At 43.4% G+C, this 71,854-nt stretch overlaps 2 protein-coding genes across 3 annotated transcripts in view; one reads left to right on the top strand and one right to left on the bottom strand.

Annotated features, from left to right (window-relative positions):
• B3GLCT (beta 3-glucosyltransferase) overlaps window positions 1-19,845 on the bottom strand; it is a 97,511-nt gene extending 77,666 nt beyond the window's left edge. The window contains exons 1-2 of the mRNA XM_019632710.1: window positions 19,677-19,845; window positions 5,969-6,018 (exon numbers count right to left, since the gene is read on the bottom strand). Of these exons, the coding sequence (XP_019488255.1) occupies window positions 5,969-6,018; window positions 19,677-19,740 (114 nt within the window). The 5' untranslated portion in view covers window positions 19,741-19,845. The remainder of the gene's footprint in view (window positions 1-5,968; window positions 6,019-19,676) is intronic.
• Window positions 19,846-42,241: 22,396 nt separating this feature from the next.
• On the top strand, window positions 42,242-69,147 carry HSPH1 (heat shock protein family H (Hsp110) member 1). 2 transcript variants are annotated; one of them, XM_019632709.1, is made up of 18 exons: window positions 42,242-42,586; window positions 45,071-45,128; window positions 46,112-46,252; window positions 47,410-47,532; window positions 49,074-49,173; window positions 50,290-50,423; window positions 50,865-51,109; window positions 52,573-52,801; window positions 54,251-54,357; window positions 54,610-54,743; window positions 56,545-56,753; window positions 58,718-58,849; window positions 61,525-61,662; window positions 62,449-62,574; window positions 63,802-63,909; window positions 64,009-64,128; window positions 67,801-67,962; window positions 68,270-69,147. In XM_019632709.1, the coding sequence occupies exons 1-18, from the start codon at window positions 42,480-42,482 to the stop codon at window positions 68,477-68,479; spliced, it is 2,583 nt and encodes an 860-aa protein (XP_019488254.1). In that variant the 5' UTR covers window positions 42,242-42,479; the 3' UTR covers window positions 68,480-69,147. The 2 variants fall into 2 exon arrangements, with proteins under 2 accessions (XP_019488254.1, XP_019488253.1); XM_019632708.1 differs by lacking the exon at window positions 58,718-58,849 and having other exon boundaries at window positions 42,365-42,586.
• The last annotated feature ends 2,707 nt before the right edge of the window (window positions 69,148-71,854 follow it).

Genomic DNA, 71,854 nt, shown 5'->3' with positions numbered 1-71,854 from the left:
AAACACGTACTTTTGGGCCAGCTGAATGGCTCAGTTGGTTAAGAGCGCGAGCTCTGAGCAACAAGGTCATCAGTTTGAGTCCCACATGGGCCAGTGAGCTGCGCCCGAGCTGAGCTGCCCTGAGCTGCTGATGGGCAGCCGGAATGCTCAGTGGTCAGAGCACAAGCTCCTCATAACAAAGTTGCCAGTTCGATTGAACACGGCACCTTGAGCTGAGCAGCTGCAAGCTGCCGACGGGTGGACGGATGGCAACTGGACTTGGAGCTGAGCTAGCTGCACCCTCCACAACTAAGACTGAAGGATAACAATTTGGCTGTTCCCCTTCCCCAACTCCCCAACACTGTTTCCCTCCCACAGTTCCCCAATAAAAAAATCTTTAAAAAAAAAAAAAAGTGAACTCATTTAAAAAAAAAAAACACATACTTTTTGGAAGAGACAAAAAAAAAAAAAAAAACACAGACTGGAAAGCTCAACCCACTTCTGTAAATGTGGTACCACAGACAGGACCATCCTAAGCCAGCATGTGCGGACTCCCTGCGTCTCCCATATGCTAAGTGCCACTCGTGGCCCAGAGAACGGCCTGCTCCCGGGAAGCAGTGCTGGCTTCGGATTCAGAGGAGTCTCAGCTCCCACTGCTAACCTCCTGCCTTCTCCTTGGGGCTCATAGAAAACAGGAAATTTTAGCTCTCAGAATAGCATTGGAATGGATAAAGGAAATGTGGTATGTATATACAATGGAATACTATTCAGCCTTAAAAATGAAAGCAATGCTACAATGTGGCTGAACCTTGAGGACATTACACTAAGTCAGGGGTCGGCAAACTTTTGAGAAGGAAGAGCCGCCAGGGGTCAGCAAACTGTGACTTGCGAGCCACAGGCTCTGAAGTAAAATTGAAAATGAAAATAAAACTATCATAGTTTCCTTTATAAAACTTTTAAAGGATATTAGTCACATAATGGTGATTATGTAAAAATATATTTATGGCTCTCGAATAAGTTTTAAATTGTTGTGAGGGACAGGATTGGCTCTTCCATGGATTGGCAAACTTTTGAGACAGACATACCCAAAGAGCCGCATGTGGCTCGTGAGCCAGTTTCCCGACCCCTGTGCTAAGTGATGTAAAAAATAATATAAATAGAGCAGGACCTGCCATCCCAGAAGAACCACCTGGCCTATCTTAGGCCTCAAACCTTTGGATGTTAAAACAGCAAAATAATCTTTGGACTGGGCCTAAGGCAATATTGCATATAAAAAAAACTGTTTACAAAAATAATAAGAAAGCAGATATTATGACTACTAGACTGAAAAGTAAAAACAAGTCTTTAGAATTAGCATCACTTTGTTACCTTATCTGCACCAATAGCAATGCCTTTCTTCTATTAGTTGTTCCCATTCCCCTTCTCATAAATACACCTTGCCTTCCCTCTTTATGGGAACATTATTTGAGCTTCTGCCTGACCTTCTACCTGAATAGTGCATCCTGAATAGCTGTTCTTTTTTATTAAAGATTTTTTTTTAATTGGGGAATTGGGGGATGGGAACAGCGCTGGGGAATTGGGGGAAGGGGAACAGACAAGCTGCTGTCCTTTTTGTTCTTCTGTAATTGTGGAGGACGTTGCTTCACTGGCCCAAGTTGGCACCATCATTACGCTCTTCCCGGGCGAAGCAGATCAGTCACCAGCTTCTGGATGGCTGCTAGTCGCTCACACTGGCTGCTGGCTACACACGGTAGCCCATGGCAACCCACTGCCACAGGGACTGCAGCCTACGCCGTCGCCGGCGACTCACGGCAGCCCAGCTCCAGGTCGAGCTGTTGTTCAGCATCTTAGCTGTAGAGGGCAGTGTCACTGGCCCTCATATGTGGGATCTGAACCGGGGCCCTCTGGCGTCCCAAGCCAGCTCTTAACCACCGCGCCACTCGGCTGGCCCCTGAATAGCTGTTCTTAATAAACGCAAATAAATGTGTGTAGCCTCTCACTTTGCCTTTTATTTTTAGGTTAACATATCAGTCAGCCAGTCACCAAAGGACAAATGCTGTGTGATTTGACTTACAGGGGTCCCTAGAGCAGTCAGATTCACACAGACAGGAAGTAGAAGGTGAATGCCAGGGGCTGGGGGAGGGGAAGGGGCAGTTGTTTAATGGGGACAGAGCTTCAGTTTTGCAGGATGAAAAGAATTCTGGAGCCTGGCCACGCAACACCATACTTATCACTACTGGGCTGCACACTTAAAAGTGGTTAAACTTTACGTTATGTGTATTTTACCACAATTGAAAAACAAACAGCATTGAAGATGATCCAATCGAACAAGCCCCTTTTACAAATCAGACAACGAAGAAAAGATAAAGGATTTTCCCCAATGTCCAACAGTCATGCTAGCCACAGAACTAGGATTAAAACAGATCTTTTGACTCCTCCCCAATGTTCCTTTCTTATACCCCCTGTGAAAATTCATGTCCAGTCTTCCTCCAGAGGTGGTCTTCAGAAAACATCCATCATTAGATGTAAACCCTTTTGAAAGTAAGCTAAAAACAATACCTATGACACCTTTATCAACAAGTGTAAAAATAAGGAATATCCTGAATTCAGTGTTTCCAGACTTAGTAACTTAAACAAGCCAGAACACCACTGGACTTTCCACCAAAGATCTTTGTGAAACCAAAGAAAAGCAACCAAAATTATACCTCTTTCTCTTTCTCTTTGTCATCAAGCACTGCCACTCTGATTGGCTGGCATACCACCTAGGAAATGATTAGCCATTTCAAATGGCTCAATTTGGAAATAGTAAAAATAAAATATCCAAGAAACAGTGAGACTAGGTGAATTGAAACGGAAACAAAACAGTCTTGAGTAATTTTCCCTTTCAGAAAGAAAATTAGACTAAATGAATGAATTGACAGAACATTTAAAATTCTGTCTCCAGCTTCTGTCGCGAGAAGGCTTAGTTCTTCCCCAGAAGACATAAACACGTGATTTGTTTTATTATCTCTGTTGCCGTATGTTTCTTCCACTATCAATATCAGTCAAAATGTGCTTGCTGTCAACATTTCATAAGTCCACTGAGCTGCTATTCAGATCAGAAAGGTTTTTACCAACACATCTACCCCACAGACAGCGTCCACTGTCGCTGGGAAGGGACTAATCCAAGCCACCCTTGGTCCAGTTTTATTTTTTAAGGCACAACAGATTTGAACACCTGCAATCCATCTATGTAAGGCTTAGTTTGTAAATCCTTCTTTAAAAGAAAATAAGACATCCTCAAAAGAACGTGATATGAAATATTTTAAGAGAGAAAATGGCCTCTTCTTCCCAGTCACAAACAGACGCTGCCACCCGCCAGACTCTGAATCAAACCAATTAGTCAGCAATGCCTTCCTTCATCAGGGCGCTCAGCTGTACGATGGGCCTGAGTTCTTCCCACCTCCACCACTTACTAGCCCTGGCCTCAGTTTCTCCTCAAACAGGAATCATAACTACAAGACCTACTTCACAGGGATGTGGCGAGAGTTTGATTAGATCCTATAAGGCTGAGTGCAGTGTCTGCCCAAAGCAAATACTCAGTAACTCACTTTACCATCCTCATTGTCTACTTCATATGAAGTCAAATGCCACCATAAACGGAAGTTAACCAATAAAAGCAGGAAGGTGTGGTCCTCTTTTTACTTTGATTTATCTAGGTTCCTCTTGAAAGGCTGCGCAGCACATTTCTTGCTTTCATGTCACATAAACATTCAAACAGGGCCTGGCACCTGGTGGACACACGTGCACACATGCGCACACACACATTCTCTCTGTCTCTCTCTCTCTCTGTCTCTCTCTCTCTCTGTCTCTCTCTCTCTCTCTCTCTCTCTATCTCTCTCTCTCTCTCTCTCTCTCTCTCTCTCTCTCCAAAACAGGTTTGGAGATAGGTCCTCTTATCCGGTCTTATTGAGGAAGCTGAGGCACAGAGCGGTCCAGTAAGGTCCACAGCAGGTCAGTGTTAAAGAAGGGATGTGACCCGCAGCAGTTTGGCTCCAGTGTCCAACTCTAACCCCATGTCATACAGGACACAATGTCACAAGTCACCATAGGACACAAACCTGGGCTAAGCTGCAGGTTGAACAGGCACGTAGCCGTGGCTGTTCCCAGGGCCTGGAGCATGCGCCTGGGTGGGCAGGCTCCCCTCGAAGCTGGGGCAGGTCAGAATTCAGTGCAGGGATGGGGAGCCCAGAAAAGAGGCTGAGCTTAGAGGCCACGCCACAGCAGGACCACAGGGCACTGATAGCACTCACGATTTTGATGTGAAGTCACCTGACACCAGCCAGCGACTCTGAGCCTTGTTTGGGGATGCTCCCAGCCATGCCTGGGGTGTGTGACCGAGCCAGCAGGGGGGTGATAGGGACACAGGTGGCCATTTCTGAGCAGCAATGATGGGGCAGATCCTGGTCACATCTTCCGAGAGTGATAAACTACTGAGAACCCCAAATTAAGTGGTTATTGTTAAGAGCGGCAACTCCTGTCTCCGAGTCACCTACAGACTTTGGACGACCCTGGACAAACTGACTCTTTTCCATCTGCCCGTCTCGGGTATGGACTACAGGAGATCTTTTATCCCTGCCTCTCCTTGTGAGATTAATGGCTTTTTTGGCTCTGTGGCCTAAGCACAGATGGGATTAATGACATTTTTCAAGGGCTTTCATACGTTTGGATGAAAAATAACACCAAGATATAGGACTCACCTTATCTCTATATATGTGTATTTAAAGCAAAGGAGAATTATTTCCTTATTTGGAAGGATTAGTTAAAACCTGTATTCAAAAGTATGTGCTATAATTTCTAAATGCATTACACAAAATTTTAGTTCCATTTCAATAACACTTGGGTAGCACTTTAAATTCATTCTAAATGAGCCTCATTAGTGGCAAAAACACACACGTTATAAGGTACATGACTGTGTAACATAAAATTACAGTATGAAAAATTCAAGGGTTCAGAAAATTTGGATTCTGACTTCACCTTTTAACAGTCATTCAAGCCACTAACTTCTGTGAGGATAAATTTTCTCAGCTTTGCATAAGAACGTCTGGTTTGCTGTGCAGTAACAGGCTCATCGAGAAGTCAAATTAAATGAAATGTCTAAAAATGCTTAATTAACCATACAGAATCTGAAAACCATAAGGAATTATTATTATTATTTCCGCTGTGTAGAAATCCTTCGGTACAGCGAGCACAGATAATACTCTATTGGTAACAGAAACATTCCATTAAAAAATGCTTTTGCACTAATTATGCGGTAAAAAATAGAGTCAACTGAGCCTTAATTAATACGACAGAAAACAACTCATATTTTAAAATATTGTTTCTCCTCACAGATGTCGCGTAAAGCCCACATGGTAAAATTGATGAGATCCTAGAACGCAACCAGTGCTAAAATGATGAAAAGGAAAGAGCTCTGCCATTTGGGTGAGTGTCGTCCCCTCTCCGTCAGGCCCCTAGGTCTCGGTTTCAGGTTCTGACTGAGCGAGGAGTCTGGGTCTCTCTGCCAGTCCCCAAGATGCCCTCTCACGGTGCCACCTTCGAGGTGAGGGACACTCAGGCACATGCGACCTCGGAAACAGCATAATCCTTTCACAGGCTGGGCAAATTAAGCCCAAGGTTAACATGTGGTAAGACTAGAGAAAACCATCGTCTCCAAGCAAGGCTTCTAAGGTGTCTCACTCCACATCAAAACACCTTTTTTCTTAAAATAAATTTGAAACCTAGTGGATCTGCTTTAACGATCAAAGGTTTTTTTTTAAAAACCAGCCCATCTATAGGTTGCTGCTAGGGATTCAAAATCTACGTTGACCAACATTTCATTAATTCATAAAAAAAAGAAAAAGAAAGAAACTTGGTAACTACTGACAGATAAAATCATTACATCTCCCATTCAAGAAAACACTAACAAATATCAGATGGGAAGAACAGATTTGATCATTAGAATCAGTACCTTAGGCCGTGTGACCTCTTTCTTCGCATCTTCAGAAGCCAAAGCCAAAGCTGGAAAAAAGGACACAGTTTTATATTAAAATTAGCAATTAAGATTCATTCTGACATTGAACAGTATTGCTTAAAAAGGGAAAAAATGATACTTTAACAAGATGTATTTTGCTCGTTTTTAAAAACAGCTACATTGCCGCAAACCAGTGCCACTGGCCGCCTTCATCTCTGGATCTAAAATTATTTATCAGTGTGAGGCCAAAAAGCTAGAGAAATACTACATCAAAGAAGTTAGAATCTGTTTATACCATTGATGCCTATAGGTATAAACCACAAAATAGAACACAACTTTTTAGAACCTCAATTCTGGTACGGCATGTTAAACAAAAACAAACTTTCACGGCCAAAAGCTTTTCTGGAAGCTGTATTAAAATGGCAAAACTCAATATATACCAATAACAAAAGATGAATACAAGTCACATTTGACTTCTGCAATTACAAGAGGTGCTCAAAGATTACCATCAGCATAATTTTAATAGTTTTTTCCTTTCTTAAAATGTGTATACATTTTTTTGGTACCCTCTGCATTTAGTACTTTAGACAGGTTGCAGGCAACAGTCCTGCAAGTTCATGCACAAGCGGGGTGCGATGGCCTCTGGTGGTCTCTAACAGATGCCTAGAAGTTGATTCAAAGCTCCAACATACATCCAGGAATTGTGAGCAGTTTATTATTAGTTGGCCCCCAGCTATTAGCTAATTAACTATTCTTGTCTCTTTCTCTCACTCTCCAGAGGATGTAATTTAATTTAGGACATCTCAGGTTATTTATTTATTTATTTATTTATTTATTTATTTATTTATTTACTTATTTATTGGTCACTTCTTAAGCAAAGGGGAATTCCTGAGAACCTGGAGGGAAGACACACAAACCCCACTCCCACAATCACTGCGAGGCTGGCAGCCACAGAGCTGAACCTAGAGCAAGCTTTCTGTGTCAGGGTCATGGGTTAGGAGTGTGGGGTATACACTGCTACCTACATGCAGAGGAGAGCTAGCGGGTCCCACTGAAACCATGGGGCCGGGAGAGTGAGAGGAATGCAATCACCCTCCATTTATATAGAATGATCTAATGTTCTGAGTCGGAGTCCATAAATAGACAGGGATATCCCTAGAGACACATCTAGACTCCACATTTAAAAAATAATAGTAAGACAGGAACACTTTAAAACTATAAAGCAAAATGATAAACCAGTCAGGAAGGTGAACCAGACAAAACTTAACACCTTAGTTGTACAGTGCATTTCTCAAAAGCATTTCAGAATTTGCTTTCTCCAATTAGTGTTCCTGGGAAAAACAGGCAATGCCATCGGCAAGCACGTACTGAGCGTGGCGGGCAATTCCATGGAGCAGCCACACAGCACCAGCAGTGCGCATGGTGGGGCTCCCTGGGTGACAGGGGCGGAGTGACCCTCACACGCAGGCGCCTCCAGCCCCATCCCAGACCCCACTGCCTCCCATTCTCTCTCCACTAACATTTGCTCAAGGGAAATAATCTAAAACATATTCACACTAAGAAGCCAATGACTAAGGAGGTTTAATCATTTCCATTTCCAGGATGACATCTCAAAAAGCAGAATGAAATTGAAATAGAAGCCAAATGAACCTATAGGGAGGAACTTAGATACCGCAGGTATTACAGGAGGCCTCCCTGAGACCACCTCATCTAAACAGTAAATCTGCCACTCTACCCCTCCTCACCCCACCCCCACTGGGTTTTTCTACAGAGCATGTGCCGCCACTAACATAATATATATTTACTTGTTTATCGCTTGTCTTATGTATTATTGGGTTGTCGGAAAAGTCATGACGCATTTTTGCAACAAAAAACATAGAAAAAATACTTCATGACTTTTCCAACAACCCAATAGTTTATCGTAAGCTCCGTGAAGGCAGGAAGGTGGTTTTATTTACTGTTTGCCAGGAAAACGTGAACACAGCCAGCACACAGAGGAAGGTCAATAAATAGTTACCAAATGAACGAACGAATGAATGAATGAATGAATGAAGTCTTTATGATGGGGTCACAGCATTTAAGGGCTGTCTACTTACATTAGGCAGCATCAACCCAGAAGAGTGAAGTACCCCCACCTTCATTTATGTTCACTAGGATCTGATGTACGTTCTCACTTTCTTCACACACAGACACACACACACAGACACACACGGCAAACACAAAGCCCAAATAATTCATTAAGTTCTAAGAGGAAAGCAGAGATTGAACACCAAACACCACTTAACCATTTAAATTCTGCTTCTGGGCACTTAATTGGGGGAAGTTTTTTTAAAATTTATTTCCCTCCAACATAGCATGCACAATTACGACACTCAAGAAGCTATCACCAATAGAATTAACAGCCATCGTACAGGGAGGTCATAACATGTTAACGTCACTCAGCACCATAGGGTCCCAGAGAACGGCACAGCCCACAACCGGCGGCTAAAACACTGTGCTCTGTCTATATAATGCCTGCCTTAGATGCCAAAGCCCACATCCCCAAGCCCATCAAACACTGGCAGTCAGAGCTCTCTGGGTTGGAGCTCCCTCTTCCTGTTCAGAAAAAGAGCCTCCTCTATTTAACACATTCGGTGACTCCTCATCTGATAACCAGCAGGTGGTCTGATGGCACTTTTCTGCAAGGCCCGATGAAAAGAAGCGTATCAACACAGAAGCCCAGCCTCTCAGAAAGCAGACTCTCTCCTGAAGAAAAAGTGTCTAGTTCTGAAAATGACTAACGATGCCCCTTTCTTAAAGAAGCAGCTAATAGTAGTATTCGGCGATGTTACTGTTTAAAGTAGGAATTACAGAGGGAAGGTCTTCCCAGTAAACCAAGTGACTCCCGCGTATCCTGCCTGTCACACTCAAGACCCCATGCCTTTATTCAGACAAAGCTTAACTGGGGAGAGGGCAAACTGCATCTCAGTTCTCTCCAAAAATGCACAGGCCCACAGTTAAATACCTTAAAAAGAAAAGCTGTCATGTCTCCCCATTACTCTGCTGTAAAATTAAGAACTCCTTATCCCTCAACACAAATAGAGGGATAATATTTATTATTAAATTTTATATTATATTAAATATAATAATATTTAAAGCGATATCATAAGAAATGCATCAGAGTTGCTTTCAGGCATAAAACCAAGTCATATGGTAAGATCATCCCCATTGGATGACAATGAAAACAAAATACTAGTTGATTTTATCTTCCTATTTCCATAATCTAAATAAAACAAAAGAAATCATCAAGGAGCCAAATGCATTTTGAAGATGCCGAACACACTACACCACTCATGAACCCTATCTTAAAGTGATGAATCATTTACAGAATTCCTACCAATGAAATCTACAGTTGGAGGGAATGAAGGGGAAACAGTGCAAACAGAGGAGGGAAGTGAGAAAAAGTAGCGCTGGAGGTAATAAATGACCTGTCACCTCTGACAACTCTAAGAGAACACAGGGTGGCAGTGTATCACTCCTGCCTGCGGTGGGAGTACAGGGGGAGGGAAATGCCCCCACCACAGCAAATGAAGGGGACCCCTGGGGCTCCAAATAGGAAGTTTGGCTTCCCAGGGATTTCCAGACTCAGTGGGGAAACAATATTCTCTAAAGCTCAGCCTCAATGTGCAGCAGGAGAAATACTGCAAGGTCCACACCAAACTACTGTTTAAAAGTAATTTTCCCTGTTCTATTTTCGACATGAATTCCTGTGACTTGGCTACAGGGAACTAGGGCAGGCAATAGAAATAAGACCCTTTTCATGACAACGTAAAATAATTTCAGCCAACTAATGTGTCAGCACACCCATCCTGAGAAATCAGTCAAGATTTACCTCGGACCTGGGACTAGGGTTTATAGGCTCCCCTGGGCCCTAGAGTGCAGGACAGGAAACAGTTCACTGCATGTAAGCAAGTCACCCATCACATGCTCTTGCTCCTGGGAGAGTCACAGGACCCCATGCCCACGCAGGAAAGATGCCTGCACCTTGGAACCGCTCGCTCTGTCCTGTTCCTGATCCCCAATCTGTCCCCCCAAACTCTCCCAGCAACATCTATCACACTAACCAGATGAAATACAAAAACACACAAACACCACCAAAACCCTAGGGGTGCTGCCAGGTTAGTGAGATAAGCATAAGCGGCAGGGCTGGGCGGGTAGGACAAAACCTTAGGTGGCTGCGGCCTTGCTGGTGTGCCCAACACATGTGGGCGGGGGGACAAAAAACACGTGCCCAGCTCTATCATCGGGACAGGCTCACAGTGCACCCCCAGATCTGGCAGCTGGTGCCCCCCGCCCAGGGCTCAGGGCCACACACTCTTTCCTCTGACACACAGTGGGAGGGAGCCTTTGGGACTTGACTTCCTTTCCTGTGACCTACTTACAAAACATGTCACCCAGCACAACTCTGCCTCAGTGGCTGGGCTCCCGAGAGCTTCCCAGGTTTCATTCCAGGCCCTCCGGAAGGGGCCTTAAGTGCCAGGATGCACAGCCTGGCCGATTTATTTGGTTCCAGTTACCTGCTTTGAAGATAATCCATGGCGGCAAGGGGTACAGAAACGGGAGGAGCCTGCCCTTCCCTCCTTGTCCTCAGACCCACTGACCCCGCGGGTGTCGACCTGCTGAATAGCAGCTCCACCATCCGCCGCAACAGGGTGGGGACCCTGTCACCCACAGTGTGCTGGGGACAGAACAGCACAGGCGGTGGCAAAGCGTGGAATGGCTCGGAATGTGTGCTGTCCCCGGACAGAGCCTGGCACTCGCTCTGTGCTCTGGCGGTTAGCAGCGATTCTCATTTCTTTATGACTTCAGTTTCACCTGTTACAGAAATTCCAAGCATGGCCATGTGCACCTGAGCCACGTGTGATGCTGGGAGCTGGGAAGAGAACAGGTGAGCAGCTCCCCCTGGACCTGTCCAACACAAGTCCCCAAGTCAACACCAAGCGTGGACAAGTGTGGACAAGCCTGCTCTGATGGCAGTCCTGATGGCAGTCCCTCAGGGAGCACCTGGTGCGGGACAGGGCACCTCACCCAGACAGGGCCTCAGAGGGAAGTGGAGGCTTCCAGAGAGGGAAGCACAGAGCTTGAAGAAGTAAATTCCGGGTGGCAGAGACTCCAAGTACAAGAGCAAGGAGGCCTGGAAACCTACTTCTGCCTAGACTTCTGCATGCAAAGCACCACAAACAGTCCAGGGTGCCCCAAGCATGGACACCTGAGGCAGGGGAGTGACCGGGCCCTGCACACCTGAGGGAGGGGAGTGACTGAAGCTAGAGAGGAGGCTAGAGACAGCAGGGGCCATGTCATGAAACGGTTTGGTATTAGGGAGACGGTTTTATTCTGAGTGCCATGAAAGCTTTCTGCAGCTTTTAAGAAGGGAGTGCCATGTTGAAATGTGTGCCCTATACAGGTTTCTAGAGGTAGCGAGTGGGGTGGGGTGCGCGGGGACAGAAGCAAGCCATCTAGGAAGCTCAGGGAGCCAGGCAATGAGAGAAGGGAAGGAATTAAGGTGAGGCCTGTCTGGGCACAGCGGGGGTTCTGAGCAGGAGCTAGTGTTGGGGACACTAGAGGCAGAATGGACAGGCTTTGAGACATCTGTGGGGCGGGGAAGGGGAAGGCCAGAAGGTTGGTGAGGCAGAGAGGAGTGTGGGTGGCTCCATAGTTCCGGGGTTCGGGTGGGAGGCACTGGGCAGGCTGGGCTGCCATCACAAGCTAGAGAATAAAGCTGGGTGAGCAGGTGTGTGGGAAAACTCAGTTTGGTTCCCAGCACCCTGGGGTGCCTCAGGACATAAGGGTGGAAACATCCAGCAGCAGCCTGGTCTGCCCCAGTGTTGTTTTAGGGAACGCTCTCCTAAAGCTCACAGTGCAGTGGGAAGACACCACACCACAGCGACCTGGGCCCCAGGTGGGCCTGCCTGAGCTCACTGCTCAGACACACAGAGGATAGACTCGCCACGTGGGAGGCAGTGCAGGCCCAGCCGCTTAGTAGCTAAGCAACGTGGGGCCAGTGACTTGGCCTGTGGGAGTCTCTGCCTCCCTCCATGTAAAAGGGGGAAATCAAACAGGAATGAAGTAAGTCAATACATGTACGGGTCGGGACAGGGTCTGGCCTACGGGAAAAGCCACAGAGCCTTTTGCTTAGGTGCTAACAGCAAGCTCTTAGGGCAGGGACATGCTGCACCGGGGAAAATGGCAACACAATTCTGCTACCAGAGCAGGTAGAGAGCTGGCCAACACTGAGGATCCCCCTCGCCCGTTCCATGGGCTCTGCCACACTTAAAACGTGATTCCGCCAGCTGAGAGAAGGAAGGAGAGGAGGCCTGGCCTCCCAGCCAAGCAGGGCAGTGAGCATACGGATGTGACATGCCTCCTCGTTTGAACCTACTACCTACCCAAACTTGAGCTTGCTCCATCTGAAACACATCTCCTGTTTTATTGAAGAAGTCAATGGGAATTGGAGTTTGGCATAGAGACACTTCTTCACATGGTAACAAATTTTCCAGGACCAATATAGTGTATGTGCCATATTTACATACTTACAGGACAGTAAATGGGGGTGGGGGGAAGAAATAGGAAATAACCATATATTTTAGGAAGGAAAAGATCATTTGCTTCTTTGAGTCATATCTCATTTAAACAAGTGACATGAGAAGCCCATGCCACTCAGGATATGAAAACAAGAAAATTTCAATTCAGAGTTTGGAGGCAGAGATTCAAAATAGCACCCTCATAAGCATGTCCCACGGGTTGAGTCACAGGTAAGGGGCACAGGAGCCCCTGGGCACATAGCCTCCTCCAGAACACACTGCAGAGGTCCTGGAGAGCAAACGTGGAAACACAAGGGATTCAGCGACTTGTTCGTTTCTTTGCATTACAGGAGTACTACTGAACCGTTAACTGCCAGGTTAACTTAGAGAAATAAAATGTAGGCTTAACTTTTGGGTATCTTATCTTTGAAATACAAATCGTGGATCTGAAATGCACCCGTCGGTGCCGCTGGGTCCATGGTACCCACAGTCTGCCACGTTCTAACACCTGTAGGAATTTGTTTATCGTCCAAAAATCTTTGCTCTCACAACCCACTCCCCGGTTTCTGAGACCCATGCCCCACACACAGGCTCCCTAGTAGCATTTGAAAATTTGTGGAACGACGCTGGAGCCAGAGGAAGACTTCTTAGTTTGAATTCTGGGGTTCCTGGTTCCTTTCCCAAGTGGACAAAACACCTGACTGCCCTCTACTAGGCCTCCATTCCACACTTTGCTGTCTCCAGAACAGCCCCTGATATCATTCTCAAGTCAAAGCCACCAGCAATGTCTTCTTTACATTCTACAGATGGGCATGAAAATCATCCAGTCATAGTTCTGGTTTATACCTGTGCCTGGGGTGGCGGGGCAGGGTTCCTGCCAGCACACACAACTCACCCGGAGCCTTAGTACAAATGCAAACTGACAGGCCTCATCTGGGACCTCTTGAATCAGAAAAATCTGGAGCTGAAACCCAAGGAATCTGCATTTTAACGAGGGCACCTTACAAGGGCCTCTTTAGACACTGAGGTGATTCTCCTGTGTGCAAAAGGCCGACACGTGCTGGCAGGAACAGCTGGACAGGCCCTCAAGGGAACTGAATGGGGCTATTGTCACAGCAGGCCTTGGCCGCTTATTACCTTCCTCTCCTCCCTGCATCTCTAAATGAAAAGCAAGCTCCTGCGTCTCCACCCTCAAGGACCTGGAGAAGATAAATTCAGCGTGATGTATAAAGAGCCTTGAGCTTCTCATGGGAAGCAATGATGTAAACGAAAACATATCACCTTTACAGATCATAAAATATTCTTTTAGGAGTGAAAATAAGTCACAGCCCTAAGAGAAAACGGCATTGCTACATTTGAGATACATTCAAATCTTATTTGATATACTTTCATGCTTTTTTTCCAAAACCTGCAGCTTTATATCGTACAGATAAAGACTTTCTTCCCAACCTCTACCAAATCTGTTACACATACTTTTTGAATAAAGACTTAAATGAACTTATTCTGTCAATCAAGGCTCTCTAAAGAAAAAAAACAAAACAAAGAAAACCTACTCACAATGCCCCCAAGTCCCTCTCAAGCTGACCTCTTCTCTGAGCTCGAGACCCACAGATCTCACTGCCCACCTGATACGGTACCTGAACACCTGAAATGCACCCCAATCTCAGCTTGTCCAAACTGAGCTTGCCATCCTCACCTCCCCCTACAAAATTAAAAGTAAATTTTAGAAAAACGTCTGGGTGTTTAATGCCACAGAACTAGCCACTTAAAAATGATTGAAATGATAAACGTTATGTTATACATATTTAACTATAATACACTTTTTTGGTTTAAGTCCAGGTTTTCTCCATTAGTGCCTGTACCAGTAAATAGCAACATGGTCCACCACAGCTCAGAACAGAAGCCTATGACTCCTCCCTGACCCCACCCTTTCTCCAGGGGGGTGTCCCTGTCCCCACTGTACCAATCACCGTATCAGAGATTCTCTCACGTAGAGACTCCAGCAGCCGCCTCACTGGTCCCCCACGTCCACATTGCCCCCTCCAATCCTTGTTCTACAGGACAACCAGAGTGAGCTTCTTACAAGGGCAGTCAAATCGTGTCACTATCCTATGACAGTCATTCAACAGCTTCCTCTGCTCTAAGGACAAAGTCAAAACCCTCACCCTGGTCTCCATGACCCTGCATACCCGGCTCCCTACTGGTCCTCCCAGCCCCCTCTCACTCTCTCCAGTCCTGTCCCTTCTCACTCCATTCCTCCAGCACCAAGCTCCCCTGAAGGCATGCTCCCTTCCTCCCTCCACTTAAATGGCTTCTGATTTCCCTCCAGGCCTGAGCTCCGATGTCACTTCCTCTAGGAAGCCTTCCTTGAACTCCTAATCCAAGGTTTCTCGGTGACACATGTGACACTTTGGACCAGGTTATTGATTCTTGGCGGGGGAGGGGTGTCCTGCATTGCAGGGTGTTCAGCAGCACCCCTGCCAAACCACCTGCTATAATGACATCCAAAAAGTCTCTAAAAAGGACAAATGTTCCCCAGGGGGCAAGATCGCCTCCTGTTGAGACCCTCTGCTCCAGACTCCAGGCTAAGGCCACATAGCTCCATGCACCCTGTTCTCATAGCACCTGAACTCCTGCCACAGCATGGCACAGTGACATGTCATTTCCAGTGTCCTGCATGGTTAATGTCACCTTCCCTTTCAGACTGCAAGCTCCACAGGCTGGAGGGGAGCTAGACCTGTCTCTTCCTGCAACATCCCAATGTCTCACAGATAGGTGATCGTCAACACTTTTTAAATAAATGAAAGAAACTTTGAGGACAGCTTTTCCTTTTAATATTGTAATACCTTTTTTAAACTGAACCTTTCCTAGCAGTTCAAATCAGCACCTACACTGAATAGGGTTTCTTTGGGAGTGGCTTAGCGAACAGAGCTTTGAAACAGAATATTGACTATTGGCTACAGGCAAACTCCCTTGGGTCAAGTCCATGACCAAAGGGGTCATGCCAACCTGGAGGTCCTGGATGACAAAGAATCCACCCAGATGATTAAAATCTATGCCAGTAATATGAGTACTGCCTAAGAAATAAAAGGAGGCTTTAAACATCAAAAATTTAAAAAACACCAAAAAACTTGGGAGTTAAACCTGACTCTTGGTATCCTGAAATGTCTGGTTCATTGCAGCAAAACGCATCTGGGCAAGAGCTATCTCAGAACAAAAACCATCCCTCATTTTGGCGGGTGCTAAGACATACAATCTTGACCCATACAGAGCAGAAACAGGGATAAGAAAGAGAGAAGTTAGTATCTGTTATTTTACCATTGGTTCAAATAAACTTCTTCACAGATGTATCAATTAGGATTAGGTTTAGCAGCATTAATAAAAAACCCAAACAAGTGAAGCTTAAACAAGGCACCGGTTAATTTCTAATTCCAGGAAATACGAGTCTGAAAATAGGCGATCCAGGGCTAGCGTGGTGCTCCTATCCACCCGGCACCCATCCACTGATGGATGCTGTCCTTTCTGCTCTACCATCCTTACTGCTGGCTCCCGACTTCAAGGTCACACCATAGTCACAAGATGGCCACCATGGCTCCAGCCATCAGATTGGCACAATAAGTGATGGAAAGGAGGATGAAACGATGGCCAAAAAAGAGCCTGCATCCCATTTGGGTCAGCCACATTTAAGAAGCTTTACCAAGACCCACCCAAAATCTCTACAGAGAGCTCACTGTCTACCCCTATTTGCAAGGGTCACTAAGAAATGTTTTGTCATGAGACACACTGCCATCACCACTACCATTCTTCCACCGTTTCCCTGACCCCCTGTATTATTAGCCTGCTAGGGTTGCCAGAACAGAAATCATAGACTGGATGGCTTGGTTTGTATTTCTCGGTTCTGGAGGCTAGAAGTCCAAAATCAAGGGGCCAACAGAGGTCTCTGCTGAGACCTCTGTCCTTGGCTGCAGGTGATGATGTTCTTGATGTGCCTCACATGGCCTTTGGTCTCTCTGCATGCATCCCTGGGGTCTCTTCCTCTTTTTAGAAGGGCAGGAGTCCTAATGGGTCAGAGCCCCACCCTTACAATCTTTTAACCTTAATTAGCTCCCTAAAGGCCCCATCTCCAAATACAGTCACATTGGAGAGTAAGACTTCAACCTACCAATTTCAGTCCATAACAGTCCTGATTATCTAGGGCTTTTTAGTCAGGAAAAGGTGGTCATCATGTAGGCAGATAGCAGTCTCTGCTACAATAGTATCGGTATTTTAAAACTAAGCGATGGCATCATAGTCGATGTAGAGGCCTGACCACCACATTGTATTTCTGAAGCTGATGTTGAATAATATTGTATGTCAACTATAATTATATATACATATAGTCTCGGGACATGGAGTAGAGAGTAGGAACGGATTCAATGGAATTGTAATAGATAAGCATGATATTGGGGGTGGGAGGGCAATACATGGGGGGGGGTTGTTACTTTGTGAGGGTGAAAAGGGTAACTATTGCATTGTTCTGTACACCTGAAACTAACAATAAAAAATAAATAAATAAATAAAAATAAATAAAATAAAACTAAGCGATGGCGGGCCGGCCAAGTGGCGCGATGGTTAAGAACTGGCTTGGGACACCAGAGGGCCCCGGTTCAGATCCCACATATGAGGGCCAGTGACACTGCCCTCTATAGCTAAGATGCTGAACTACAGCTCAACTTGGAGCTGGGCTGCAGTGAGTCGCCAGCGACAGCGTAGGCTGCAGCTCCTGTGGCAGTGGATTGCCATGGGCTACCATGTGTAGCCAGCAGCCAGTGTGAGCGGCCAGCAGCCGCTGTGAGCGGCCGTCCAGAAGCCGGTGACTGATCTGCCTTGCCTGGGAAGAGCACAATGATGGTGCCAACTTGGGCCAGTGAAGCAACGTCCTCCACAACTAGACTGAAGAACAAAACAACAGCAACTTGTCTGTTCCCATCCCCCAACTCCCCAATAAAAATCTTTAAAAAAACAAACAAACAAAAAAAAACTAAGTGATGGCAAAATTCCAGTATTTTATCGAGTCTATGCCTCTCATTTTATAAGAGAAACAACTAGAAACTGCACAGTGGCTGGCCTAGGAACGTGAATAAATTTTCTGACTCTTGAACTGGCACCGGACTTTAGAACTGAAATTGCAGTGAGTTTTATCTATATAATCATATGGTTTTAAAATAAATTTTCTATATTGTCTTTTCTCTAACGAATATGCTACAGTTTGTGGAAACAGTAAAATATACACAGTCAGGCCAACCAAACTTATAAGGGAATATTTAAGGTATTTTTAAACTATCAGGAGTGTCCACATGCCTCAGAACTATCATATTCCATGTTTCAGCTTGGTTCCAAGAATCTTGATTTCAAGATTTGTAGAGTGGGTACCCCATCTTTTTACATTCTGGTGCCCCCCCGCCATCCCCAATATCAAAGCAGAGTTCAATAAAATGAACTCATGATTTCAGACCTCGAAGAATACAGCTTCCTCTCTGTACCAACCCATGAAAGCCACTACATGAAGTCACATATCTCAGGGAACTTTTCATAGGTTTTATGTCTTATTTGATTGTGCTTATCTGACTTCACAATGCTGAGAGACATCTCTAAAAATGTATTGACAATTTTAGTTCATTCTGAGCATCCCTTTAATATATTACCAAGTTTGGACAGTGCAGCTATTCCTTCAAGGGCAGTAAAAAACAGGTACACAGAGCAATACAAACCGGCCTTTCAGCCTATATGTTGACTACATTATGTACAAACCTTACATCCCTAGGACAGCATTATAAAGTGCAGGGCTATAAATAGAATGCCAATTCCAGCCACCACCCACCGGGTTTGGTTAGGTGCAAAACTTCCAGGCAGCAAGCCAACAGATGCAGCTAGCAGTCACCTAGTCCATAGCCCCCACCCCAGCCTCCCTTCTCCCAGGGCTGCCCCCAGCTGTGCACTTCCTCCCACTAAAGCAGATCTCTGCCAAATTCAGTGGCTCCCCACCATCCCTTACAGCCTTCTCCGCCCAAGGTGCCGGCACATTTTTAATTACACTGTTGCTTACTTAATCATGCGTATAAACAATTAATTACCAATTAATCTCACTCGATTTTCCCACACTTTACTGAGCACCTATAGATATGCCAGGGGTGCGCAAATGAGGTCCTGATTCGGAGAGATTAAATCCAAATAAAACCGGGCAGAAAAGGTTCTGGTGGGCTACCAAACAGCGACGTGTGACAACACCACGTCTCTTCCTAAGTTGCACCATTCTGCTATTTCTAAATATCTGAAATTCCTGCCTCTTAGGCTGGAAATGCAAAAGTCTAGGTTAGACGACTATAACCCTGAGGACACTGAAAAGGGAATCCTTTTTACCCAAGCTTTCTAACTTGAACAAATCTCATCGTGGAAGTTAATTACAATGATTTAAAATAAAATAAAAACTTTTATCACATTTTATGATAAAGTGGAGGAAATGCTCTTATGAGAATGGAAGGAAAAAGGGGATGGGCAGTATGGCAGCGGTGGACCCGACAAGCATGCTTCCCAGGAGTGTCTAATTCCCCCTAAAGACCCAGGCAGGATTCCGCAGGGCCGCACCCGCCGAGGCCTGGGGGCACCGCTCCTCCCTTCCCCGTCCAGGAATCCGTACCAGGGGTGCTGGCACCAAGTTGACACCATCGCAGCCTCGTAGCCTCGGGGGTCAGGACATGACAGTCAGCCTCCGAAGGGAGCCCGAGGAGCCAGCGGAGCCGGGCGCCATCCCTGGGCCCCGCGGGCGGTGCGGGGCACGCGGGGCGCGCGGGCGGCAGACAGGGGGCGGGCCCGCGTCCCTCCTTCCAAAGTTTGTTGCAGTTGCACGTTTACTCGCGCTTCCTGTGGGGGTGACGCCTCGGGCTCGCCGTTCGGCTGGCAGCCAGCTCCGGGCGGAAGGAGGCGGGAAGACGTGAGGCGGGCTGGGCGGCGGCGGGGACTCGGGATCCGACAGGGGCCGGGGCGGCGCATGCTGGGGCCGAGGAGCCGGGTCCACCGGGCGCCGCGAGGGGGCGCTGCTGCGGGGGTCCGGGGGCAGGCTGATCGCCCCAGCCCCGCCGGTGAGCGCCCGGCCGCAGGCTACTTACCCAGCGAGCAGGTGAGGAGCGGGAGCAGTGCTGGGAGCGCGCAGCGGCGGGCGGGCGGCTGCATCCCGGCGGCAGGGCTCAGCGCCCTGCTCGGGCGCGAGGACGAAGACGCGCGGGGAGCGGAGCTGCGCCGCCGCCGCCCCTGCTGCCCGGCTGACCCTTCTCCGCGGCTCCCTCCTCCCTCCGCCGGCTCCTCCCGCGCCCCCTGGCGGCCGGCAGCGGCAGCGCCCGTCTGGCCCGCGGTGAGCCGAGAGGTGGTCGCTTCCCTGTGAGGACCAGGCAGGCTTCTGACCTCTGCACCCTCAGGCCACTAGTTTCCACTTCTCCCTCTCCTTCCTCTCCCCTTCCTAGGCCTCATCCTCCACACTGATGCCAACACCTCTCATTCTTGGATCGCCAGCACTAAATCAGTAGCCCCTCTCTGACCCCCAAAGTGATAGGGGGAGGAGGAGGCAGGAGAAAGCAAAGGAAATCACTTTCCCTCCCTTTTATTGTACCATCTGCTTTTTTTAAAAAAAATCAGTAATTCAACTCTTAATACTGTTGGTACCAGTGTTCTACTTTGATGACGGTGTTTTGAATCAGCTAAACTAATTTATTTAATATCCATTTTTAATGGAATTTGGCCAACAGCTTCAGCCTGGAATTTGGCTTTTAATAGAAGTTTGAGTAAATGTAATTTCCTATAAATGTAATTTTAGGCGTTTACCATAATGGGAGAAGAAGGGTGTCATTCAAAACGACTGATAAAAATTAATTTAGTTGGAATACAGGGAAGTGAAGTGACATGTGGGAACTGTGGGACCCATAAGGGGCTCCCTCCGCCAGGAAGAGTGGTGGCCCTGGCAGAGGACTGGCCCCCTCTGTTTGTGTGGTGGACTGAAGAGGAAAGCAATTACAAAGGAAGGACTACAAAGCTCTCTAATGGGTCCGCACCCCCAAGCCTTGACTCATTTCTGTCTTGGGAAGCAGACAGGACCAACTGCCCATCGCCTACCTGCGTTTAGACCACCTCCTTAGATCCTATCCATGTTTTCCTTCATACTTGGCCATGTTTTTTAGATGCCTACTATGTACCTGGGACTGTTCTAAGTGCTCTGTGAATACCAGTATCTTCCACGTGGCCATGCAGTTTTCACCCACTTGCTAAACACCAAAGGAGGATCAGTGCCCAGGGAATGCAAGTGAGGCTCTGAGAGCTAGAGAAATAGGTGCTGAAAAATGTTTGTTGTCTTGAGCCCTATAAATGTGAATGCCATTAGGGGGTGTCACCTCAGACACACTAGGACAGGATTGTCATTTGTCCATACAGCAGCTGCTTTAAAAAGAGGAAGCTGGAGACAGTGAGTTTTCTCTCTCTGGTTTATATTGACTTCTTAAAACTGAGAACAAAATATGGAGTGTGTTATCCATTTTGCATGAATGCAAATAGTGCCACTTTGTCCCATACATGTCAATACCATTTATAGGGGAGGGAAAAGAAATGTAAGAGTCCTTCCTTTCATTCTTTAGTGAGGCTTTTCAAATTTGTGGTTTGACTGCATTGATCCCTTTTATCCTTCTAAAACTTACCTGCCTGTTCTAGAAGGTTTCCAATTTCCAAAAGCTGTTTCGCTTTCTTCCAAGAAATATGCCTCACATGTATTAGATATTAAACATTAAGCAAGGTAGATTTAAAGAGACACAGAAGCCTAATAATTAAACAGCTTGCTTGCCGAGTGTGTGTTCAAACACCTATTTCACGTTTGGTAACAAGCAACTCTGGGTACTTAATCAATGTTTTCATCAAAATTCATCGGGTCAAGGTATTACTGTGTGCTGGAACAAGGGGTGGGGAAGGGGGCCCTAAAGACAACACCCAGCGTGCTCTGTTTAAGTAATAAACTTGCCCTGGCGTCTTCCTCTCCAGACATAGACAAATGGCACGTTACCAAGCTCCATAACTCACTTTTTAAAAAGGATTACCTTTCACTTACTCCAGTCCTATGATAAATGGACTTGCTGGGAGTTCTCTCTCCCCACAAGTCCAGAGTTTCCTGGAACAGAAGGTGCTCGTGAGGACGCTAAACAGATGCCCGGCATGCCCCTTGTAAGCTCTGGGCAGATGCAAAGAAGCATAAAACGGAGCACTGGGTGCCAGAACTTACAGTCCCATTAAGGAGGCAGCGATGTCCATAAGTAATTTCACTGCCGCATGATAAATGCGATGGCACAGGTAGATGGAAACACTTTGGAACTTACAGAGGGAAAGACGAACTCTATCCTGGCCAAAGGGATCTGTCAGAAAGGCAGAAATGGCTTTTGTGCAGGGTCTTAGGGAGAAATAGGAGGATCCTGGGCTGAGAAAAAGAGGAAAGGCATCCCAGGCAGAGGTACAGCACACACAAAGCAAGTCGGCCCAAAGGTGGGTGGGGTGGTAAGGGTGGTGGGGAGTCCGATAGTGTGGCCCCAGCGGCTGTCTGCCCCTCCATTCCCAGCCTGGGGCCTCTCTCCTGTGCCTTGTGAGAAGCTGCCTGGGCATCCACTCCTATACCAACAAAGACCAAGGGGCAGGTTCCAACTCCCTACTCCCTCAGGGTCCTTCACATGGCTTCAGAGGGCCCTTGGCACACAAGAGTGGCCTTGTGAATTATGAGTGGCCTTAGCAATTACTTTCCAAACCTAGAATCAGGCCGAGGGTCAGATAGTGCACTAGAATGTCTAAAACTGTGTCTCTAGGACAAAGGTCACTGGGATCATCAGGCCCATGATTTAGCTTTCTGTTAACTGTGCCCCACACCTCCAGAATCAGCGCACACCTGGCATAGGAGAACCCCCAGTCACTGCACGTGATGCTCTAACCTTTAGGGAAGGAAGAGGACCTTTTCCAGCTAGGGGAGAAGAGTGAGGCAGGAAGAAAACAGACCCAGCAAACACCTTCATCAGTGGCCGCAGCCTCCGCCAGCAGCAGGGCTCAGGAAGAGCTCTAATGACATAAACATGGTGGTCTCTCCAGTGCCCTAGAGGGGCTTGTCTCACTGCTTCCAGAGCTATTCACAAATCGTAGGTGAGACCCATTCTGTCCAGCCAGACTTTCCACCAAGATTTTCCCCAAAGCGGCTTAGTCTCAGGATTTGCACAGACACAGCCCTGAACCAACAGAGGCTGGCCCTCAGGCTGAGCCCAGATATGCAAAGCTGCTGCCACTCAACTTTCTGTTCTTTGGAAGATGCAGAGTGGTTCAGGGACTTCCCTTCAAACATGAGCTATCTTCTAGAATCTTCTGATCAGAAGTAGATTATCTGCTTGGCTGTTTTGTTCTAGAATCACATGTCCTCCTGTTGGAATCTCTCCTAACAGGCGTATCAACTGGAGCAACAAGAAGTGTCTTCACTGGACTGTTACGAGGGGCAGAAGACGTGGGCCATGGCTGTTTGGCAGCCTACAGAAATGTGTTGGTGCTTCTGGTGCCAGTGCTAGTAAGTCGTTCGTTTTACAACAGCTGCTCTCAGATGTAGGCTCCTGGTTCACAAACTCAACAAAAGGAGTAAACATTTTTCATGTATCCATCAACAAACATGTCAGAGTCACTGCAGGTGGGAGGTCCACGTGGCCTGCTGAGGTCAGGAAGAGAAATGCATTTTCCTGGGGAGATCAGAGTCTAGTTGAGAGACCTCGGACGTACCTAACTAGCCATGAGCCCATGTAGAACACGGCAAGTCCCCTAAAACGCGCCTGAAGGGTGACAGAAGTGCAGCACATGCCCCTAGGGGACTGGAGATGGCCTCCCACATGGGCCAGTTGACTAGGGATGAAGAAACAGATGGGCAGTTGGCAGATGGAGGAGGGGAGGAAGGCGGAGGGCACTCCAACAGAGGGAACAGGGTGGCAGTGACAGGGAAGTTGCAGGAGCTGACTTCACAGACATGAGTGCAGTTTGGCCCAGTCCAGGCTGCTCCAAAGAGGACCTTGAATGCCATCCAAAGGAGACAGACCCTCCGTTGACTGTGGCAGTAAGGGCAGGGGACAGATGGGAAAGACATGTCAGCAGGTGAACACTACAGACCTGTGTGTTTCCCACAGTCTGCAACCCCATCAGAGAGCCCATTGTATGATGAATAGCCAGCCATCCATAGGTGCGGGGCACTGATTTAATGAACCAGCTAGGCTGTGAGAAAATTAATTCAGTGGTAATGTTCTGGATAGATTGGGGAGGGGAACGAAAAGAAAGAGACTTTAAAAAAAAAAAGGAAAACCATGAGAAAAGGGGAAAGAGGTGCTAAACACATTATATAACTGGACTCTCTGCCAGTTACTTTCAAATATATTATTTCATTTAACCTCAAAAAATAGGTATATGTGTTTGTGGGCAATTAAGTACGCGAGCTCATCCCAGAAAAAGTGCTGCATACTTCATTGCTGAATATCACTATGGTCACCTTTAAAGTACTCCCCTTGGGAAGCTATGCACCGACGCCAGTGCCTAGTCCACCCTTCAAAGCAGTTTTGGAACTCTTTCTGAAATGGCCATCAGAGCTGTTGTCGTATTACCCTTGATGTCCTGACTGTCATCAAAATGTATTCCTTCCAATATTCCCTTTATCTTCAGGTAAAGAAAAAAGCCATTGGGGACCAGATCAGGTGAGTAAGAGGGTGTTCCGATACAGTTATTTGTTTACTAGCTAAAAACTCCCTCACAGACAGTGCCGTGTGAGCTGGTGCATTGTTGTGATGCAAGAGCCATGGATTGGCGAAAAGTTCAGGTCATCTAACTTTTTCACACAGCCTTTTCAGCACTTCCAAATAGTAAACTTGGTTAACTGTCCAGTTGGTACAAATTCATAATGAATAATCCCTTTGATATCAAAAACAGCAAAAACATTGTTGCAACAAGTTCATGAACTTAATTGTCAGACGGTGAACGTGCGCATCAGGGATACCAAAAAACTGTATATGAGTGTACACTTTGGTCAACGTTGCTCAAGCAGTAGTTCACCATGAGTAGTGTCTGGATGCTGATGGTAACCACTTTGAGCATCTCTTGTAATTGCAGAAGTCAAACGTAACTTGTATTCATCTTTTGTTATTGGTATATGTTGAGTACTACAATTTTAATAGTTTTTTACTTTCTTAAAATGTGTATACATTTTTTTGGCACCTTCTGTATATATATATATATATATATATAGACTATTAATCCCACTTACGGATTAGTAAACTGAGTCTCAAGCAGGTCAAATACCAATAGCCAGAACTGCCTTTCACAGCGGTTTCTTTCCACCAAGCCATGCTGTATAACGGTGGCAGTAGCCGCAGGAATAGAAGGGAAGAAAGGGATGACCTGAAGGCAGGACAGAGGTCAGATCCACAGGGCTTGTGGGGGAGTAGATATTGGCTGGAGCACAGAAAGGCTGCAGGAGACTGATGGAGCAGTTAATGGAAATGGAGATGTACCAGAGGAATGGGTTGGGGAAAAAAATGAAAGATTATTATTACTGCTGCTATAAATGATAGCTCTACCCTCGCAATAGCGATAGATTAATAGCTAACATTTCATAAACACTTGTTATATGCCAGGCACTCTGCAATGTGCTTTACACGCATTATTTCTTGTTCAATAATATTTCATTTAATTCTCAGAACTGCTTTATTCCCATCTTAGGTTCAGGAGCGTGCCTGAGCACAGGGGAGTCTCACAGTGGGATCCACCATCCTCCACCTGAGACTCTCAAGTGCCCAGGTTCGCAAGGTTAAAATTTTTTATAACACTGAAACCTTATTTGCTTTTTCCCTCTGCATTGAATTTCCACCAATGGTACAGAAGCAGCAGTGGGTAAGAGGGTGTGGTCTTAGCACTAATCCAGGCAGTGGCAGCAGACCCCCTGTGCTGGCAACAACAAAGTCAGGTTCACTTAAGGGGAGCCTGGTGAAGCGGCACAAATTACTAATTTTTAGTAAATGACACCCTTGAGCACACATCTTTTAGAAATTGTGTGTAGCAAACAGAGGTTGCATAAAAGTACTGTGCTGTATATCAAACCATGATGTCTCAAGAAGCAGCGGTGACTGCTTGAGTTACGACCTGAACTAGCTGGGTTTTTTCACAGAACACCATTTTTCAGGTGATACAAACACTGGCAGACAAACTATGGTTATTCAGTGTTAAGGCTGGGCAAATATTTTCTCAGAAATAAAGTAAACCTATCACTTCAAGTAAAACGACTAATGTTATGTGTTGCTAACAATAAAATTCAAGCTTTCACACAAAATTTGCATTTTGGAAAATCTGTATGTACCACTGTGAGCTCAGTAACTTCCCAACCCTTAAAGACTTGATGAGATCATGGTGTGTTAACATGTGATTTTTTTATCTTGTATAATGAAATGAGCCCAGATTTGGAAGAACTATGTACTTTTGTGAAACAAAATTTTCCAAATGACCTATGTATGATGTTACAAAATCACGAATGGGTTAAAAAAAATTTTGTTCGAAGTAAAAGAAAGACCAATGGATTTTAACATTGACACAGTACGAAAGTTCACTGACATGGCTTCACATTCCACATTGCAACTAACCTTCAAGAAACTCCTAATTGGGGGGAGGTGGGTGGTAAATGAGGGTAAACGGGGTCAAATATATGATGATGGAAGGAGAACTGACTCTGGGTGGTGAATACACAATGTGATATATAGATAACCTATTACAGAATTGTACACTTGAAACCGATGTAACTTCTAACCATTGTTACCCCAATAAACTTTAATTAAAAAAAAAAGAAAGGGGCGGCCAGTTAGCTCAGTTAGAGCGCAGTGCTCACAACACCAAGGTTGCTGGTTCGATCCCCACGTGGGCCGCTGAGCTGTGCCCTCCACAACTGGATTGAAACAACTACTCGACTTGGAACTGATGGGTCCTGGAAAAAACACACTGTTCCCCAATAAAAAAAGAAACTCCTAATTGTGTCACATTTTGGTGAAGTATCAAATTATGTCCACAATTATGTGAAAAGATTATTAAAGTATCCCTCCATCTGTGTGGGGCTGGATTTTCTTAATTTACTTCATCCAAAACAATGTATCCCAATAGGTAAAATGAAGAAGCAAATGTGAGAATCTACCCATCTTTTATTAAAGCCGATAAAAAATTTACAAAAGTGTAAAACAATGACACTCTTCTCACTGTTTTCGTATGGAAAATATAGTATATTAACATGTGATGTTAATTATTGTTGTTTTAAATGAATAAATATGTTTCAATATCTTGGTCTTATTTCTAATACAGCAAATATTTCTAGATATGACCTACATAAACAAAAGTTCTTAGGGGCCCTCAATAATTTTTAAGAGTAGACTAAGGGGTCTTGAAACCAAAGGATTTAAAAGCTCAGGACCTAGAACTTGTAACCTGTGGGAGCCGGAGTTCAAACTCTGGTCGGTGCGACTCCCTCACTCTTACTGTGAATTGCTCCCTCTTTTGTTTTAGAGCTGTTTTTCAGGTGCTAAATTTCCAAGAAGCCTATTTTGGCTCTCAGTCACCTAATTAAACCCCTAATCATCGGGGATTTAAAATAAGTGTCACTGAGATGGGCAAAGTTATGCTGTAGTAACACACAACCTGAAATTTTCAGTGGCTTCAAATTACAAAGGCTTTTGTGGTCAGGCCTGCTCCTGGCTGGGCAAGACTCCAGGCCAGCTGTGGCAAATTGTCAGTGGCCTCCAGGTTGCCTGCCACCTCCACTCAAGTTCTCCACAGTCATTACTGCAGGGAAGGGGCTCGCGGGAGAGCCAAGCACCACATTTAACCGCTTCCAGCTTCCAGCGACAATGACACTGTCACCTCTGCTTGGGTTTCAGTGCGGGGGGGGGGGCACTGCAGTCCTGCATAGCTGAGACAGGAGCTTCCTCTGCACCCCCATCCTGTAACACCCCATCGTCTGCTCCGAAAAGATGCTAGATGTCAGGAGGCATGCACAAGCCTGAGACGATGGCCTCTGCCCTTCAAGGATTCACAAAATATCTAGGAAGAAAAGATAAAACTGCAAAGTGACATCACGTCCCTTTGCACAGCTCTACTGTTTTCCAAGTACTACACAAATAATTCTTGAACAAGTTACTTGGAGAAGTTCAGATGAATCAAACAGCTTTGAGGGTTCTTGGGAGAAAGAAAACCATGGCTTGGGTAATCGAATATGGTTTCAGGGAGAAGAGGGGATCTAAATAGAGGTCATAAAATAAGGGAAGGACCCAAACTGGTAGAAACGAAAAAAAAATAAAGACATAAAGTCAGCGAGGTAAGAGATTTGCAGAAGGTGGATAGACCACCATGGCTGCAGTTAGTCATCAGAAAAGGTATTGGCTAGCACACAAGATGACAGCAGGGTGAGAAGGCAGGAAAGCTGTCTGGGGGAGAAGAGGAGCCAGCCCAGGAGCAGGACACTGGCCCTGGTGAGGGCTCAGGTCTGTGGGAGGAGAGGACACAGCTGACCTGTCCCTGGGAAAGGAGGCCACGGGGCCCTGAGGGCTTCTCACTCATCATCAACGACACAACTGTTAGGCTTAGGGATGCAGACATCATTTATTTTTATTGAAGAAGCTATATCATTTATGCTTTTCTAAGAATGTATTTCCTTTATATTCCCCCCAACTTCAACATCAATAAAATAGCTGTGGTGTGATAACGTCTTACACAAATGAAAATACAATTTTCAGAAATATCATTTTCCAAGCTTTAAGTCAAGAGGATGTTGACGTTATCTTGCTCACATTCAGCGGCCAAGTTCTTTGGCTTGAGAGAGTAGGCAAGTTGTTTTTGAATTCCCCTGCTTTGTACACTGATGTCGCCTTTGGGAGGGACAGAAGATAAGAGAGAAGAAGGAAGATGCACGTTTTGCCTGTGCTCAGGGAAGTTACCATGGCTCACGGAGGCATCCAGGAGTTGGCTGAGAATAAGGAGACATGAAAGTGAGAAGTGGTGATAATGGGAGAGAAAAACACTGCAGGCATAGCATTTAAAGGACCTCTGGGTGATTAGAACCAACTTATTCTTTCTATGACACCTGCAAGGTTACATCCCTCCCTTAGTCTGTTGAAATGTCTGAGGTTAAATCCTAGACTACATAATGCTAGAACCGAGTAAGGAAGTTGGGCCAAGACAACTGAGGCCTTGAATGCCATGCTCTTCTGAGTGTGTGTGTGTGTGTGTGGGTGGGTATGTGTGTGGAGGGGACCCACCATGTTGTTGAGAGGCTGACACTCGTCAAAGCGGCCCATGAAGAAGATGGGGGGCAGAGTCTAGGATGTACTGAGAGCGTGTAGACAAGTGGGCAGTGAGGCATTTTAGAGCCTGTCACAATAGTCCAGGCAGTAAGAGGCAGAATTAGAAAAAGAAAGTGGATGCGAGAGTTACCATAAGGGACAAAATCAAGACGATTTAGGAACCAGAAAGAATTAACACAGTTCTGGAGTCTGGGTGGCTGACAACTGTGGTTAGAGAAGCGAGCGAACCAACGTTGGTTTAAAAGATTTCGGTGTTCTCTGTTGGACAAATTGCATCTGAGGGGTGAGTGGGCCATCTAAACAGAAATGTTCAGTACAGACAGACATGAGGACCAGAACTGAGAGAAGTGACCGAAACACAGAATGGAAGTGAGCTGCCAAAGACCTGGAGTGAAAAGAAAGTTCATGGGAGTCAGGAAGACAGTGGCAAATGGCAGAGCCCCAGGCATGGGGTGTCATCTTGGGAGCTGTTAGGTTTTTCCTGTTGACACCAAACACTTGGTGTCTTTTCCTACACCACTTCTCCAACTCCACGATGCAAGCAAGATCTGGGGACTTACTCTTGGCTTCCTGGCCCCCGGGCCTGGTTCCCTGCCCTTCCCCCATGTCTGCTCCCTAGTCCCCGCCCCTCCCCAGATTATTTCTGTTATTTTCTCCTTAAATGATTCAGAATGATTTCTGTTGCTTGCAACTAAGACCCTTTACGAGTACAAAAAGGCTGCCAACGACCTCAAACCCTGCAGGTTGATCGAAAGGGCGATGGATTGCATGACTTGGTTATTTGTGATTTTAGGCAGATGGCTGGTAATGGGAATAAAATGTTATTAGTAGTGGAAAAGAGAGAGTTCAAAAATAATGCTGACCTGACCACACACCTGAGACCAACACTGTGCTAACCGACAATATGGATTTCGCTGTAGATTGCTGGAGGACTCATCATAGTCCAATTGGTAAAAACCTGAGGTCGTCTCTTGCTCAGGGCCACATTTTATAAGTGACACAGGAGAGTTTTTGATTCTCATTCCGTCTTCCCCCAACAGAAGAATGTTATTCCACCACTCTCAGCACCATAACTAGGAAGAGATTCCCACAGATCAACCCAGTAGGCAGTGGGAATGTCCCAAAAGACCACTGAGCCCCACTCTCCCCTCCCCTTCATATGGGGTAAAATAAGCTCATGAACTTGGCCCACTAAGTCCCAGCAGTTCCACCTCTCCCTTCCCTCACGTCCCACATGGATGCAGGACTCTCTCCAACTCCACCTTGTGTGAAAGTGTCATATTCTTTCACACCTGTGAGAAAACGCTGCCATCTTTTTCTTCTCACTAGCAAGGCTCCCTGCTCTTCTGTTGGGCAAAATCACAGGTTTCCTGTAAGACAGCGTGAATGCTGCTTATTCAGGCGAATTGTCCTGAGTCCTCCACAGCCCAGATCACATGACCCCTGTGTCTGTTCTCCTTTAGCCGTGTTCTAACAACTGTTTATGCACCACAGTTCCCTGTATCATTTATAAATTATATGTGTGCCACTGTACCAATTATGTGTATCTGAAAACACACAAAAATAGAAAACTTTAAAGGATGAGATAAAAAATATAAAGACAAATTCTAATATTTTTTCTGTCCTTATCCCCACCCCAACCCAGCATGCACAACCACTGTACATAATTCTACGGTGTTCATAGCATCCATCACATTCTGTTATAATTCTGTTTCTATACCTGTTCTAATTTGCCTTTATATCCATTCATACAGTGCCTGGCAAAAAGTAGGTCCTTATAAATATCTGTTGAAATAACTTACATAACATTAGAAATTGTTTTTTTATAAATAGTTCAAAGTAAATTCTTGGTAATGACAGATTGTAGCAATTGGTGTATGGACTCACTTATCTGAACAACACAATTTAAAAGGCAAGTGAATTACATTTCTATTTAAGCTGTCTTGACACTTGTCTCAGTTAGGCTTTCTCTTCTGTCAGTCCTGGATTTATGTCTTAGGGCACAAATGAATGACAATCAAATTTCAGGTCTGGAGCTTATAAAAATCCCAGCTCTGCGCTGGTTTTTGATACAAAGTGTTTGGACTTCACCGTCTCAGCCACGACCAGATGATTCACATCATTGCAAAGAAGCCCCAAAGAAGCCCGGTGATTCACACAAGTCTTGAATCAGAGATAAAAACAATAGGAATATATTTTAAATAGCCACAATTCCCATTTCTGAAAATTCTATTCAGACGACATGATCGTGTTATGATGAAGTGTGGGAGTTCTATGAGGAGGGCCCCATGTACCTACCTGCCTGGTGGGGACCACTTGGACACAATACTACAGATGAGCTGTTAGAATGCTGTTTCTGGGGGGGAAATCCTACCCATAAGAAAATCGATAGACGGTTGTGTGCTGTTAAAGGTGCTGTGTAGGGTTTGCGTTGGGATCTGGGGTAATAGACCACCCATTCATCCTTCCCCCTGGGGGTTTATTCCGCAATGTCTTACACCTGGGGACAGTAGCCCCAGTACTGCCTGAACAATCACCCCCATTTGCTGGGCTGTCGTGAAGCTGGGTGTGTGTGGCTGAGGCCATATTGCAGGGGTGAATGTGACTGAACATGGATTCCTCTCTCCCAGTGTGGTTGTTATTTATCAGCTGTTCCCAATGACTCTGCCTTCTCCCGACAAGAAGCCGCAGTGCGTGGTTCCATAAGCAGTACGCCATGCCTTAGGGAGAAGTTGTCACTTCCCGGATGGCTAGTCCTTGATGTGCTCTGGCCCTTAGTTTAGTCTTTCCTCACTGTTCTCATCGGTACCATTGCAAGAACACACTCCTCCCTCCCTCCCTCCCTCCCTTCTTTCCTTTTTAGCATGACTAAAACAGAATACAGTATTTTTTAATTCCCAGGTAAAATCAAAAGCAAGCTACAAAATGCAGATAGCATAGAACCAGTCACTGTCAGGCTTGGACTGTGATCCCACAATGACTAGAGTGACATCATGACTTGATTAAAATTTCAGGAGCAAGGCCTGGCTTCCTCTGGCTTCAGCTTCCATCTGTCCCTGTGTCACATGTGCTCTGGACGTTACCTCATCTCCGGTTACCTAGCTTGATTCTGAACAGTCTCCTCAACAAAAGGAGAAAGTGGAACGTCAGCTTGCTTTCTGGAGATGTCTAGCTCACAGCCAACCATCACTCTAATGCAGCCCCAATGTCTTCCAGGCAGCCCCATCTCTGTGGGCTGTCCCCACCCCCACCAGACTCAAGACAGCCCCTGTGGGAAGATTCAGCAACTTGGGCTCTACCAAGAGGGAAACACAGCACCTGCAGCCTGAAGGCCTCTCTGGGGAGCTCTGTGGGGGAGCCCCTTGGAACTCACCTGGCCCTCTGAGAGCAGCCTGCAGATCCTCCCTGTCAGTCCCCAGGGGAGGGTTAGGACATGATCTCTGTGAGGTCAGACAGGAGGACTGTCCCCTCCTCCACTCCTGAAGCCTCACTAGAACATGCCAGCGTCAGACACTAATGTGTGCCTCCAATGGAACGAAAATTCTGTTCTGTTCTTTGGGTCTTACCGGTTAGGGATTTGTGGCTTAAGCTGTGCTTGAAGAAAGTGAAGGAGCTACTGAAAAGCACTTTGTTCAGTCTCCTGGCATTGCCCGTGCCCACACCCACTACCTCTGCCACTCCCAGCCAATGCCTGTGCCCTTCCCCTCCACACCCCCACTGTGATCAAGGCCAGGACTTTGGAATCTCACACCAGTCTACACCACTTACCAGTCACCTGGGAAATTACCTAACCAGCTGAGCCTTACTCCCACTTGTAACATGAGGATGAAATAGAAGGTCCCTATCTCAGGGGGACCTTGAAGAGGCTTTCCTGGAAAGCATGCGTGCCATCCACTTGCTTTCCTCTTCCCAGCAGTTAAGCACTATGTCCACTTTGAGCTGCAGGGCCTGACACTGCCCTACACCAGGAAGGCCCACGCCAGAAGGAAAGCAACACAGCAGCGCTCAGCTGAGATGGACAAAGACAGCAAGTCCTGATGAATCCACAGGAGCCCTTGGATGTGGCTGAGCCTAAACCAGAACCACCCCAAAACTTGCAAGTCATGTGAATCGAAGCATTCCCTTTTGTTTGCTTTGTTGGCTGTTTGGTTTTTTTGTGCCTGCAAATGCCAAAGCTCAAACTAAAATACTGCTTTTCTGTTCCCTGGCTCTTCACTTTGGCAGCTTTGTATAAGATTTTCATGAGCGTCTGGCTCCCCTGGGTGGCAAGGAGAGTAAGTTCGCATTTCCAGGATTCTAGTGCTCTGCATGGGCACTCTCATTTCCACACTTCACTGACACCTCGACTCCTCCTGTCTCCATGTATTTGGCTTTACTCTTAGCCCACACAGGCTTGGACAGAGATTCACAGCCTGCTCTCCCGGCTGTGATATGCTTTGTGTGCGGTGGGGTGGTCGAACCCCCTCACCAGTCCTGTTTGGGGTGGCCATGGGGTTTGTGTCAGTGGTATAGTGAGCAGCCAGAGCCAGGGGGGCAGCGGGTCACCCTCCTCTAGAAGCACTCAGGATGCAAAGCACCATGTTGAAATTGTTAGGTTTTGCAAACCAACCATGCAAACCAGCACAGACAGACTCCACCATGCTTTTAAAAGCCCTGGCTCCATGAACTGGACTCACCTAGGTCACTCTGAATGAGGAAAGTCCAGAATGGAACAAAAACTCAAGCCAGTGGGCATTTTCATGGTGAAATTTGTCAGGATATATTTGAAAACACAAAGGTTTGGCCGTATTGGTTTTATTTTATCACGATCAATTTCCTGGAGAGCCACTGCTATTGCAACAAGTCAACAAGGTCCTTGAGGACCTTACCGACCCTTTCGTACAGAGACAGTCTAGAAACACATCTTCGGGATGTCCTCCCCTGGCGTGCTTGTTCCTGCCCCTGCCCCTTGCTTTCAGAAACACTCAGCTGCCCATCCTACCGGTGCAGTCCCTCTGCTGTGTGCCTGCATCCTCTGGCCAGGAGTGGAGTACCTTCCTCCAGCCTCCGCACCTCAGCTCAGGTGTCAGCCACCTTGTCCCCCCACCCCACACCCTGACCCAGGCTGGGCGATGTGTCCTGCTTCTGTCTTCAATGAGGGTCTATGCACAGTGCTGCCATTCCAATGATTACATTGGATTGTTATCTGTTTAAAGGTTGTGTCCCCAACTAGACTGAGGAGCTTGAGGTGTGGTCTTTATCTCGTTTTTCTTTAAACCAACTAGCATAGGGCTCGGCCCAAAGCTTATTAAATGAATATATGGATTAGGAAGACAGGGTTTACTAAGAATGCACAGGGAAATGACCTGAGACATACCTGGCACAGCACGGATGTGCTTTTTGTTGACTGCATCATGGTGGACCCACAATTCTGAAGGTAGAACCGCTGCAGCTCAGAGACTGTAAGCCACTTCCTGGGGTCACACAGAGACCGTGACAGAGCTGATATGTGAGCATGGCTCTCTCTGGTTGCTAAGCTCTTGGCTTCACCTAGACCTTGCTGTGGCCTCTGGCTGGCACCTTGCTCTCTATCCCTCACCTCAACAGACAGGCAAACATTTTTTGTTGTAGTCGATAATGATCTTTGAATCAATTGTCCTACTTTTACATAATGGCTGTCCATGGGTAGAATTCCACAAATATTTCTTGGATGAATGGATGACTAACTGGGCTTGAGGAAACTTCCAGCATTCAACAAAGGTGGCTGACTAGTCCGTTTAGTGCACCATAGGATATTATTCCTTTAGGAAATGTACTAATATCATTATAGGCATCCACTAAGTAGAAACATGATGTTATAAAGTAACATTGGAGAAAGGGCTTTGTAAGAACAATATAACAGAAATAAAGAAAATAAAGTTAATCTCTCCAGGACAATGACAAAGGTAAAATCTGTGGAATATTCTTAAGAATCTCTCACCCCAGGAAGGTGACATTTTAACCTCCCTGCTAAAACTGGAATCTCTGATTTTGATTTATCTGCAAAGATACTAACGCAGATTGGACTAAGTTTTTGAAATCTGTGGATTGTTGATTATCTGAGCAGTGCTGTAAGCACTCAGAGGTGAGGACAAGTAAACAGGTTGTGGGTGTTTTACTGGGAGAAGACTACAAGGGGAGTAGAGCTAATTGGAAGCATCTTAGGTGACCAGGAAATTAATCAAGGCAGTAACAACGATAGCTGCCATTTATGTGCTCCGTTCTGTGGCAGGTTTGCTTATGTTATATTATTTAGTTGGTCCCCACGTTACCATGATGTGGTAGGATTTCCTATGCATATTTTACAGGTAAGATTTCAGAAAGGTTAGGTTATTGCCCAAGGGAGGCTGCAGGTGCCAGGATTTACACCCAGATCCACCTTACTCTAGGCACAGAGTCCAGTTGTTGTCTTCTAGGTGCCACCACCACAGAGCCCACATCCCTGGGTGGCCCTGAGACTTGCCTCATCTGTCATTGTATTCCCAGGGCAGACTGGGGTTCTCATTCATCACGGGTGGGCGAAGCCAGGGCTACCCTGCAGGAGTGAAGCGCACAGTGGGAAAACCATTCAAGCTGAAAACTAATGGGCGTTTTCTTTATGCAATCTGTAAGGACATTTTAACAGCACAAAGGTTTGGCCATATTGGCTTTATTTTATTATGATGATTTCCGGGAGACCCACTACTATTGAAGACAGTCCACAAGGTCCCTAGAGCCTCCCAGAAACAGCCCAAGTCTCCTCAGTTCTACAGCCCCTAACCCTCACCCCCACCCCCAACCCCTTACTCACAGACACACTTTATTCTGCCTCAGGAGAGTTGTGATTCTGTTCCGGGACAAAGGTGATCTTTAAGGACACATAGGTCACAGTAGTAAGGGCAGGCTTCCTCTACTTTCAAGAAACAAAAAAAACTGTTCCTCCATCATTTCCCCAAGCTTAATAAGCCTAGATTGTACTCCTCTTCCCTCCAAGGCGTCCTCACCATTTGGAAGAACCAGTGCAGGGCCTGGGTAACATGGTCTCTGTCGCAGTTGTTCTAGGAAAGACAAGCACCTTTCCACTGCCTCGCAGCTGGGGCTGTCTTCAGTTGGTTAGGCCTCTCAGCCTGGGGAAGGCCAAAGAGAAACCCAGCGGAACGAACCTGCATGTACTGCGTATGCACCTTGGCACAGGGAGCCCTGGGTTTGCATTCTGGGATGTCCAGGAGACACACCCAATAGTAAATGAGGAGTCTGGAGACAGGTATAGAAATGCAGGGTCAGGAGCTAAAGACAGACTTTCCTGACTTTTCCTGCGGGCTGACCCTGTCCTCCCATCAGAGAAAAAGGAGAGGAATTTATACTATTGTCAAAAAGTAACAAGGATTGATAAATGGTCAACTCCTCCGAAGAGAGCCTTTGCAAGCACAAAACCACATATTTGTGGAGTCTACTGTTTTTAAATGAGAGGTAACCAGTTACAAACTTCCTCAGGAAAAACAGACTTAACATTTCACAATTTAAATAGTTGATTTTGGGGTCCTTAGTCTGCAATATCAGCTTCCTAACGGTCACTGTGCTTTTCCGTCTCTCGAAGTTGGAGGGTATGTCTTCTCCAAAGCTGTACTCATTCTCCTAACACAGCCTCCACCCTCTGTCCAAGGATATAGACAGCAGTTGGGAGGCACACACAATTATTTTGGAGTGCCTCATCATTCAGAACTGGCAAGAAATATGCTTGTTGCTGTTTCTTCTTTATGTTGGGGAATTAAATAAAGCAACATTGATTTGCAGGACTGTTCTCACGTCTCTCTTTTCCACCTCACTCTAGTGGTCCACCACTAGACAACCAACCCTTTGTGATTCTATCCATCCTTGCCAAGAACTGACTTTGCAAGCAGGTAGCCAGCCCTCCTGAAGTGTCCAGGAGGGGCCTCATCTCACCTGGCATACCTGCAGTAAGGTCAGTCCAACTTGCCCAACGACAACAAATCCTGAAAATGTTATTATTTCTACCACTCCCACCCTCCATAGTGGACTATTCATTGGTTTGGCCTCCAAGAACTTAATGTGCCACCCAGCACAGGCATCCTAATAATGCTAACATCTCTGCAGCTCAGGCACATCCTGGTTTTAGAATCCATCTGACATTAAAAAATAAAATAAAATACACCAACACTTTGGTGGTTGTGGCCCCACTCCGTGCTTCTTTTCAAGAGAGGAAACCCAAACTGCCCAAACTGCCCTCATCTTTCTATATAAGGACTTTAACTTACCCCATTATAGTTTAGAATAGAGAAGACACAGGGCACTAACATTTCCTCCCTTTCCTTTTTTTCATATGTGTTGAAGAAACAAAGACAAGAGGAATCTATTTCTGGCATATGGATTTAGTCTTCAGAGTGAAAAATCAGAATATTATGTAAGGCAACAATGATCCTGGTTATCCAAATACTAAATTTCTGTATTTTTTCTACTATAACAGAATTGTTAAGGTAACCATAAATATAAGAATTACTTAATAATTTTCAGTAACTGTGCAAGCATTCTAATTATTAGTTCATAAGTAAGGAAACTAAGGCAAAGAAAAGTGGAAAATTATATATACTCACCTGAAGGAAATAATTTATAATCATAAAAACACTACTCAAACCCCATCAAAATTAACTCCTCAGAACGGGCAGGGCACATCTTCACAACACAAGCATGTCCTGTAGCTAAACGGGAGACATAGCATCCTCCTCAACTGTCAGATGGAATACTGGCTGGAGTTGTCTGACTCATTCACAGCTACATCATCTGTGGTTCAGATAGCAAACGTTACTCTATTTTACCTCAAAAAAACTATCCTAAGATGATGCCCTTTTTGTGCCAGTTAAGCTTAAACAAAATCTCTATTTCATCTAGTGGGTCGAGGCCTGGGATGATGGTGAACATCCTACAATGCACAGGACAGTGCCCCATGAAAGAATATCCAGCCTAATATGTCAACAGTGTCAAGGCTGAGAAATCCTGTATTAAAGGAAAGCTGGTAACTGTCTCTTTTCCCCAATAAATTTGTGATATAGCATCACCATTCCCCAAATATATATATATATATATATATATATATATATATATATATATGTATATATGTATATATATATACATATATACACACATATATATATGTGTGATATATATATGTGTATATATATAATATATATAAAAATACGGTTGTCAGAAAAGTCATGACATATTTTGGCTATTCTTTTCAAAGATCATTTATTTATATGAAGAACAAAGATCAATCAATGATATATTGCCCGTTTTGTTCGATAACCTTTTGCCATCTTTCAGTGAGCTTCATAATTCCTCATTCATAGAAGGACCTGTGTTTATTTGCGAAAAACTGAACAAGATGCTGATTTACAGCCTCATCTAAATTGAATGTTATACCACGCAAGGAGTTTTGAAGACAGCAAAACAAGTGGAAGTCTGACGGCTCAAGGTTAGGTGAGTATAGTAGGTGTGGTAAAACATCCCATCCCAGCTCCAATAATTTTTGACGGGTGATCAAACTTGTGTGTGGTCTCATGCTGTCATGATGGAACACAACTCCTTTACAATTAACAAGCTCTGGACGTTTCTAGATGATGGATTTGTTCAAATTGTCCAATTGCATACAGCACACATTCAAATTGATTGTTTGGCTCTTTGGTAGGAGCTTGAAAACACGATACCTTTAAAATCCCACCACACAGAGAGCATAACCTTCTTCTGATGAATGTCTACTTTCGATGTCGTTCGAGGCGAATCATCACGTCGGTACCGAGACCATTTGCACACCACATTGTTGTAAACAATCCACTTCTCATCACCAGTTATCAGTTGTTTCAAAAAAGGATCGTTTTCCTCACATTTAATGAGCATATTGCAGATATTTATATGCGCCGTCAAATGAACTTGAATTCATGTGGAACCCAAATATCGAGCTTGCTTACGTATCCCAGTTTCTTCAGGTGGTTGTGAGTGCTTCAGTGATGGATGGTCAATGTTTCTGCAATCTCTCGTGTCGTGTAATGTGGGTTTGACTCAATCAATGCCTTCATTTTGTCGTCATCAACCTCAGTGGGCCTTCCTGACCGAGGCGCATCGTTGAGATCAAAATCACCAGCATGGAATTTCATGAACCATCGTTGGCATTGACATTCTTGTAGAGCATTGTCACTGTAAACTTTATGCAACTTTTCACAAGCTTGACGCGTGTTCTTCCCTTTATGGAAGTAAAACAGTAAAATATGACAAAAATGCACAGTTTGGTCTTCCACCTTCAGCTTGCTGTAAAATCTCTAAAACTCAACCAAATAGCTCAATTTTTTTTAGAATGAAGCTAGAACTGTCCGCTGTCAAATGACATAGCAATAACATAGATGCAAATGACTCTAGTACTTCCAAAAACGGACTAGTGCCATCTGTCGCAAACACGCGTCATGATTTTTCCAACAACCATATAACCATATATATATATATATATATATATATATATATATATACATATATAAATTTTTATTGGGTAACAGTGTGTTTTTTTCAGGACCCAGCAGCTCCAAGTCAAGTCACTGTGCTTCAATCTATTATAGTTGTGGAGGGCGCAACTCACTCCAAGTCCAGTCGCCGTTTTCAGTCTAGTTGCGGGGGGCATAGGCCACTATCCCATGCGGAAATCAAACCAGCAACCTTGTTGTTAAGAGTACGGGCTCTAACCAACTGAGCCACCCGGCCGCCTCATATTGAGCATCTATAGGGCACTAGGAAGAAGAAAAACAAGCTCACTGCCTTCCTAAACCATGCACTTCAAAGAGGAAATAAGTAAGTAAATAAGCAAGATAATTCCAGATTGTGGTATGTATTGTAAAGGAAATAAATGGATAACAACAGAGAGTAACCATGAGGTGCTGTAGATAATATGGTCAAGAATGACTTACCTTCCTGAGGAAATTAGGATGTTTTTGGTAGCAGATAACAGAAACCCCCAACTTAATTTGGCTTAAACAATAAAAAAATGTATGGCTCACATAACTGAACTCTGGAGGGTCTCAGGACTAGCTTAAACCCTGGGCTCCAACTTCTACCCAACTCCGAATGCCAGCTTCTTCTTCAGGAAGGTAGTAAGGTGCCTCATAACAATGGCCCCTACACACTCACCTGTCCCAATAAATAAATAAAGGTGGATTGGTTAATAAAGTGGGAGGCTACAAAAATGTATAACCCAGCAGGCACAGCAGTATGAGTTGAGATAGAAGGTCTGGTGCAGTGCTGGCTTTTCTTGAATAATGTTATTACTATTACTACAATTTATTAAATGCCTACTACTATCTATACTAGATGTTTTACTTATATCTAATCTTTCCAAATTCCCAGCAAGATGAATATTATCTTCATTTTACAGATGAGGAAACTGAGGCTCGCAGAAGAATTTGAAGATTACATAGATATCACCTAATAATGACATGGTTAGTGCTTTACATACATTTTCAATCATTACATGCATCCTATGAGGTGGAACACAGGAAAGCTTAGTAATGATCTCAAGGTCACGCAGCTGGCAAATTAACAAGCAGTACATATGGCCAAGATTCAAGCCCATGAAATCTAATTCCAGGAGGTTCTGGTGCTCTAACAAGCTGTGCGACAGAGTATATTAGTATTGCCCAGGATTTGAATTTGATCCAAATCTGTCTGGCTCCAAAGACCAAGAAGTATTCCTTTTCTGCACAAGTTTCCTCATATATAAAATGTGGGAAGCAGACCAAAAAAAATCTCAAAGTTCTATTTCGGTTAAAAAATGCTGTGAATCTATGGATGTTAATAAAAGATTTTGATACGCAAAAATAGTGGGGATGGGGGAGTTTTTGTAAGGCTTGCGCGCGCACGCACGGATAGCTAAGTGTCTTTTCCAATTTAAAAATACAATCACCTTTAGAATGTGACAATGATTGTTCCAATTTAAAGGCAAATTAGGTGCAGCATTTAAATGTTAAGCAGCTTGTCTAAGTGCCAAGCCAACTATAAAAAAAGCACATACTTGATCTTTAACAGAAACCTTAGGCTTTTGTCTCTGATTTAATCTCCTCAGAACTGCCATACTCTTCAGAAGTTAGATTTTTGTGAGTTTAGGTAACAACTCCTAACTTAATCTAGTTACATACGTTTGAACTGTGCTTGTACTTGTGACTGAGGAAGAGTGAAAAAGGAGCTATCGGGTAAATTAAAAAATACACCGAAGGGTATAAGAGGCCTGATAATGGCAGTGGAGTTCCACTTGTCTTTATACTTGACTCTTCAGTGAAAAGTTAACAGGGACATTGCTTTTCAGGGTTCAGATGAAACAAGAAGCAAAACGTTATCTAATAATCTATGGCTAGGAATGGCAGGGTGAAACAAGGTCTGCTCAAGACAGAGGTATCAAAAATAAGCAGAAAATGAAACTGCAGATGACTTCCAAATTACACCACATCCAAAAATGCTTTCTTAAAACAAAACAAAAAAAACCTGACATTTTACCTCACAAAAGAATATCCTGCCTGTTGATAAACACAAGAACATTTAACACAAACCCTGTGCTTATTATTCGCGGTTTAAATGGAAGTCCTTCTCCTAATTCACAATCCACCACTTGGGGGGGTAATCTAGTCAAAAACACTGAGAAGCACAAAACAAACGAGCACACAAAACAACGTGGCTGCTCAACAACGCGCGCACTAACACTTGAGAGAAGCCGGCCTCTCGCGAGAGTACCCCAAGACAAAGCCGGCCCCGGCACACACTGCGGCGGGGACTACACGTCCCAGCAAGCAAGGCGCTCACCACCTCCTCCGGGACTATGGTTCCCGACATGCTCTCGTAACAGCTGGTCGGCCTCCTCAGCGTTGGCGGTCTCTTGCCGCACGCTCAGTCTCTGCTTAGAGTCTAGGGATCGGACAGGCTCACCCACGAGTAAATTACGAAGTTCACGATTTTTCCATTCTTCACAACCGTTGGATTAGGAAAGCAAAGAGCCGGGCAGCTAGGGCGGGCGGGGTGTGGGCTGGTGGCCTGGCCGGCTGAGCCAATAGCGTAGGAGCGGCCGTGCTGCCACCATGGCAACGGCGGCCATCCCCTCAGGGACTAGGCCCCCATTGGGTAGAGAAGGCTCTAGAAGAAGGAAGCGGAAGTGGCACGTGGAGGGGCCAGCGGAGGCGCCGGTGAGTAAATGCCGCAGATTCTGGAAAGTTCTGATCAGTGCGATACATAAGGCTGAGGAGTTGGGACCTCCCCTTTTGGGTCGGTAATTGGGCGCCGAGCGGGCTGCGAGCGGTTGCGGTTCCAGGCATTCGCCGGCGCTGCGGAGCGACGCGTTTAGACTCGGCACCGCCTGCTCCCGGGGTGACTCCCCTCCCAGCCGCTACTGTTCCCTGGAAGGGCGCCCGAGTGACAGGAGGGGTCGGACCCCACGACAGAGGCGGGAAACAGCGGCCGGAGGACGCGGACCCAGACCCGGGGCGGAGGCGGACCGCGCGGGAGCCGGCCATGTCGGTGGTGGGGCTGGACGTGGGCTCGCAGAGCTGCTACATTGCGGTCGCCCGGGCCGGGGGCATCGAGACCATTGCCAACGAATTCAGCGACCGGTGCACCCCGTAAGTGGAGCCTGGGAGGGCGCTGGGGGAGGTCCTGGGCGAGAGAAGAAGCCCGGCGGGGGCTGCGGAGCGGGGGGACCCCAGGCCGGCGGGGTGGCTCCGGAGCGCCGGGCGAATGGAGGGCGGCGTGGGGGGCGTTGCGCTTCTCCGTGGGGTCAGGGCCGGGCGGCCTGGCCGGGCGCGGCGCTTACCCACAAACTGGAGAGAAGGGTGTCTATGGGGCCACGAGAAGTCAGCGAGCTGAGTCGCTCCGGGTCGTCGCTGGGGGCCGATCCCGCGACTTGGCTCTTTTCTCGGCAGGCTGAAGCCCTTCCGCGGTCGCCCCCTTTTCCCTGCCCAGCAGCTCTGAGCCGCCAAGCCGCCCCCAGCCTGTCCCCTTCCCTCCGGCCGTGTCTTCGCGCCCCGCAGGGCCAGGCTGCCGAACTTCTTCCGCATTGTGAATCTCGAAATGAATTGGAAGCTTCCAGAGCTTGTCTGCCGCTGCTTGTCCCCCGAGCAGGCGGACTGTCGTTAGCGACCATAGAGTCACTCCTTTGCTAAATGAATATGCCCTGGTTACTAACGTTGTTGTCTTCGGTTCCTGGAATCATTGTGAAAGACGGAAACGTCCTTTTTGCTCACTTCATGAGAGCCATTCAAGAGGAATCCTAAATCGTGTTATAATTCCTTTATTAATTTGGCACAGTTTACATAGAAGAGGGAAAATAAAAATTAGCTACTTCAGTACTAGAACTCTTTAAGAGGATGGATGTTGTCACTGAATTAAACGTTATGTTCGACAACAGTGTGGGGTGGGCAAAGGGCAACATTTTTAAAAGCGACCTTTTAGGCGGGCTTATTTTCTGAAGATAATTTGTATGAACATGCCTGTGTGTGCATTGATAAAAGCACCTGCTTACTTCTTAGGGAAATTAATGTAGGTGTTTATTTTTCAATGCCTTAAACGCAAGATACAGCGTGTAGAATGAAACAGGGAGCCCAAAGGTGAAATGACTGGGCTTGTATCACTATTTGAGTGCCAGATGAACATTTATGAAAGTGAGTGGAAGATTAGAAAATAGGCACTTGACAATACTGATAGCACTGGGGAGACTGTTATTCCCTGAGCATCCCATGAGTCTACCTATTTGCAAATCTGCAACCTGTTTTTAGTTGTGCAGAGGGTTCTGTAATTGGAGTCTAGTAAGAAAGAAGACGGTATCTCAGGCTTCCATGCCTAAGTGCACTTTATATCTTTGTTCTGTTTAATCCAATAAAAGAGGCTGTTCAACTGAGGATAGGAAAAACTGTGTGGCTGTAGTGACCACTGTGAAAGTAAAGACAACAGGTACACCTCTAGAAAATGTAAACGAGGTTAGGGTTGGAGTGCCCTTTAATGTTTTTGATAAAATAGATGTTTGACTGAATTGTATTGGCTACTATTAATTTGTGTTTTAATTTGAGTCCCTTTGGAAAATGAGTAAATTCGTTCTGCAAGTTCTAGGCTCAGAATGATACTCTGTTTTTGGAAGATACCTTAAAGGTCTAGCTTGAACACTTCTTTGTTTTGGGATGCTATTTGGCACCTGCTCAGCTAACCTAGGTCTAGGATGTCTCTATTAGAGCAAGTTTAAACCTGATTCAGCCTGGTACTTCATGCCCTCCTCAGTATGTTCCCATTTTGTTCATCTTATTTATCAGTACTCCTACCTGCCCTCCAATCTAAAACCCAATCCACCTACCTACCTCCTGACTCTAATGTGCTTGTCTGTGCTACATTCCATTTCCATCGCTGGAAAGCTGAGTTTTTCATACCTTCAAAGCTGACTTAATATACTTGATTATTCACCCCATTTCCTCCGCATTTGTCCTTGGTTCTGCTGTGGTGCTCTCTCTGTATCATTCTTACTTGACTTTCCAAAGTAGAGTCTTCCATGTAGGGACCCTTTTTCTAAGTTTATGCTTTTAAATTCCTGAAGCATAACTTAGGCTTACTTGAGTGGATTTATAGAAAAACTTTTGATCCTAAAAAGACAGATGGTATATGAGGACAACAATAAGAATGAAATGATATTTGGTTTGTAGAATAGGGACTGAGAAGTAGAGGTACACCATATTTTTTGTTAATCATGTGTCTAGGACCAAATTAATACACTTTAACTGTTCAAAGCATTTTCAAAGTTAATGTCCACCACATAATAATTGGGGACCTGGAGAATTATTCTAGTACTTGAGGTATTGGAAAATGTCCCCTGAGCCATGAGCAGACTTTGGTGGGGGAGGTGCGTAGGACTGCCCCCTAGATTGGATTCTCAGAGTAGCAGTTAAGTGGACTCCCTCTGAGTATTTGACCAAAGCTTTAGACTTCAAAATTGCACTGTACTCATGCCCCCTCCTTGCCCCAAACCATGGGTAGTTAATTTATTTTAGATTTTTTTTTCCTTGTTAAAAATGCCCACATGTATGCTTTTAACTTTTTTGAGATGTGTTTTGTGTACCTTACAGATCAGTCATATCATTTGGACCAAAAAACAGAACAATTGGAGTTGCAGCCAAAAATCAGGTATGTTGTTTAGGAGAATTCTGGTCTGTTTTTAAGGGGCATGTTTTAAAAGTAAAATCTCAAGGACATACAAGAGTATGAAATATCTAAGCCCATCATCCTTTTTTGAGTTTTAGTGATGTGATGCAAGTATTCTTTATGAGCCCTTAGATGGCTCTTTTTTCCTTCTGTTTCCTTCCTCTTGTTTCATTGAATAAGGTCTACTTTAACTTTCTAATTTGCCAACCTTAATTTTCAGTAACTTAACTACCGTCTAATTTATGTAGTTTATGTGAATTTTCTCATGACACTCATTTAAGAGTTAAAGATTCCAGAAGTTCTGTGTTTAAAAGCATTTTCAAGTTACTTAGTAATTAAGGTGGACTGGTAGAACTTTTTGTCTTGACCTGTGCTGTCTTATATGGTAGCCATTAGCTACCTGTGGCTGTTGAGCACTTCACATGTGCCTAGCCTGAATAGAAAAGTATAAAATTCTTGAGATTTTGAACAGTTAAAATGAAATAAAGTACGTATCTCATCAATGTTTCATACTGAGTACATGTTAAAATAATATTTTAGATTTATTAGGCTAAATAAGCTATTGAAATTAATTTCACCTGTTACTATTTAATATGACCAGATAATTTACATATGTAGCTCCCATTTAGGGCCTCTACATTTGGGGTTGGGGGAAAATAAAAAAGTATGAAATATGAAATCCCTTGAGAGGCTTTCAGAAAGAGACTGAAAAAATTATTTTAAATAGAGAAAATAGTATTGCTAATAGTAATAATAAAAAACCCTGGAGTACTGTATTATGGCTAGTTGGAAGAGAAATACGACAAAAGAGGGGAAAAGCAAAGGAGAGAAGAGAACTACGCTCCAGGGAAAGTTACTTATATCCCCGTGGTTTGAGTTGTACAAGTGAGTTCTTTGAAAATTGCTCTAAGTACTGATAGGTGTTGAAATTAGAAAATAATTAAAAATCTCGATTTCTTTTGCAGCAAATCACTCATGCAAACAATACTGTGTCTAACTTCAAGAGGTTTCATGGCCGAGCATTCAGTGACCCCTTCATTCAAAAGGAAAAGGAAAACTTAAGTTATGATTTGGTTCCAATGAAAAATGGTGGAGTTGGAATAAAGGTAATAAAATTGAGCAACCTTAGATTTTCTTAATGGGAAACAAAATTCATCTGTAGAGAAGTACTTAATTCTTAATGAAAATTTAACACAAATTTCTTAATTGGACAGTATGGTCTTTTTATTTATTTATTTATTTTTAAAGATTTTTATTGGGGAATTGGGGGAAGGGGAACAGACAAGTTGCTGTTCTTTTGTTCTTCATTCTAGTTGTGGAGGATGTTGCTTCACTGGCCCAAGTTGGCACCATCATTGCGCTCTTCCCAGGCGAGGCAGATCAGTCACCGGCTTCTGGACAGCCGCTCAAGCTGGCTGCTGGCCGCTCATGCTGGCTGCTGGCTACACACGGTAGCCCATGGCAACCCACTGCAGCAGGGACTGCAGCCTATGCCCTCACTGGCAACTCACGGCAGGCCAGCTCCAAGTTGAGCTGTTGTTCAGCATCTCAGCTGTGAGGGCAATGTCACTGGCCCTCATATGTGGGATCCGAAGTGGGGCCCTCTGGCATCCCAAGCCAGCTCTTAACTAATGTGCCACTCAGCCGGCCCGGTCTTTTTATTTTTTATCTCGCTTCTTTTAAAGTGTAGGTATGTCTTTCACCTGTCTTTGAAATTTGCTCAAATGGTATGTAATGATATAACTTATGTGTGTTTCTTGTAACTTCTTGACAATTGTAAAACTTTAGGTTTACTTAGTGGTGTTTAAAAAGATCTAAATTGTGTTATCATCTCAAACAGAAGTCTGTTCCAGTGCAGCCCAGTTGCAGTTGTTGGGAGAGCAATCTTGTAATACAATCAGAAATCTTTTTTTAAACTAACAGAGACATTCCTATCTTGTGATCTACACAAACTAATATTTATCCCAGTGATTCATATCTTTAGTTAGAGTGGAAATTTACTACCTTTTACAATGTTTTGACTAATACTTTGGATAGGGGAAAATACGCCCTAGAGGTTTTTTTTCCTCCTTTTCATCTCTAGGGAAAAGTTCTTTTTTCCTTCTTTTCTTTGCTGGCCTTTCCCTTTTTCCTTTCCTTTCTTCCCCTCCTTCTTCCCTAAACAGCTATAACAATAAAGATTTCTGGAAAAGGATATGTAGTAATGGAAGTTAGTAAGTAGCTTTAGGTACCACTGTTTTTAAAACATCTTTCCCCCACACAGGTGATGTACATGGATGAAGAGCATCTGTTTAGTGTGGAACAGATAACAGCCATGCTGCTGACAAAGTTAAAGGAAACTGCTGAAAGCAACCTCAAGAAGCCAGTAACAGATTGTGTTATTTCAGTAAGTAGAGTTCAGCAAGGTCATACATTTTGTTTTAATTTGTCTGCTTTGTGTTACTTTTAAGCATCCAGTGTATGAAAGCCGTTCCATTACTAGAGATGAAAAATCTATGGGGACTGTCTTAACATAGTGGTTGGGAGCATTTTGGAGTAGGTTCCAGTGGTATTTTTAGACCAGAAGTTGTGAAGCTTCTTGACTGGAGATACAAGTCTAAGCCTATTCCTGTGGAGCTTTTTGGAAATACAGATTGGTCGTATCCGGTGATATTCTGATAGTTAATGCACTATTAGGCTACTTATATACTTACTTGGGAGCTTTTCCCAATTACCCCCCGGTTGAGAGCCATTGCATTATAAGCTTTAAAAATTAAAATGTTACCTACCAATAGTGATAAAACCTAGATTTTCAGTACCTGGCAACCCACTACCTTCAATGGACAATTAATTGATAGGTAATGGACAAAAGCCATTTTTTATTTGGACACCAGAAAGGTAGTTTTAAATTCTGCTCTCCCAAATGTCTAGGGCCACTTGTTGATCTGCTGTGCCCCAGGACTGTCGGTGATGGACTGACCTACACCAGGGTGTTTGCGTCACAGCAGACCACCAAGAGCCTTTATGACAGTGTGGCTTAGGATTGGGAAAAACAGGCAGATGGGCTAAAATTCCTCCTGTTTCTATTGTAAGGCAGAAGGTGGTCTACTAAAGGCATACCTGCCTGTCGCTTGGAGAAATTATGTTAATCTCTGGTAAAATTAAAGAATTTAGTTACAAGTCAGGGGTCCTTTTTTTTTTTTACTTTAAATAACCTGATGAAAAAAACTGATATAAGCAGCTGATTTGAAAGGTGCTCCTACCTCTGTTTCTGAAGCATCTACATGTACTTTGGGGGGGAAAATGCAAAAGCCACAGTACTGAGTTTTCTTAGGAAAATCAGCAGACTTTGCCAAAAAATGTTTCGGTCATCTTAACAGGTCTACTGAATTCCAAGACACCCCTTATCTATTAATGGTTGAACTCAACAAAGAGGAGAAAACTAAAGGGCGGTGGCATGTGCTAGAATTCGCTCTGTATTGTCGTCAAGCTCCTGTACACAATACCTATAGTTGATTATATTTCACATTAAATGTTGACAGCATTATAATTTCCAAATGTCAGTTGAAATTTAAGACTACTTTGCAAATGGTATTTTATCCACATAAATTTAAAGCTTTCTATTAGATTTAAGCAACTGCCAATGTCTTATGAATATTTCTGGTTTTTTTAATTTCATGTTAAAATTTGGAGTATTCATAAAACAGCAGTTGCTTAAATCTAATAGAAAGCTTTATGTGGCTACTATAATTTTAGGGCAATCTTTTCAAAAGTAGTTACTGTTCTGAAGGTTAAGGAACTTGCTAGAAACTAGAGATTTATTTCTGTTTTATGACTTGGCTAAGCACCTATTTAGCTGGACTATTATGAATTTATTAAAAGTGATTTTGAGGAATTTGTATCTATTTTGGTGTTCTAGATCATTTATACTTCTTTCATTGTTTGTAGGTCCCCTCTTTCTTCACAGATGCTGAGAGGCGCTCTGTATTAGATGCTGCACAAATTGTTGGTCTTAACTGCTTAAGACTTATGAATGACATGACAGCTGGTAAGAAAACACTATGTGGAGTGAGTATGCTATCAAAACTAGAGTTAAGACACGCCAGGTACTACTACTAAACACTTCATGTAGGTATAGAAATACAGTCTATTAAAAAACGTGTTAGGTTCGAAAGCAAAAATTGCAGTTTTTTAGATGGCTATGTTTAATGAGAAATGGGCACTTTGTCAGATTTACGAATCTGTTTTCATTAAAACATTTTTTTCTGTATATATTTCCTTACATTGTTTTTATAGTTAAGAAACAAGTTTTCCCTAAACCTTAGGATTCTGGGTTTCACGACTACCTTGCCTACAATTATTGATTTAGTTAAACATTTTTTCCTCATACATTTCCCAGATACATGTAGTGTTGGGCATTGATCAGGTACCTCTGTCAGGTATTGACTTCACTGTCCTTTTGCCAGGCATGGGGTCAGGTATGGAAATAGTGGTGAGCAAAGTGGTCACTGTTACCTCCTGGAGCTTTTATCGGTTTATTAGGATTAGAGATGAGCAAAAGTCAGGTACAGTTCAAATCAGGTAAAGCAAATAAGACTTTTTTCCAGCATATTTCTAGTAGACTTTTTAAAAGTCTTAAATTTTCAATGAAGGTTTGTTCTTAGGTATACATGTTTAGAAATAATGGTGGTTTCAAAGTTCAGAAAAAGCTAACACAGACTCTTTAAAGGAGGTTAGGTCAGTTATTTGCCTCGAATCTAAAAATAATTGTAGGAACTGCAGTTGCTGTAGTTGTATATAAAATTTTTAATTTTTTTGGATGAGCAGTCTCCTGGCAGTTTGTGGTTAAAATGTAAGTATTGTGTAATGAGTCTGATATTGTTTGTGGTAATGTCATTGTAATCACCCCGTGTATGTCTTCTCCATCATGTCTCCCCACGTGTGGAAAAGTGATAGACCTAGACCATTGTTCAAAAATTAGAAAATGAAAAAGTGATAGATGCCAATAAAATCTTATGAAGTCAGGTATAAAAGGAATGTATTCAGCTTTAATTATTTGAAGAATACTCAGGTTTCCTGTATGTAATTATATTGGTAACAATGAAATTCCTAAGAAAATGTGAACCAAAGAATTGAAACATACTTTTTTTTTTTTTTTTGGTAGTTGCTTTGAATTATGGAATTTATAAGCAGGATCTCCCAGGCCTGGATGAGAAACCTCGGATAGTGGTTTTTGTTGATATGGGACACTCTGCTTTTCAAGTGTCTGCCTGTGCCTTTAACAAGGGAAAATTGAAGGTAAAGTCAGAAATTGGAGCTAAGTGATTAAACATATTAAATGTGTTATATCTGCCATTACTTTATTACTTTGAGGTGCTGAGCTGCCTAACTCTGGTCTTGTTATCAACCAGGAACTGTTCTTAAGTTTGATCTTTCTTTATAAAGACGATGTCTTGGTATACTTTAATATTCTTGCTTAGGAGGTATACTTTAATATGCTTACTTAGGAAAGAATCTTTTTAAGATCATCTTCTATATATAATCATTAAAAGTCAAAAATATCTTAGAGGTTTAGGATTGCATTTGGGATTTGTGGTCCTGCTTCTCCTGACTTGGATTTCATGCTGTAATTTAAATAGAAGCCTTGAGCCCGTTATTCATTGTTTGAGTAGCAACATTTAAGATTCTAGTTAAAAATATAATAAAAAATAACCAGATTATTTGTTTTAACTAAATTAGGTACTGGGAACAGCTTTTGATCCTTTCTTAGGAGGAAAAAATTTTGATGAAAAGTTAGTGGAACATTTTTGTGCAGAATTTAAAACTAAGTACAAGTTGGATACAAAATCCAAAATTCGAGCCCTGCTTCGTCTGTATCAGGAGTGTGAAAAATTGAAAAAGCTAATGAGCTCCAACAGCACAGACCTACCACTGAATATTGAGTGCTTTATGAATGACAAGGATGTCTCCGGAAAGATGAACAGGTGTGTCTTGAATTCTGCCAGATTAAATAGAAAGCGCTTCTTACTGAATTAGAGGGTTGGTTCTAGCTGTGGTGCTGTGCACCTGGGCCCACATTCCAAGATTGTGTGCTGCATGCTGGGAAGACTGTTAACACCGTCAGAACCCAGGGCACTTTAGAGCTTTGCCAAGGGCCCTCACAATGAATCTACTTTTTAGTATTTCTGGGCCAGTAATTAAATAGTGGTTTCACAAAATATATTTTGAACTGAATGGAAATATTCAAAGTAATGAGAATTGGATCACATAAAAAGTTTAGGAGAAAAATGAAATCTTAATATGAAAGTGATCCTTTCAGTGACACCAGTAGAACTGATTTTTTTCCCCCATCTCCTTTCTGCACCTGTTTTGTTTATTTATTTATTTTAACTTTTTTTTTTTTTTTAAGATTTTATTGGGGAACTGAGGGAGGGGAACAGTGTTGGGGAATTCGGGAAGGGGACCAGCCAAGTTGTTCTTCAGTCTTTGTTGTGGAGGGCGCCAGTCGCCATCTGGCTGCCCATTGGAAGCTCGTGGCCTCTAAGCTCAAGGTGCTGAGTTCAGTCTTAGTTGTGAGTGGGCATAGCCCCCCATCGCACAATCTTGTTACACCAGCTGAGCCATCCTGCCACCTGTCGGCAGCTCAGCGACAGCTCAGCTCGGGTGCAGCGTCACTGGCCCACGTGGGAATAGAACCGGCGGCCCTGTTGCTCAGAGCTCACACTCTTAAGCCAACACTCTTAACCAACTGAGCCACTTGGCCGGTCCCTGTATATTTATTTTTAAGAAAAGTTACGAATTATAGTGTAGTTAAACTTGGTCCATGTGGAATCCAGTGTGTCTGATATAAAAGTGAATTTCATTGGGTTGATGAAATTCATTGTTTAAAAACAATAGGACGGGCTGGCCGAGTGGCGCATTGGTTAAGAGCTGGCTTGGGATGCCAGCTCTGAGCAGCAGGGCCCCGGTTCGGATCCCACATGGGGGCCAGTGACAGTGCCCTCTACAGCTAAGATGGTGAAAAACAGCTTGACCTGGAGCTGGGCTGCCGTGAGGCGACAGCGTAGGCTGCAGCCCCTGCTGCAGTGAGCTGCCATAAGCTACCATGTGTGGCTGGCAGCCAGCTTGAGTGGCTGGCAGCCGGCATGAGCTGCCAAGAGCCACAGTGAGAGGCCATCCAGAGCCCGGAGACCAATCTGCCTCATCCAGGAAGAGCGCAATGATAATACCAACATGGACCAGTGAAGCAACGTCCTCCACAACCAGACTAAAGAACAAAAATGACAGCAACTTGTTTGTTCCCCTCCCCCCGATTCTCCAGCGCTGTTCCCCTCCCCCAATTCCCCAATAAAATCTTTAAAAAAGAAAACAAAAACACAATAGGACAGGATATTGGCCTTTAGGTTACTTTTCTAAAGATTTATAAAGTATTTTCTTACTTGTCAAGAGCACAATTCGAAGAACTTTGTGCTGAACTCCTGCAAAGGATAGAAGCTCCCCTTTATTCACTGATGGAACATACTCAGCTCAAAGTTGAAGACGTGAGTGCTGTTGAGATAGTTGGAGGTGCTACACGAATTCCAACCGTAAAAGAAAAAATTGCCAAGTTCTTTGGAAAAGATGTCAGCACGACACTGAATGCAGACGAAGCGGTAGCCAGAGGGTGTGCTCTGCAGGTAAGGCGTTCTGGGCTCTCCTGGTGCTCAGGCCTGAGACAGCTCCATTTCATTTCATCATGGGGGATCATGCAGTAAGCAGAGCCCGGTGCTTAATACATAGCACAAGGGAGTTACTGCAAAATCCATAAGTCTGTGGGGAGACGAGGATCTTCAAGTATGGGAGATGCAGTAAATTTAAGATTAAAAGAACGGTGGAGCTAGTGGAGACGGTGGAGCTAGTGGGGAGTGGGAATGGGCATGATTCTGGGGGCTCACAGAAAACAACCGTAATGTAATGCACGAATTAGCTGTGTGGCAGTGACAGTTGTTAAAGCACATAGGAGAGGGTTCAAATGGCAATCTGGTTTAATACGGAGTTAATGAGGGGGTCGTTTGCAGGGTTAAAGGTATTAACAGGTGGTATTAGGAAGTAGCTGCTTCTCCCTCCGGATTGATTTTAACCTTACAAAGTAAGAATGCAGCTCAGAGGCATGGAGTTTATTTGGTAAAGCAAAAGCACCAAATCTAGCAGTTCCTGATAAAAAAGAAAAATTTTGCTATACTAGTTTTCAATTTAAATTTTTATACTAGTTTATACTTAGGACATTATAGGGAAATAAGCAGTTTTAACTATAACTTCAAGTTAATGTGCTTGACTTTTGATCTGGTTAGCACAGGTGTGTTTTTTTTAATGTAAAGCAAGAGATTCTGCAGACAAAGGTAATTAGACACTAGACTACCCTTTAAAACTTAAAAAAGGAGAATATGTAGATACTGAGTATTACTGCTAATCTATTGTAACATCATAACCCATTGTGAGGTTTTGGTTTTTGCTTTTTCCTTGACAATTCCTCCTTAAGTAATTCCCAGAAACATTGGAGTTTATACTTTAGAAGTGTAGCTGCTTTTGGTCTCTTTTGAAGGAGCCTATGCTAATCAAAAGTTAATTGACTTTTATTTTAGTCGTGTATTTAGTCTACATCCACCTGTCAGGTGTTTACCTCAAATTTGAATTTACCATTGCTTCCTTCATTTATAAAATCACTTGAAAGTTGTGAACATTTTGGGTTTTACCAACTTTTTCGGTTTCTTCACACTTGAAAGACGAAAGATAATGCAGGCAGAGCTGTGCATGTGCATACATACTCAGACATGAGGTAGCTTGTCCTTGAAACTGCTGTCGGTGGGGCACGAAGACCGGTGCTCTTTTCCCAAGCCCCCATGAAACTTGCTAGTAATTAACAGGCACCATCCTGAGTCATTATATTATACGTCGTTACAGCCAGTGATTGGCATTGGAGTTATGATAAATCATTTATGCTTAAGATGATAATACACTGTTAAGTAATTTTGAAGTTGACTTTAAACCTACCCATGTCTTTTGAATTATGTTAAAAGGTGAATGAAATTATTCATGTACTCATGATAATCCTTCCTTTCTTTTTTTAATTTTCTTTCCCCTTAAAGTGTGCAATCCTGTCCCCAGCATTTAAAGTTAGAGAGTTTTCTGTCACAGATGCAGTTCCTTTTCCAATATCTCTGGTCTGGAGCCATGACTCAGAAGATACCGAAGGGTAAGTAGCAGAGAATAATTTTCAGATTATGTATTTTAATATAAAGAAGAAAGTTCACAAGTGACTTTGACAGCAGTGTGATTAATTGGGGTCTTTCAACAACTGAACCTACAAAGTATCTCTTTTTGGTGTGATAAATGGTGACATAAATAGTGAGATAGACTTGATAGCAATTTTGGAATGCTTCTGTTCTGTTTGTGTGGCACAGTTAGCATTAAGTACTTGATGCACTGCCTCCTTTGCTTCCTCTAGTGTTCATGAGGTGTTCAGTCGGAACCATGCCGCTCCCTTCTCCAAAGTTCTCACCTTCTTGAGAAGTGGACCTTTTGAGCTGGAAGCTTTCTATTCTGATCCTCAAGGAGTTCCTTATCCAGAAGCAAAAATAGGTAAGCAATTAATAGTGTGTATTTACTCTTTTAAATACTTAACTTTGTGTACAAACTTGAAACTTTCTTATTAGCAGTGTTGAGTGGAACATAATTCTGTGTGAAGACCTTTTCAATTTAGATAACGGTGATGGAGAAACCTCTTGTTGATGAATGAACTGGCCTATAGAGATGAAATGACTTGCTAGTGCTCTGTTACTTCCGAGTATCTATATTTAGGGATTTTTCATATTCTAATGTCATCTACATTTAGAGGATTATAAGCTACTTCTAATATTGATCTTTCCTCCAGGTGAAACGTTTCTTGTAGAATGTTACTTCCAATTTAAAGCCTGGCTCAGAAACCATTGAGACTACTTTTCAAAAGTACTTTTGTATTTTAAAAAATGTGCCTTTTTTGGTACATTTTTCTTGGAGAGGCTTGACACTGTTTTCATCTAGTTTGACCCACAGTAACTCTGGAAATCTGTGGGAGAGCTGCAGACATCTTCTTAAGCAGCTATGTCTCTCAGGCTGTGGGTAAAATGTGCGGATGTTGCTAGATCTTTCCAGGACTCACTCTTGCCCACAGCTTTTTATAATGAAATTGTTGGAAGGAGTCTGAGATGCCTCTGGACAGTTGTGTGGTTTTCTTACTAAAGACTAAAAGTATTCTGACACAGAGGAATTTTTTTAAAGTTTGTGCAGATTTATTGGGAAGAAATTAATTTGAGAAGTCCTTGAATATAGATTAAAATTGTAACAGGAAGTATTGTATGCATGATTTCTCCATCGTGCTAAGGGTAAAATCCAAGCTCTTTAGCCTAGCACTAGATTTTTCATTTATCAAAACTGAAGAAGCATGCACATACTTAAATCTCTCCCCTGTGAGCTTCCTTGGATACCCCATAAGGTCTTCTCTTTAAATGGGTCTTATGGCGGTCATTTTCTGAACTAATGATTCAATCATTAATGGAGGTAGATTCCAACATCTTCTGCTGTCTTAGTAGTTAAGTCTAACTTCTGTGTGTCTGTGTAGCCAGCCCCTTAAATACAAGGCTGTTGGGTAGTGCTTTGTACATAATAGGTTCAGAATACTTCGTTGAGGTTCCGTGGACTCTGGGACCACAGTGCTGTTGGTGGAGATGCTTGGTTCTGGGTGTTACATTCTCCCAGTGAACGCCAGCTCAGCACACAGAAGCAGGGGCAGGTTCAGCAGCTTACAGCAGGCCATACAGCTGGGATTGGAGCTCAGGTCATTGGGGTCAGAGTCAGCACTGTTCACTCATACTCAGTCATGCTCTGGAACTACTCCGTCCTGCATAATAATTTCAGGCTTTGATACAGGTTTTTAGCTCACCTTGCTATTGAAAACAGGAAACTTGTGATTAATCACTCAAAAAAACCATGCTCCTGAAGGACCCTGCAGGAATAAAATGCAGCATGTCCTGATACCATCTGCTTTTCACTTGCTGATGGGTTTTCACGTCTAGTTCGTGCTTACTCATCTGGAGAAGTAGGGCAGAGGAGGCAGTAACTGCTGGTTGTCACTGTTAAACAGTGTCCATGTCAGAAGCGTGAAGTAGTGGAGGTTTCGTGGCGTATTGAGACAAATCCCAAGTATTGTAAGCATACTAGAGACTCCTAAGCCTATTTTGACAGGTTATGTTTATAGTATACATTAAAGGACTTCAATCTAATTCAGCTGGTAGAGAAAATGGGGAGATTTTGGGAGAACAGTACTTGGAGCTTTGTTATTAGCCGCTGTTGTCTTTACAGATGTAGGTTCAGTTCTAAAATTGTTAAGTTTCCTTTTGTTCAGGCCGCTTCATAGTTCAGAATGTTTCTGCGCAGAAAGATGGAGAGAAATCGAGAGTGAAAGTGAAAGTACGAGTCAACAGCCACGGCATTTTCACCATCTCTACAGCGTCTATGGTGGAGAAAGTCCCCACCGCGGAGAGCGAGCTGCCTTCTGTTGAAGCAGACATGGAGTGTCCAAGTCAGAAGCCGCCAGAAAACCCAGACTCAGATGTAAGTCTGTGGGGGAGGCCTGGAGTCTGAGTAGGTAGTTGACTTAATTCTAAGCTGTAAGGAAGGGTTAAAACAGGTCCTTTTTAAGGTTGATTAGAATTTTGGGTAATGATGATAATAGCAATTGGCTATATGATTGTAATATACAGGTATACAGCCTGGAATGTGGTGAATTGTGGTTAAATTCTCTGTAGCTTCTTTCGAACTGGCATGTGACATTTTAATTGGAGTAGGTCAAATTTCTTTGAATTATGTTTTTAAAGACAGTCCACATTTTGAGAAGTCAGATGTTGACTGGTGATTAATAAAAAAAGACTTGCAAGAACTATTTGGTGAAATACGTGCCAAATATTAAAGCCTTTTTTCTTTTTTTATAAAAGTTACATGGCTAAATAGGCTTTGGTATTTCCATACTTATTTGCTTTATTTTACATGGTTCATTATACTGTGGGAGGAAGGAAGAAAAGTGTCTGTGCAAAGTTGCTGTTTGTGTTCTTAGATTTCCTTTCACTTAAGTGCTAATTTTACACAGTCAACAGAAGAACTTCAAGACACTTTGAGATTGAACCGCTGTTATAGTTTACTTTTGGGTAATAATCAGAAATAGCTTAAATGAAGAGGCAGGCAGTATAGTGTTTTAGTTAAGATGGGAGAAAGTGTGGTACCTTGTGATCAGAGACCTGTATTATCGTTATTTCTAGAACACAGAATATCAACATCTGAGCCCTAGTGGTGGTCTCATCTAGAAAAACTTCAGTGGAATGAGTTAGATAAGCAGTGCCATGGACTTGCTCATGCGGCTCGGACACCGTTCTAATGCCTGTTGTATCAGTGTCTGGATAGACACTTCTGGGTAGACCAGGGGTGCCAAAAAAATGTGTACGCATGACTTGTATTCATCTTCTGTTGTCGGTATATATTGAGTATTACAGTTTTAATACAGTTTTTTCCGTTCTTAAAATGTATATACATTTTTTTGGCACCTAGTTTACCGTATTTCCCATGTATAAGATGCACCTTTTTCCGAAAAATTTGGGTCAGAAAACTGGGTGCGTCTTATACAGTGGTTATAGATTTCAAATGCCATAGATGGAACTGAGGACGAGTTAATATATGAAGACGGTGATTTGTCATCAGACACACATGAGGACAAGCTAATGGTTGGGAGTTTTGACAGTGATGAGTTGTATGAATTTTATGATGAATAAAATGAGTTCAATAACTTTATGTAATACATTTTTTTTTTCAAATTTCAGGCCCCAAAATTAAGGTGCGTCTTATACATGGGGAAATACAGTATATCAGGAGTGCCTGGCTTCTGAACACTTTAGCGTCTGCTTAGAGTCTCAAAACTCTGACACAAAAAAATGAGAGCCTTCAGGGTGGGCAGAGAGGATAGAGGGTACTGCCATGTAGCATAGATTCTTTATGGTGAGATTGTTTGGTTGTAACTGGCTGGATCACAAACAGTCGGGGTTGGGTCTTGAGTGTCTGAGCTGTCCTGATGAGCCCCTGAAGACGTAAAGGTTGGCTAGTTCACGTAACTGTTCAGTTCACTGAGATGGAGACACGTCCCGGTGCAGGCTGGCTCCCGATGAAACAGTTTTGGAAGCTTGTTTCTGGGACAGACCTGGAGTTAAACCTATTTCCTTTGGTGCTGAGAGTCAGTATTTATAAGGCTAGGTGGAAATACTTAACCAAGAGTCCTCAGTTGTCATCATGTCAACATGCCTACTATTTGTTATTTATGTCAACTACTGTCATTCATGTTACCTTTTTACAGGTTTAAAGTTTCTAAGAAGTTGTCAGGTATTTTGTGTTCATTTTGCTTTATCCAGTATCCTTTTCCCCCCACCTGGTAAGGTTTCAGAAATTGAGTGTATTGTCTCTGGTGCCCTGTAATTTTTACATTCACCCAAGTACACCTGTTTTCTACATCCTTTGTGCCTGGGCTTTCATTTCAGAAAAGTATCCAGCAAGACAGCAGTGAAGCTGGAACACAGCCCCAGGTACAAACTGATGGTCAACAGACTTCACAGTCTCCCCCTTCACCTGAACTTACCTCAGAAGAAAACAAAACCCCAGATGCTGACAAAGTGAGTGACTCTTCTAGTTCATTCCATTGGACAGTGTTGCAACATGTGATCATTAATCATATCATTAAATCTGCAGTTTGAAGAGCAAGCGCCAAGTTAGTTATTCTATGTAGGATATTTTTCTGTTAATTTTCTATGTATTTCAACCAAAACCAGTTGAAGGTACTCAAGCTCAGCTAAGTGATTGAATATCCTGCTTTAGACCTGAAGTCTTCTCTTGATTAACTGCCACTCCAGGACATGAGTGCTTAGCATTGTTTGTCTCTGTGCCAGAGGCCCTGCCAGTGCGAGGAGCAGAAACACAGCTCCCAGTGCTGGGTTATTGGTTTCCACTTGGATCAGCCTGATGATAAATGCATGGGCTGCAGGAGTCTAGGAAACTGTCTTCTCCTCTCACATCTGTCAGATTTAAATAAATAAATGAGGATGATCTGAAAATACCCAGATTGCATTTCAAAGTAATTACTCTTTGCCTTGCTTCCACAGTATGTACTGGAAGCTAAATTAAAGAATTGTGTTCCTTTAACTGTGTTGGTTTCTAATTAAACCTTTAAAATTCATGGTCAGCTGACTATCGGGAGGTTTCCTTTGTTTCTCCAAATCACTCTGCTTTGCAGAACTTTATTCTTTGTGCAAGTTGCATGTAAATGGTTAACCTTTCATGAGTGGTTTGGCTTTTCTCACATTCTGATAGAGCTCTTTACCCTCAGATGAATTATGGACCTATTTGGAGTCAAAATACGTTTTATGCCTGAGAGAAGTTCTCAGTGTGTGATATCCCTGTGCCCTGATAGATCCTGTGGGGTGTTGATCCTGGTTTCTGCCAGCCTTCCTGTTACATGGTGCTGGCAGGGAAGCACTGCCTTCTCTGTGGTAACAGCTCCATCATCACTTAACCTGGAGCATTAACGGGCACTTGCCCATAGTCTCTTATTTGTCTGGAACATGCTATTGGTAGCATTTCATGCTCTTAGCTGTAGGTGGGGGCACCAGTGTCAGGCAGGCCCTTGGGAACATTCTCACACACCCCCTCAGAGGCGTCCTTGTGTGTGCCACGGTGAGTGCCATTTTGTGACACATTGGTTTTGTCGGGACTTGGTTTAAGATTGTACTGCCAGATAGTCTTCTCCTGACTTAACTGCCAGACATGGACTGTCATCCATTCGTTTCTCAAATACCCGTTGCACCCTGTGTTCTGCTGAGTGTAGGTGTCATCTGATCCCTTTGTCATTCCTGTGGTTCATGCCCCCAGAACGTCACAGTGTATTGGAGGGGTCTCTTGTGCACCAGGGAGAAGAGGACACAGGGGCCGCAGGCTGGCTGGGCCATTGCTAGTGACACAGTTTCTGACACTTGGCAGATAGAGACTGCTAAGGAACACTGAAGTAAAGGTCCCATCTCAGTGTTTGTGATTTTAGACAAGCCACTAAACCTCTTTCAAGTCCCACTTTCTTCTGTAAAGTGCCTAGAATTTTAACGCCTTTTAGAGCTCCCTAGGGTGTCAGTGGCGGGTGATGCTGTGACCTGTAGGCCAGCCTCTTCCTATTTTAGCACCCCAACCAACCAGCGTACCTGTGATACCTCCCACTTATCCTCTATTCTGTTTCCTACATTATGTGTTTCATTGCTTGTGCAAGTAGAATTCTGCAGAAATGGAAATTCATAGAACAGGCTTGGAAAATTAGAGGCCATAGGAAATGCTTACTTCTTTAGCCCTGTATTTATATATTTTGAAAAACCTACAATAAACCGTTAGCTTTCTCTGCATCACCCCATTTGCTATTTTAAGACTCTTATCTCTTCAGACTTTGCGGAGCTGCTTATGAGAAGTAATACGACTCAAAGGCATGTAGAAGGAATGAGGATATACATACAGAAGGTGCCAAAAAAAATTATACACATTTAAGAAAGGAAAACTGTATTAAAATTGTAATACTCAATGTATACCGATAACAAAAGATGAATACAAGTCATGTTTGACTTCTGCAATTACAAGAGGTACTCAAAGTGGTTACCGTCAGCGTCCAGACACTTCTAATTACGGCAGATACTACTTGAGCAGCACTGAGCAGTGTCCACTTGTATACATTTTTTGCCACCCCCAGTATACCTCTCCCCACATGTGTGTGTGATCTCCAAATTCAGTAGGAAATTGTAAAAGGCACTCATCAGTGTGGTGCTAATTGTAATTAAGGCAGGTATAATACTGGGATGTAGGAACTCAGATATATCAGTACGGTAGTGCAATAGTGTTGATCCTGACATGTCTAGCATTGGCCAGTCTGTCGTTGGTCACTCTCAGATTCTAGACTATAAAGATGTGGCTATTTAATAATATTTTTGACTTCAGAATCACAAACATTACTTAAAGGGATTAGAACGTAAAGATCTACAAAGCAAAGCTTTAGCAGGAGAGCAAGTTTACCATGAAAAGAGAAGAATGTCCTGGTGATTTCTCCAAGGCGAATGTAGCCTGCTTGAATGTGATTGCGGCCCTGATTTAAAGTGGGCCGGTGGGAATCAGGTGACCTTATAACTCTTCCAACTGCAAAGTTGCAGGGGTTTTCGTTTTGCCTAGGTCACCAGCAAATATGATGAGAGTTTTGCTTTTCTGGTTTTTAAGGATTATTTAAGAATTCCCCCGCCCCCCCCCCTTTTTTTTTAACCTTCCCAAGGCAAATGAAAAGAAAGTTGACCAGCCTCCAGAAGCTAAAAAACCCAAAATAAAGGTGGTGAATGTGGAGCTGCCCATTGAAGCCAACTTGGTCTGGCAGCTGGGGAAAGACCTGCTTAACATGTACATTGAGACGGAGGTGAGGCTTGAGTTCAGTGCTTTTTATCTTGGACTGTTTGGTTTGGACCTGTTGCCTATATTTATAACAGATAAATGACTGTAATTCTTTTCCATACCCCTAAGTTTTATATAGCTTTAGGGATTGGGAAAAGCCAAAACTAATGGTTTTTTAGCTTAATTTTTTTAATGTTTTGTTTGTATTTTTGCATCCTTATTAAAAAGATTTATACATTCTGCTGGGTATAAAATTGATTGCCTGTGTTCTTGTGAAGAAACAGGATGCCAGTATGTCTAAGCACCGAGCACAGTACAGCTAGCATTTCTATAAAACACACTGTGCTGCTCTGCAATCTAGAGGATGTGAAATAATTGAGATTGTTTACCTTGACTCAGATGGGAACATTGTGTTTAGAAATTCATTTAACAATAAATATAAATAACTTGACTCTGAAGCAGTTTATCCTTGATTTTAAAATGGTGGCAAAGGGGTCTGACCATTATCTATTGGCCAATATTATTCACCATATAAGACTACTGTATAACTGCATAAAAGAAAACAAAATTACGTAAAAGCCATCGATAGTTTTCACATTTCAAATTTAATACTAAAAAAAAAATGTAATTTTTTATATAACATTAAACCCCACAAACTATTTATGTGTATTTAGAAATGAATAATTTTTTCGGGTTTGTGGGAAGAGTTTTGAAGTATAAATTAGAACTGTTAACACTAATTTTTTTGGTGTAATTGTTGATTTTGTTGACATCAGAGTGTAAATAGTTAGCCTTTTCTGTTTCCTGACAGGGTAAAATGATAATGCAGGATAAACTGGAGAAGGAAAGAAATGATGCTAAAAATGCAGTGGAGGAGTATGTGTACGAGTTCAGGGACAAGCTGTTTGGGCCGTACGAAAAATTTATAAGTGAGCAGGTATGTTTAGAGCTATGTTTTTGTTCATATGATTTCAGATGAAGTGTTTAATATCAAACTTTGGCATTTGAACCTTTACCAGATTATGTAATGAGCTTTTTGGAAGCAAAACAACTTGAAATAGAAACTGTATAAACAAAGTTTTGGAGAGAAAGGCTCACTGAGAATGTGTGATTTTTTTGTATCCTGGTTTACCCCAATGACCGTAGTTTTTACTATCCAGAAGAAAGAGCCTATCAAACATTTTTTCAGAGTCCATGATATCCACAGTAATGGGACAGACAAGAAAGATAAGAGAAAATTCTTGCTTTCAGAGACCTCGAGTTTTTTTGTTTATTTGTTTCTTTATGACTCTGGCCCCTTGGTTGCTCTCAGTCATTGTTTTATCCCCTAAGACAGGTTCAGCCAGTCATTCCTAAGTTTATCAGGCACCACGATTCCCTTTCATTCTTGTCTGAGCTCACAAAGTCAGCATGACTTGAGTAAATCCCAGAAGCACAACTGTGAAGGGTGGGACTTGGGGAAAACATTGGCTAGATAAAAATTTGGGGTGGTTGAGGGCTTAATTCTGAAGTTAAAGGAATTTAAACTTAGGTGTTTATTTTATTCCTAAAATCTTTGGGCTACTTTGTAATATATTTCAGTTCATGGCTCTGTCCTAACATTTCCTGGATTTGCTGTGATTGAGGTTCTGAGGTAGATAGAGATAACCCAAACCAGGCTAGACCTCCTGAGGCTGGAGTAGAAACGCATGCTTTATGTGAATTGGCTAGGAATGGGTTTTTCATGTGTTCACTAATTGAATTGTCAACTTGTCTAGTTGCCCTTTTAAGTATTTGATAGTTGTGGAAGGGAATAGAAAGTTACTAAGATCTAATTGTTTTCAAGAGTAAGAAAATGATTGTTCTTCCATAACAATATTTCAGTGTGTAGATTGAGTCCAAAATTAAACTCCTGAGATACAATATTGTAAGTCAGTAAGAATCATTTAACAAAAAGTCTCAAATGTTCCTGTGCGAAAGACAGAGAAGCCAAAGAAGAACTAGCGCTCTCTCCTGTGAAACACTATGTGAGGCTAATAGTAGAGTGTGTGTTGTTCCTTGACACTTTTCAGTGAATAGAATCCAGCTAATCTGAGTGCCTTCCTAGAAATGAGATCAGCTACTCAGTGGTTAACTCTTCTGATGACGGCTCTCTGTATTGTTGGTTCTCATGTTTCACGTACAGGAGCATCAAAACTTTTTGAGATTGCTCACAGAAACTGAGGACTGGCTCTATGAGGATGGAGAGGACCAATCTAAACAGGCGTATGTGGACAAGCTGGAAGAATTAATGGTAAGCCCTCCTCTCCTCCTGGAAAGCAGTGCCTGTTTTTTAGACTATAGACTTAAAATATGATTATGACACGTATTAATTTATTACATTTTGTTTTAGAAAATTGGTACTCCGATTAAAGTTCGGTTTCTAGAAGCTGAGGAACGTCCAAAAATGTTTGAAGAACTAGGGCAGAGGCTGCAGCACTATGCCAAGATGGCAGCCGACTTCAGAAATCACGTAAGGCTGCTTGTACATCGTGAGGAAGTTACCCTAGGTTTTACTTTATTTTTTTAATAAGTCTTTATTCAATTACAGTTGACTTAACAATATTATATTCGTTTTAGGTGCACAACACAGTGATTAGACATTTATATACCTTATGAAGTGATTACCCCGATAAATCTAGTACCCATCTGATCACACATAGCCATCACGGTATATTTCTTATGCTGTGCTTTACATTCCCTTTACTACTTTGTAACTACAAATTTGTACATTTTAATCCCTTTTTTCACCCATCCCCCAACTCCCCTCCTATTTGGCAACCCATCAGTTTGTTCTCTGTATATATGAGTTTGTTTCTGTTTGTTCACTTATTTTGTTTTCTAGATTCCGCATATAAGCAAAATCATATGGTACTGGTCTGTCTGTGACTTATTTCACTTGTCATGGTTCCCCCTAGGTCCATTCGTGTTGCTGCAGATGGCAAGATTTCATTCCTTTTTATGGCTAATATTCCATTGTATATATGTGCCACTGCTTTATCCATTCATCTATTGATGGACACTTAGGTTGCTTTCATAACTTGGCTATTGTAAATTATGCTGCAGTGAACATATGGGTGGACATGTCTTTTCAAATTAGTGTTTTGGGTTTCTTTGGATGAATACCCAGAAGTGAATTACTGGGTCCTTCTTTGTCTTTTGTTACAGCTTTCATTTTCAAGTCTTATTTTGTCTGGTATAAGTTGTGCTACCCCAGCTTTTTTTTTTCTTCTCTCGTTTCCATTCTCACGAAGTATCTTTTTTCAACTCTTTACTTTCAGTCTGTGTGTGTCTTTCAATTTGAAGTGAGTCTCTTGTAGGCAGCATATGTGCGTGGGTCTTCCTTTTATATCCATTCAGACACCCTATGTCTTTTGATTAGGGCGTTTAATCCATTTACATTTAAGGTAATTTTTGGTAGATAGGTACTGTTTCCCCGAAAATAAGGCCTAGCCAGAAAGTAAGCTGTAGCATGATTTTAGGTGCCACAGTATACTGAACATTTTTAAGCTGAAGGAGCTTGTGGAAAAGGTATTCTTCTCCCTGAAACAGGTCATAAATCCCTCATGTGAGGGGTGTGTGCCCTCCATATCCTGGAGGAATGATGCTACGGCTTATTCTCCAGCTAGGTCTTATTTTGGGGGGAGCACAGTAGTTGTTGCCATTTTATTACTCATATTTTTTACCTTCTTTCATCTTAAAGAAGCCCTTCTAAGATTCCTTGTAATACTGGTTTGGTGGTGATGAACTCTTTTAGCTTTTTCTTGTCTGGGAAGCTGTTTGTCTGTCCTTCCATTTTAAATGATAGCCTTGCTGTGTAGAGTAATCTTGGGTGTAGGTGCTCACTTTTCATCACTTTGAATGTTTCCTGCCATTCTCTTTTGGCCTGCATAGTTTGTATTGAGAAATCAGCTGATAGTCTTATGGGAGCTCCCTTGTAGGCAACTAACTGCTTTTCTCTTGCTGCTTTAAAAAAATCTGTCTTTAAACTTTGGCATTTTAATTATGATGTGTTTTGGTGTGGGCCTGTCTGGGTTCATCTTGTTCGGGATTCTCTGCACTTTCTGGACTTGTATATCTCTTTCCTTCGCCAGGTTAGGGAAGTTTTCTGTCATTATTTCTTCAAATAGGTTTTCAATTCCTTGCTCTCTTCTCCTTCTGGTACCCCTTGGTGATGTGAATGTTGATATGCTTGATGTTGTCCCTGAGGTCCCTTAAACTAACCTCATTTTTTATGGATTTGATTTTTTTTTTTCCTGTTCTGATTGGGTACTTTCCGCTACCTTGTCTTCCAAATCGCTGATTTGATCCTTGACTTCATCTAATCTATTTTTGATTACCTCTAATGTATTCTTCATTTCAGTTATTGTATTCTTCATTTTCGACTGGTTTTTTTTTTTTATGTTTCCTGTATCCATTTTTATGTTTCCTATCTCTTTGTTGAAGTTTTTCCTGAGATCAGTGAGCATCTTCATAATCATGTTTTGAACTCTGCGTCTGGTAGGTTACTTTCTATTTTGCTTAATTCCTTTTCTGGGGCTTTGTTCTGTTCTTTTATTTGGGACATGTTTCTTTGTCTCCCCATTTTGGCTGCCTCCCTGTGTTTGTTTCTATGTATTAGGTAGAGCTGTTATGTCTCCGGGTCTTAGTAAAGTGGCCTTATATAGTAGGTGTCCTGAGGGGCCGAGTGACATTGTCCCTGGTCACCTGAGCCAGGTGCTCCAGGTGTGTCCCTTGTGTGGGTTGTGTGTGCGCCCTGCTGTTGTAATTGAGCCTTGATTGCTGTTGACCTGTCAGTGAAAGGGACTGACTCTCAGGCTGATGGGCTCTGAGGACTGGCCATGACTACAGTGGAGGAGCTGTTGTGCCAGTGCTGACCATACAGAGCAGGATTCGCTTTAGCAGGACTCTGGTGCCTGCCCAGTCTGCCCTTTGGGTGTGTCATTTGTGGATGTGGTTGGGTGGTACTTTGGTGTGGTCTCAAGCTGGCTACCAGTTGTGTTGGTTCTGGGGCCTCTTGGGAGGGCCTCTGGTGCAGGCCAAGGTCAGCCATGGCCTGTGTCCTGCCTGGGGCCACTTGGTATGAACTACAAAGTGATCTGCATATGGTTGCCACTTGTGCTGGGCTTGGGAGGTGCCTGGGAGAGGCTAAGCTGTGAACCAAGGCTAGTTGCTGCTGGTGCCAATGTCAGATGCTACTTGTTTGGGATTTGTGAACCTTTGAAAGATTTTAGGAAAGTCCTCATTATGAGCCAAGACAGGCTGTTTGTATGGGAAAGCTGCTGGAAGTAGGTTGGGTGGGGCAAGATCTCAGGGAATCACCAGGGGAGACAAATGGTGTTAACCAGTGTGATGGAGCCTCAGATATGCAACTTGCAGGGAGGGTGAGGGCTCAACAAAGAAATGATGGCTTCTACCAACTCCTCCATCAGGGAGGAAGCGGCCCCTCCTCCCCTTTCCCTGAAGGTCCCCGTTCGAGCTGCTGCCCCAGCGCTGGAGCTCAGAGCAAGTGAGTCCATCAGACAGTAAATCTGGCTGTGGGCCCTTTAAGAGGATTATCTGGGACTCCAGCCACCCTCCAGCTCACTCAGCCACAATCTCTGCTGGTTTTCACAGCTAGAAGTTATGGGGACTTCTCTCCCCGGCACTGAAACCCTGGGCTGGGGAGCCTGGTGTGGGGCTGGGACCCCTTGCTCCTCTGGGGAGACCTCTGTAGCCGAGCTATCCCTCCTGATTTTTACCTGCCACCCTGTGGGTGTGGGACCAACCACTTCAGCATCTCTGCCCTTCCTACCAGCCTCAAGGTGGTTGCTTCTGTATGTCCTTAGTTGTAGGACTTCTGTTCAGCTAGATTTGAGGTGATTCTCAATGATGGTTGTTTTGTAGTTTAGTTGTAATGCTGATGCATTTGTGGGAGGAGGCAAGCACAATGGTTACTTACTGCGCCACCGTGATCAGAAGCACCAAGCTATCCTAGATTTTGATAAGCTAATATTTAAGTTGAGGAACCTTTGTTGTGAACAGATGTTCTTAAATGAAAAATTTGAGACCAGAGGTAGATTTGAACTTCATGGAAAATTGGGTCAAATTAGTTATTACTGTTAAATGCTAAATTCTACTGAATAGCCATGCTTTTTCCATTCAGGATGAGAAGTATAACCATATTGATGAGTCTGAAATGAAAAAGGTCGAGAAATGTGTAAATGAAGTGATGGAGTGGATGAATAATGTCATGAACGCTCAGGCTAGAAAGAGTCTCAATCAGGACCCAGTCGTGCGTGCTCAGGAAATTAAAGCAAAAATAAAGGTGAGTGTTACGGTCTATTCAATGCTGTGTTTTCTCAAGTTGCAATCATTCGAACCTTAAACATCGCCATTTTTCTTATAAATCTTTTACCTCATTGTGAATGAGATCAGATTTCCTAGTTTATTATTGATACCACAAAATACAGAAGACCTTATAAGCTTCTGTTAAATTTCCATTTCATTTATTCATTCAGTTCAACAAATGTTGGAGTTTTAGGACAATACTGATTCAGGTGTATAGCAAAGCAGTCGGAGATGGACTGGACGGGTTGAGTCAATGTGATTCCTAGTTCTGTTTTCCTTTTTAGGAGTTGAATAACACTTGTGAACCTGTGGTAACACAGCCCAAACCAAAAATCGAATCACCCAAACTGGAAAGGACTCCGAATGGCCCAAATACTGATAAAAAGGAAGACAATTTAGATCAAGGCAAAACCAGTTTTGGTGCTGAACCTCCACATCAGAATGGTGACTGTCACCCTACTGAGAAGAGTTCCGTCAACATGGACTTGGACTAGATAACGTGAAATTGGCTTCATCCTTCAAGTAATAATAAAATATTTTTGCCATAGTATGTGACTTGACATAACATACTGAGACTATATTTTCTTTTTTAAGGATGTTTAGAAGTTCTGTGTATTATATGGAGAAAGAAAAAGCATAAGTCTGTAGTCTTTACGATCCTAAAAGGGAAAATTGCCTTGGTAACTTTCAGATTCCTGTGGAATTGTGAATTCATACTAAGCTTCTGTGCAGTGTTACCATTTGCATCACTGAGGATGAAATTGACTTTTGTCTTTTAGAGAAACTGAAACAGCTGTACTGATTGTCCAGGGCTGTGGGTAAAATCGATTGTTATGCCAAGGTAGTTTTCTTGCATTTTGCTCTCCGTTTCAGCATGTGTGTGGATGTTTATAAACAAGACAGTCTGATTTCAGAAGGGCTTTCTAAAATTCTGTCCAATTGAATATGACTTTTTGCTTTGATATTAAAAACGTATTGAGTAATGCAGATGCTAGTGAAATGTGTTAGCATGCAAAACAAAAACTTTAAAATATCTTGTTACACAGTACATTGTCATGTGAAGGTGTAAAATGGAAGAAATGTGGATTCTGTTTGTAACTGATATTGTGAAGCCTTTTATGAGCTTTAAAATAAAGTTCATTTTATGGTGTCATTTCTAAAAGGTTTTGTCACTGACTTAAAAATGTGATGGGGAGAGTGATACAAACTATTGTAGCAGAAATGAAGTCACTTTGTGTGAAAACCAGCATTCCGTTTCTGCTGTGCCTTACATACGCTCTTTTCTAAATGACAGTGACTTTCGCCTGATAGAAAAGTAGTGTATGTTTATTACATTTAAAATTCAAAATATGTAAAGTTGAATAACATATAATCCACCACCCAGAAAAAAGCGTGAAGTCTTACTGTATATCCTTCAAGCCTTCTCCTAACGAAAGTGTACTGTGTTGTGTGTGTGTCAGTGTGTCAGTGTCAGTATGGGTATTACAGTGGTGTGTAGGCTGCTTTTTAAAACTATACCAGGGAAATAAGTAAAAATAATCAGGTGTTAACTTCACTGCTGTGCTGAGTTCCATTAAAGACATATGTAAAACTACCTTTGACCAGTCCCAGTATTGGATTTAGGTGTTTCTTGAGTTTTTGCTGTTCTAAATAATACTGCGATGAATCTTACCCGGTTATTTTCCAAGGATGAAGTTGCAGTAGTGTTGGGGTGGGGTGAGAAGACTCACACACTTAAGGTGGGTAACAGGAAACCACACTGCCCACTGAAGCGCAAGTCTGGGCTCCTTCCACAGGGGCGAGGAATCTTTTAACTGTTGCCAGTCTCTTATGCCTACTGTTTAGCTACTATGGCTTAGATATCTCATGTAGCTTCACCCATGAGGTGAAGAAATTTCCAAGATCACATAGGAAACATCACAGTTGGGAGCAAACCTGGGCACTTCAGTTGCTCAAATGTTAAAGCCCACACCCCATTCCACACTAAGGGTCATCTTCATTTGTGTCTGGTGTGGTCGTCAACATTTTAAATTTTATTCTCCATTTGCAAAGTTGAATGTTGATTTTATATAACATGTTCTTCTTATTAAGGTTCTTAACCATTTATCAATGTTCAAACATTTTCCTACTTTGTAATTTCTTTTAACTTTTACCATTTAGAATTTTTATGTAATCTGCCTCTTGGTTTTTCTTAGGTCTAATGCACCCTAATATATACACTTAATGTGTGCAATGTACAGAGGGTGCCCAAAAAATGTATACACATTTTAAGAAAAAACTATTAAAATTGTAATAATATATACCGATAACACAAGATAAATACAAGTCAGGTGTACACATTTTTTTGGCACCCCCAGTATATACTCTGTACCTGCTGAGAGGTGAAAAGAGGGAGGTCTCTGCACAATTGGGAAGCTCATAAAAGACAAAGGTGGTTTTTTTTGTTGTTTTTTAAAGATTTTTTTTTTTTATTGGGGAATTGGGGGAAGGGGAACAGACAAGTTGCTGTCCTTTTGTTCTTCAGTCTAGTTGTGGAGGACGTTGCTTCACTGGCCCAAGTTGGCACCATCATTGTTCTCTTCCCGGGTGAGGCAGATCAGTCGCTGGATTCTGGACAGCTGCTCATGGCAGCTGCTAATCATTCACGCTGGCTGCTGGCTACACACGGTAGCCCATGGCAACCCACTGCAGCAGTGGCTGCAGCCTACGCCCTCACCGGCGACTCATGGCAGCTCAGCTCCAGGTTGAGCTGTTGTTCAGCATCTTAGCTGTGGAGAGCAGTGTCACTGGCCCTCATATGTGGGATCTGAACCGGGGCCCTCTGGTTAAGCCAGCTCTTAACCATTGCGCCACTCGGCTGGCCCGAAGACAAAGGTTTTTAAAATGGAAAAGCCATTTTCTTCTTCCCCCAAATAGTATCTGATGAGGGGGGAAATATCGGTCTGGCCTAAACCAGTTTTTATTAAATGTTAGAAATTTTTGGAAGCCTCACTTTTCTATAAAGATGAAGCAATATTTCAAAAAGTGGTGGCTACAGTTTGTGGACTCAGTATTGCATTTTTGGATGTGGGAAGAAAACATTGTCACTGACTTTTATAATATCATTGGCTTATGCAATTGTGATTATATATATGGACCAATTTGGATAAATGCTCTATTTAACCAGGGATTGAATTGAATTAAGTTTCACATAAATTGTCACTTTATGACAATACTTCTAAAAAGGTCTAGTCATTTTAATAATTGATAATGAACAGAATTGAACCTTGAGTCTAGTTCGTCATGAATGTTGGTTATGTCTGAACAGTGATTAACTTTTCTTGGGTAAAATCCCTGATGCTTCCTTGACTTTTAGTGTTCTTAATTGCGCATGAAAAGGAAGTTACGTGCCTCACTACAAAATAGACAATTGAGAGTTCTCTTCCAAGAGGCCTGAGAATAAACTTTAGCGACTGTTGTCTGGTTTGCCTTCAGCAGCAGCATCTGTGATAGTTTTTCAGAATTACCACTTGTCAGCTTATACCCAGACTTCTGTCTCGCGGTGGTACTTGCTGTGGAGGAATATCTCACTTTCTGTAATCAGCACAAAACAATTGTGTCATACTTGAAAAAGGAGACTGAATCTTAGTATTTTTAATATTTGGAGAGAGCTGCTTTGTCCCTGTTGAGGAATCTGGTGGGCAGGCTCCCCGGGGCCTGCTGCTGGCTGTGGTTTTCTCAGGGACCAAGCTTTGCTAGCCTTGGGCACTTCCTAAAAGACAACTGGTCAATATTAGTTGTTTCTGAGTGTTTGTATTTGCTTTGTAAATCGAATAAGCACATGTGACATTTGAAAGCTCTAGGGTAATCAGCTTTTCCAGTCACTAGTG

Source organism: Hipposideros armiger, unplaced genomic scaffold, assembly GCF_001890085.2.
Source record: "Hipposideros armiger isolate ML-2016 unplaced genomic scaffold, ASM189008v1 scaffold_1166, whole genome shotgun sequence".
NCBI lineage: Eukaryota > Metazoa > Chordata > Mammalia > Chiroptera > Hipposideridae > Hipposideros > Hipposideros armiger.
Note: the sequence above shows the minus strand (reverse complement) of the source record. Positions and strands in the feature narration are given on the sequence as shown.

Bases quoted from the DNA above. Each gene is read 5' to 3' on its own strand.
- HSPH1 (XM_019632709.1), top strand. From the start codon at position 42,480: ATGTCGGTGGTGGGGCTGGACGTGGGCTCGCAGAGCTGCTACATTGCG. The intron at 49,174-50,289 runs GTAAGAAAACAC...TTTTTTTGGTAG, and splicing joins TATGAATGACATGACAGCTG to TTGCTTTGAATTATGGAATT. The intron at 51,110-52,572 runs GTGTGTCTTGAA...TTACTTGTCAAG, and splicing joins GTCTCCGGAAAGATGAACAG to AGCACAATTCGAAGAACTTT.